Raw genomic sequence first — 72,089 nt, 5'->3', positions numbered from 1 at the left:
TTTCCAAATGTATTGTATATATAGAGCGAGAACACAGTATACACCATTCACAGTAGGTGATTGTCAAAACTTATCTCCTCCCTCCTGACCTCTCCACGGGTCACACAGCATGCCTAGAAAACTCTCCCATAGAAGTCAATGAAGCCCCCATTGTGTCTATGGCCCATGGTGGCTGCTGTAAAGCATATCTTTACTATCCACAGCCCAGGCAAGATGGCAGCCCCCATAACCATGTACAGAAAATAGTTGCGATCTAGTTTTAACAGACAGAAAAAACTGTGCGATAACACATTTCCTTTAACCTCTTAATGCATTATCACATACATGTATGATGCAGGCTACTGCGTTGATGCCCCTCCATACTTGGCGGGTGCTGGCTTTATAATACAGCAGGTACCCTGCCGCAATGACTGGGATCGGCAATGATGCCGAACCTCATAATTTAACCCCTCAGATGCTGCAGTCAATTGCAAAATGCAGCATCTATGGGGTTAGGCAGAGGAGGGGGGCCTCTACCTTTCCTATGGAACAACCTTTTAAAAAAAAAGTCACAATGATTGCAAACATTTTTAAGAAATATATAAAAAGTTAAGAATTTTTTTAAATAATATGATAAAATAGTTTAAATGTGTCTGATCCTACGGGATACAAATACCTTCAATTTCCTCCTATTATTATAGGTGCCTGTCATAGACCCAAAGTCTAGTGTTCCTTGTACTTTGTGCAGATGGTGGGGCATTATAGATCAATGAGAATTTATATATGACTGTGTGTAATATTAGAATGTAAATGAACAGCGAAGATTAGTATATATAAGGTTCTGAACCATATTCACTACCAGTTAAAGAGACTGGGAAGCTTCCCCAGAGCTCAGCAGGGAAGTGGAAGACAACAAAAGCATTTTCATCCTTTAACCGTTTTATCAAAGTGCTTGTACTGTAAGGAAGTGACTGGTGCAGTCGTGTGCAGTGATAATTACATATGCAGGCCCTGCACTTCACGTGGGCCCTCATTGCTCTATTCTATGGAATACCTTCATTTTAAATATCAATATATTCCCTACTGTTTGGATAATATAGCGTACATTCTGTCAGTTACTTTAATGTTAACTATTTTGACCTTCTTTAATAGCTTTATATCCACATTTTTTGTTTTGCACTACAGTCTACAAAACAAAATGTCAGAATATTACAGTACAGAACATTGTGGTGCAGAATGGTGCGAGTGACTGCACGGTTATAGGAAGCCCAAAAAATGTATTTTTTTAAGTGAAAAAAAGTCAAATGTGGATTATGTGTCATATTCTGTATATTTTAAATATTAGCCTATATTAAATAATACTATTTTCATTAACCCTTTAAAGGACCTGGGCTATTTTCATATTTGCCCTTTTGTTTTTTCTTCCTGCCTAATAAGAGCCATCTTTCTTTTTTTCCATCTACAGTGAGGAGCCCCTGAGGAGCCATTGCAGAGGGTGGGAGTGGTAGTGGCCTTGATGAGGTGTTGTGGCACAGTGTACTCCCTCAGGCTATTGCTCCCTGGGGATCGGTGGAGTGGAAAAGTGGTTTGAAGAATCAGGCCAGAAATAAATAGTAGAAATTATTTTCTTACTCAGTGTAAAATATAACTTGTAGTACATCCAGCAGTAATAGGTACAAAGTGCAGTTTCTGTCACCAGATGATAAGGTATGGTGGCTTAATAAGTGGCAACAAAATGATACTACAGATGTACTGCCTTGCTGATCTCTCTCTTTCTCTCTCTCTCGTAGTTCTGGCTAACAGCAGCATGCAGGTACTTGTGGATATAGGTGTCTACTGTTTAATGCAGACTTGGAGTTAGTTGGATCTGTAAAGCTTTGGTTCCTGGTTACTTTGGTGACTATGATGGAAGCACTCTTGGTTCTGGGAATCTCTCTGGAGTAATGGTCTCACAGGAGAAATGGATAAGGTCCCTTGGAGTAGTATCTCTAGCATGTTCTTCTTATCTTCACTCTGTCTGGACTTGAACTTTCCCTCTTGGCAGGAAGTAGTACCAGCCCATTCCTACCAAGAGGGGAGGAACAGGATGGTCAACCATGTCCCTGCCAACCGTACCTTTTCTGCTGGTGTAAAGGGTATAGAACAAGGTGGCAATACATAACAATAACATAGAAAAAAACTATATAATAATTGAAGATACCCCCAGGTCTGGTGTACTGCACATTCACATAGTCATATTAGAGCTTTTTTTTTTTTTGTAGGATAACTTGTACTTTTTAACTGCACCATTTAATTTACCATACTTTGCATTGGAAAATCTGGAACAAAATTCTATGGAGTGAATTTAAAAAACAATCAAAACAAAACACAATTCTGCCATGGTTATTCGTTGGCCATACAGAGCATGTTAGTAGGCAGGCAGCAGAAGTGGAATGATGGCGGCAGTGGCATTATGGAGGCAGCAACAGTCTTACGGAACATGATAGTAGGCAGGAAGCAGCAGTGGCATGATAGTGGCAGTTACATGATGGAGGCAGCAGTAGCCTTATGGAATATGATGGTAAGCAGGCAGCAGCAGTGGCATGATAGTGGCAGTGGCATGATGGAGGCAGCAGCTGCAGAAGCAGTCTTATGGAACATGATGGCAGGCAGCAGCAGTGACATGATGACAGCAGTGGCATAATGGAAGCAGAAGCAGCAGCAGCTGTATGGGACATGATGGTAGGCAGGATAGCAGGCATACATCAACAGTGGCAAGATGGAGCACCATCAGGCAGGCCAGATCTATTCATAGGCCTCAGCCAAAGAAGTGAGAAAATCCTCCCCAGTCCAGACTTTATTTTGACAAAAGTGATGTTTTGGACACTGGCAGAGGACAGCTCTGGTAGAGTTGCAAGGGGGAAGGGTCCTCCCTTTCAGACACACTGGCGACAGGCGTTTTCACGCCAAAAGCTGCGGTAGGCTGTATAGACAGTGTTTCCTGGTAATAAAGTAATTTGGCCTCCCTTTCTGTGGGAGTAAAACATTCCCCCATTTTGCCTTGGTAGCGAGGGTCTAAAAGCATGGCTATCCAGTTATTATCATCAGTTATCGGATAAGACCTACCCCTCAGCGCAATTTATCGTATACCTACCCCTATGCTGCATGCTATACATGAGGCATTAGTATACAATTTGATCAAAGACACAGTGGCTGCTCTGAACTGGGGGAAATAACATATGCTCCCTGCATGGCGCATGTCATTGACCTAGTCATGCAACATTGCATGCTGGCTTCAGTCCCTTGCCTACGCATTGACAGTTGTATTATTAACATCTTTAACATTATTAACATTTTGAACATATAACTGCACTGCAGAACAGCAAATAAAATTTATTTTTTGCAACTAATACATGCCAAAAAGGGCTGTAATTTTCTTACTTCGCCACACAACGGCAAATACTTTTTTTTGTGCCACTAAGGCCTCTTTCACAAAGGGTGTATCGTGGGAAACCCGTGGGAAAGCCGTGGGAAACCCGCGCAATTGCGTTCCGTTGCTCAGTTTTTTCCGCGCGAGTGCAATGCATTTTGCACGTGCGTAAGAAAAAACTGAATGTGGTACCCAGACCCGAACCCGGACTTCTTCACTGAAGTTCGGGTTTGGGTTTGGTGTTCTGTAGATTTTATTATTTTCCATTATAACATGGCTATAATGGAAAATAATAGCATTCTTCAATACAGACTCCAAAGTCCAATATCAATTGAGGGTTAAAAAATAATAAAAACATTACTCACCTCATCCACTTGATCGGCCAGCCAGGATCTTCTTTGTTCTTCTTGAAGGACCTGCAAAAGGACCTTCGCTGACGTCATTACGCAAACCATGTGCGCAGTGACATCAGCGCAGGTCCTGCTGAATGAAGATAGAAGGTCCTTCAATGCTCATGTACACAGCCCAATTGAAAAGAATGGGTCAGGATTCAGTGCGGGTGCAATGCGTTCACCTCACGCACCCGGGCGGAATACTCGGGGCCTAATAAATACCAAAAAGGGCTTTTGAACATATAACTGGACCGCTGAATGGCAAATAGGGCCTTATTTTTTTCCACTTATACACGCCACAAAGGCTTTAGAACATATAACTGCACCGCAGAACGGCAAATAATATATATATTTTTTCCACTAATACACTCCAAAAAGGGCATTGGAACATATAACTGCACCGCTGAACAGCAAATAGGCCCTTCCTTACTGTTACTGTGGCTACTGCTTACTCTGGGCTCTTATACTATACAGGTCCTTCTAAAAAAATTAGCATATTGTGATAAAGTTCATTATTTTCTGTAATGTACTGATAAACATTAGACTTTCATATATTTTAGATTCATTACACACCAACTGAAGTAGTTCAAGCCTTTTATTGTTTTAATATTGATGATTTTGGCATACAGCTCATGAAAACCCAAAATTCCTATCTCAAAAAATTAGCATATCATGAAAAGGTTCTCTAAACGAGCTATTAACCTAATCATCTGAATCAACTAATTAACTCTAAACACCTGCAAAAGATTCCTGAGGCTTTTAAAAACTCCCAGCCTGGTTCATTACTCAAAACCGCAATCATGGGTAAGACTGCCGACCTGACTGCTGTCCAGAAGGCCATCATTGACACCCTCAAGCAAGAGGGTAAGACACAAAAGAAATCTCTGAACGAATAGGCTGTTCCCAGAGTGCTGTATCAAGGCACCTCAGTGGGAAGTCTGGGGGAAGGAAAAAGTGTGGCAGAAAACGCTGCACAACGAGAAGAGGTGACCTTGGGGGACCTGCGGAAGCAGTGGACTGAGTCTGGAGTAGAAACATCCAGAGCCACCGTGTACAGGCGTGTGCAGGAAATGGGCTACAGGTGCCGCATTCCCCAGGTCAAGCAAGAGTGAATGAGAGAGTGGAGAAGGTTGCAGGTAGACACCTGTTGTGGGTGGCTTATTTGCTTGAGTAGGTTAGGATGACGTACATCTAATGCTTATAACCTGCATTAGTCTATTTGAACATACAGGTAGGTTTGCAATATGTAATGGACTTCACTGGAAACTGAATTCTTGTATCAGTTTTTTCACCCTTGAATTGCAATTTCAAAATCAGAAAACAATATATCATCAAGAAGGTAAGGTTATTTTATTGTATGTACAATTGCTGAAACTTTCATTCCCCAAACCTCTTGTAAAGGTTCTTTAGAAGAGACAAGGCTCCTGAAGTGTTCAGTGGAGAAAAGAGTGATGATTAGTCTAGTAAGTGAAACCCTAGTAAGATGAGACAGCTGTGACTAAGACTGAAGGCAATAAATACAGGATAGATGGCAAGGTCTGTAGTTTTGTTATACTCAGAGAATTAATCATGTGGACTTTTAAAGGACTAGACTGAGAACAAACTTGTTTGTTGCATTCATCACTGATAGAATTGTCCACTTTGTTGTATATATTTAACCTCTTTCACAGAGGGATTTTTCAGACAACAATAGCTACATGCATATAAAACACATCTAGGGTATTCAAAAGTTCTCATAATTAATAGTAATAATGGGGGAGGACACTTAAAAAATTAGTAACATAGTTACATAGTTTGTAAGGCTGAAAAAAGACATGTGTCCATCCAGTTCAGCCTGTTATCCTGCAAGTTGATCCAGAGGAAGGTAAAAAAAACTCATGCTGATTATTCTCATTTTAGGGGAAACATTTTTCTTCCCAACTCCAATCAGGCAGTCAGTATAACTCCCTGGATCAACGATCCTTCTCCATAAATCTTATAACTATAACCTGTAATATTATTACACACCATAAATACATCCAGACCCCTCTTGAACTCTTTTAGTGAATTCACCATCACCCCCTCCTCAAGCGGAGAGTTCCATAGTCTCACTGCTCTTACCGTAAAGAATATATATATATAAATCAGAATATGGCACACATATAACTCCTGGTTTTCCAGTAACTTGCTGATAACTATTAATGGTAAGCCTTCTCGGGGTTCAACTTAACTAGCAGTTGGACTATAGGAAATGGAGCAATTTAGTAACTCCCATTTAGCACCTTTGTCCATCCCATAGAAATGGGACATGATTCCACTAGATTAGCAAACAATTATATGCTCCGACCTGATCAATTCAGTCAATTTAGTTTGCAGAGTAAATTTATTCTTTAGAACAAAGCAGTAAGTCAGCAGGGTGTTACCTGAGAAAACAGCATGTCTGTGTACACTGAACTGTCCCCGCTCCTGTGTGGAGTGGCCCAGCGCCATATGGTGCCACTATGAACTTATTAGCTGACAGATTAACTGATCCCAGCATTTGGGATCCCCAGTTTCCAGCTGTGAGAATGATTGATGTTCTAACCACTGTTCCAGTCTTGAAAGTTATTTCCTCCATTTAACAGAGTCAAGAAGACAGAAAATTGCCACCTATTGTAAATGCTAATCTCACCCCCCTTGTAAAACCCAACATAGCAATTTATTCAAGCCATAGTCTTAAAATTGGTATAGTGAACATCAAATGCATACTAATTAGCCATTGCTTTTGAAGGCCCCATCCCTAGTTAAAGTTCTCCTCATCCATATGCTCATCATGCCCTACTTCACCCTTTGATTATAAAACAGCACTTTCTCTTAATTATGGAAAAGGTATACTGAGCCTAGAAATATGATTATTAATTTCTACTTCCTGTAGCATAATTTAATCAGGGTGAGGGACAGAGAAAAATATCATTCATAATGCCTTATTGAAACAAAGATGGGACAGATTTACTAATTCTGTCTAATATTAATGCCCTAATCCAAGTCTAATCTCACGTTTAGCTCTTATTTTGAAAAGTGGCGAGGATCATGAAATGCTGCAGTTGCCATGACTTGCAACTTTTTTAGAGCACAAAACTGACGTATCTGATTTAATAAACATTCCCCGTAATTTTTTGAAGTCATTCCTTGTGTTCTACTTTCTGTTCTGCCTCTTTAGCTTCTTCCTTTATTTGGGATTTTAGCACAGCAGACAGCCTCGTCTGACTTTGTCAGACCAGAAGAAAGTAGAGTAAGAGACGTAATTAGAGCATCACACATTACACTGATCAATGCAATGCCATTCTATGGGCATCTTTATCTAGGACTATCAAGAGAACAATAAAGCTATCATACTGTTATACCAATTCTACATTTACTATTATACCGGCAGATAACATGTTCCTCTCACAGCAGCAGTAAACTGGCAATGGATTACCTGAATTAGTTTTTATCATTTGTGTTGAGTGCTACAGATAATATTTTGTGTTTAACTTTCAGTGATACAGTACTAATGAAAAAGAAAAGCAGTCAAACATTTCTAAAAATGTTTTATGTGATTACTGAGTTAAACAATAACCCTTTACAACACAAGTGTTCATTTAATATTTATAATTTATGGAACTGTAAAACTGAGATTAGGACTTTTTTTTTTGCTACTTCACAAAGATTTTGGGATTTGACTCAACCCCTGTATATAACTAGAAAAAAATTCCTGTGAATCAAGCATAATTCCAGTGCACACACACTTTTCTATTAATATGCCTAAATGCTGTATATATTCTGTTCCACATATTTTGAGTATTCAGGAAATTACTTCTGGTTCATACTGTACCACTATTAACACATATAAGCTTGAGGAGCAAAGGGGACTTCCTTTTGCACATTCTTCTGATGAATGGGTCTCGGCGCACAAGGTACTATTGTAGGCAAGGCCTTACATTACATTTTGTAACATATGATCTTTAAACTGTCTATCATTGCAAAATAATCCCATTTCCTACTTCAGGAAGTAATATGTTCAAACCTCATATTGACTTTGGAATTTGAAACTAAAAGTACAAAACCCAGAACATTTATCACTTATATTCATATTTCACATAAGAATGTTAATAAAACATACTGTAAACTCTACCATCACCAGACATAACCTGTATTAATTTTCAGCTATATTTTATGATAAGCTTTAGGTTAAAATAACCACAACTGAAATTGATCATATAAACAAAATTATAAGATGCATCAATGTGTTAAATGTAACATTAAGGGCGGGGGTGTAACAAGTACCGTAAATAAAGGGTCCGATGCAGAGGACATAAACTGCCACCAGGCATCTGGCAGCACTTTGTTCCCCTATAGCTATTGAGAGTTCATTGAGCTAAGCATGTGGGTAAAGGGGAGTCGGGAAGAATAGCTGTTGTCCAAATGCAGGTGGCCACTTGAATTGCTTCTACTCTAGTAGGTACACTTTTTTAAAATCATCATTTGTGGTGGGTTCTAAAATCCCGTGATACATTGTTGATACATCAAATCTTTACTTGCCCTCATTGCTGTGCTTCGATATAAAAGTGATAACAGCTGTGAGTTGAAGGATGATCAAATTGATTCTAAACGAATCAGATTCCTTACAAATTTCACAAAAAATTGTCTGCCAAAGAAATCAGAAGCTTTTACAATTCTCTTTGGATGATTAATCAATGGTGCCCTCCATAAGGGAGGAGGAAAATGGATGATCACATGACACTGGGAGAAAGATGGGGAGCTGCTTGCCCTTATTGGTTCAGAGGCTGAAAGACAGCCTCATCAGCCAATTGGGGTAGCAGTTGACAGGGATGCTTATGATGAACTAGCATAAGTGCCATAGTGTGTTCAGCTTCTGACCTGGAAGGAAACTGTGTGGATTTTTTAGAATTGTATTAGGGAAAGCATTAATGGAGTAAGGGACTGGTCACACTGTGTTTCAGCTAGCTTGCTGCTGCAGAAACTCAGCCTAGCAGTTCTTCATTACAAAATCAACCCCCTGAAAGAATAAAAAACTCATTTTTTTATATGAAGATTTTTTTTCTTCAAAATCTCAGGTTTTATACAGTTTATTAGTTCCAGCACAGCACCCAAAAGCATTATGCTGCAAATGCTGAGCAACTGCATATTTTTGTCAGTGCATAATATCCGTGTTATTAAACGTGTTGCATTACAGAAAAAGCATTTTATGGCAATAATGCTATTTTTATACATGTGTTATTGAACACCTAGTTGAAAGACAATGAAAGACAATTCTCCACAAGTGGATACATCAGAGATCAGACCATGTTTTTCTTAGACATTTCAATACAATAATTTAATTGTTGAACAAATAATATTAAATACTTAATTCAAAGACAATTCGCCACAAACACTGCATTGTTCCATCCATAGTAGTGAACATATCAGAGATCAGATTGTGTTTTCATAGACATTTTAATACAATAATTGAATTGTTGAACAAGTGTTATTACACGCCTAGTTGAAAAGTAATTTGCTGCAAATGATGCATTGTTCTATCCATGTTAGTCGACACATTAGGAATCAGACTCTTTTTTTCATAGACATGTTAGTACAATAACTTAATTGTTAAACAAATGATATTACATGCCTAGTTGAAACACAATTCTCTGCAAATACTGCATTCTTCTATCTATGTTAGGAAACACATCTAAGATCAAAAGAAAGATCAGACCCTGTTTTTCATAGGCTAAAGTATAAAATGTAATTGTTGAAACAGTGTGATTTAAAATGCATAGTTCACCACAAACACAATTTAAATTGTCAATACCAGTGTGTAGCGTGTTTGCATAATCATTTGTTGACTGCTACAGAACAGCAGTATTTCACCTTTAATTTTTAAAGAAATAATACTGCTGAAATAAAAAGAAAAACAGCCAGAAATTCTAAGAAAGTGTGTTCTATGAATATCAAGTTAAAAAAAAAAAAAAAAGCTATCCCTTTCTGATGAAACAGGCCACAAAGAACAGGAGATATTTATTGATATTTATGGAAGAGTTTTCTAGGCATGCAACCTGTGCAGAGGTCATTGTGCAGGGAGGGGAGTAGACAAACAGCAACCATCACCTATTGCGGATGATGGATCTCGTTTTATCTATATGGAGATGTTATCTGACATTGTAATGCTGGCTGGGATAATAATGATTTGACTGCTAAAAAGTGACCTCTACATAACCAGAGCGGTTAGCCTATGGATCTAAAATAAAGATAGCAACACTAAAAAATAAAAATAACACCATCACAAATTATGGTTAACATAAAAACTTGATTGAAACAATAGGCAATTCCCATTATGTAGCTAGAGGAACATGTTTATTAAGTACCCAAATGTGAACTTTGTTGTGCAGCTTCCATTAAAATGTACCTAAACGGTTGTATATACTACTTCTCCTTCCAGTACCAGCACTGCTCTGCTAAAGCCTGGCATAGCACATCTGATGTGCTATGCTAGGCGTTAGTGGAGCAGGAGCAGCGATGTGCTAAGCACAACTCCTGCCAGCGATCACTCTATGCTAAAAGCCTCTACCAATGTGTTATTCAAGACTATTAGCAAAGTGCAGCGATTGCTGGCAGGAGCTCTGCTTAGTACATTGCTGCACCTGCCTGTGCCCAGTCCACTAAAGCCTACTATAGCACATTAAATGTGCTATGCCAGGCTTTAGCAGAGCAGCTCTGGTACAGGCAGAAGCTGTGCTCACTGTGGCCTTACAGTGGGATCTGTACACCAGTAAAGAGTTCACATGTCAGCTGTGTACAAGCATCTACATATTCTAAAGTGCTATAGGCGCTTGAACTTCAGTCTAGGAAACACTCTAGGAAAACGCAAAAAAAAGTATATTAGAATTATTCATTTTATGAGATGCAAAATATGTTTCAATAAAGTATATACAAAAGTTTAGGTACACTTTAAACATATACACACATTACAATATTTTAAATTTATGCATATTATGCTCTAGTGCACAAATCATGAAGCTAGGTTTTTTATGCTAGAACACTAAGTAAAAAAAATACATATTGCATAAAGGTTCTTACTGAAATAAACCTCAAAAAACATTCCTTATCAGTGCAGTCATCTTAGACATTAGACTCCCAGGGGTCTTAATCATTTATAGAAAAATAAAATAATGATTTCAGTCAGTACATGACATTCAAAATCTGAGAAATTTCTGCTAACCCATATGACACTTGTAAAACTTTTCTTAGAAATCAAAGTCAATGGATGACATTTAAATTGTCAGCTTCATTTATCTATAAGCTAAAGAAATGAATTATGTTTTGTGGTAGCAGTCGTTCTATTTGGTAAATTGGTATATTTTTACTTTAAAGAGGTTCTACAGTTTGTTTTAACTGATGATCTATCCTCTGGATAGATCATCAGCATCTGACTGGCGGGGGGTCCGACACCCGGGACCCCCGCCGATCAGCTGTTTGAGAAGCCCAGTGACGTCACTACTAGTATCAACTGGCATGGGCGCAGCTAAGTTCCACTCAAGTGAACAGAGCTTAGCCACGCCCATGCCAGTTGATACTAGTCATGATGTCACTGGGCCAGCGGTAAACAGTGAGAAGGCCGCGGCGCTGCTGGAGCGCTGCTGTCTTCTCAAACAGTTGATCGGCGGGGGTCCCGGGTGTTGGATCCACGCCGGTCAGATGCTGATGATCTATCCAGAGGATAGATCATAAGTTAAAACAAACTTCAGAACTCCTTTAATAATGTCTTTGTTGTAGAAATCTTTTGGTTGAATGGTAAAATGTAGCGATACAGGTAAATTGCATTCCCTATGATATGAATATGTCCCCCTGACTGGTGTAGATTTCAGTGTTCTTCTACGCCAGAAAGCTGATGTAGAAGATGATAAATGTGGTGGGGCTGTCAACCCAGCCCCCTAAATACGCCCTCTTGTCGGAAAATTGGTGAGCCTGGTAAAGAAATGGCACTTGCAGTTTGCAACTTTTTCATGCTACAGAAGTGGTGTATCTTTTTGATAAATCTGCCTCATTTTTGTTTTACTCCTCCTTTCTTTGTGAGTTGGGTTGGAGAATATCATAGGATTTGAAGGGTTTGCAGTTCTCTTTGTCTTTGCAAGACCGTTTAGGCTTTTTGAAAGGCAGAATAGTGCATTCTATCCAAAAACAGACACCTGACTAACCCATTACAATTTAATGATCCTGATGGATGAAGAATTATGACTAGAGATGAGCAAATGAACCTGATTTGTCACGAATTTCACAAAAATTATTATTCCAAATGAGTACAAAGTACACTAGAGAGGGAAATAGGGAAGGGAAGATGAAGAATTAGGATCACATTACCTCAGGCAGAGCCCACAATGTTTTGAAGTCAGCCGTACAACCAATCAGGAGGGAGGTTATTGGCTGGCCTTTCAGACTCTCTGCTAGCTATGAAGCTCAACACTCAAGGAAAATGCAAAAAAAAAAAATTATATTAGAATTATTCATTATATGGGATGCAAACTATGTTTTAATAAAGTATATACACAAATAAAAAAAGGGATCCTGATGGATGAAGGATTATGACTAGAGATGAGGAAATGAATCTGATTTGTCACTCATTTCACAAAAATTATTCTTCCAAATAAGTACAAAGTTTTGACCATTAACTTCGGATGAATCACATAACACAGCTCCCGACATTTTACTTTTAAAATTCAGTACACTACAGAGGGAAATAGGGAAGGGAAGATGAAGAATTAGGATCACATTACCTCAGGCAGAGCTCACAATGTTTTGAAGTCAGCCTGACACCAATGAACCACAGGCACCATTGTGAGTTTAGTTACTGATGATATTATTTGCTTGACATGTCTCGGACAAACGGCAATTAGTAACACAAGCCAACTATCTTTGGGTTTTTCAGGAATAGAGTAGTGATTGTGCCGAAGATATACTTAGTTAGGTAAATTGAATTAATGGTAGAAAGTCAGGTTTTATCATTAGGGACAGCATAGGGCAGTTGTTGTACTGTATGTCTTATAGTGAGGACAGCTGTTCATAACTTCACTGACTGCACAAAGATTAGACAATACTCTTTAAGTAATGTTTTGTCCAAAAACCTGTTGCAAAGGTTGTCCAGTTCATAATAGTTTAATAGGGAAAGTCCCAAGGTCATCAGAAGCATATATTTAATTGCATACGCTGCACAATCGTGCCTTTTTTCTTTTCTGCTGCAATTTTTCTTGTTTATGTGTGCAAATAATCTTATTGTAGTGCATCAGTACCGATGTAGACTGTATTCTTAGCAGGAGACGTTTAGTTAGGCCTGAATTTCTTAACAAAAAAACTGTTGCTAATTTTCAAGTGATTATAAGCTACAAAATGCATTTTTGTTCATCAATAACAGTTTATAGTATGTTCTCAGCCAGAGGATGTTTAATTGGGCATGTTTTTCTTACATTTTTCTTAACAAACAGTTCAAATTTTTCTACCATTTCTAAGTGAGCATTGCAATAAAAATAGAAACCAATTTTTTTTACCGACATTACTATTTGTATGTATAAATATGGGCAGGGCCCCATTAAGGCACCATTTTTGGACCACTTCTTCAGAACAAGCTACTGTTTTATTTTAGTTAACACCATGTTTGTTTAAACATCATCTGTCCCCAATAAAGGACGATTTTTGGAACATATTTTAATTTTAAAAAGCAATTATGCAAATAATTATATGCTGTTGTGTGTTTTTAAAAAGGCTGTTTGCTAACACTAGAGATGAGCGAATCAAAGTTGACAAAGTGGAATTCAATCTGAATTTCAGGAAAAATTTGATTCGCACAGAATCCAAATTTTCTCATGCTACTGCATGTGTTAGGACATGGAGCAAGGAATTCTGGGAACAAGGCATCACCCACAATGCCATGCGGAGGTCCACAATTTTGTCTCTGGTGTCTTTTGACAGCTCTTTGGTCTTGCCCATGGTAGTAGTTGGCGTTTAACTGACTGTGGGGTGGACAGGTGTCTTTAAAGAGCTCAGACAGGTTATACTAAGTTACATTAATGAGTGGAGAAGAGGTGGACTTTTTAAAGGAACGGTAATTTCCAGATTTTTTTTTTTTATTCTGTCTCTCAGAGTGGGAATGCACCTACAATGTGAATTTCAAACCCCTCCATGATTTCTAAGTGGGAGAACTTGCAAAATCGCAGGGTGCTCAAATACTTCTGTTCCTAACTCTATATGTTCTAATGCACTTTTTGCATGTATTAGTGGCAAAAAAAATTAGTATTTGCCGTCATGTGGGGATGTTAGAAAATTAAAGCCTGTTTGCTGTTCAGCGGTGCAGTGATATGTTCTAAAGCCCCTTTTGGCGTGTATTAGTGGAAAATATATATATTTTTGACGTTCAGTGGTGCAGTTATATGTTCTAAAGCCCTTTTTGGTGTTTATTAATGGCACAACAAAAGTATTTGCCGTTGTGTGGTGAAGTGAGAAAATTAGAAACCTTTTTGGCGTGTATTAGTGGCAAAAAAATATATTTGCCATTCAGCGGTGCACTTATATAGTCTAAAGCCCTTTTTGGCGTCTATTAGTGGCAAAAAATATATATTATTTGCCGTTCAGCGGTGAAGTTATATGTTATAACGCCTTTTGTGGCATGTATAAGTGAAAAAAAGTAAAGGCCTATTTGCAGTTCAGCAGTGCAATTACAAGTTCTAAAGCCTTTTTTGGCATGTATTAGTGCGGGAAAAAAGGGTTTATTAGTTGTTGTGTGGTGAAGTGAAAAAATTACATACTTTTTTTTAATTTTTTTTATTTCCTTTTAATTAATTTATTTATTTGATCTAACAGTATGTCAGACAGAGAAGTGCCAGGCTCTGCACAAGGGAGCGGCAAAGTCCTAAATGTTTCTGGCGCAGGAACAGGTTGCAGCGGAGTAAGAGGGCGTGGCAGCAGGAGTCGCAGCGAGAGGCCTGAGCTCCCGGTGTCATCTAGTGGTCATGTCTTGACCAGCAACCTAGCGGTTCTTGAATGGCTAATTCAGTCATCCACTTCGTCCCAAGTGACATCGGACACCCCCAGCCAAGAGTCGGTGAGTTTTTTAGACACAACCCTTAGTTGGCATGGCCCGGGAGCAGACCCTGTGCCTCAACTATTCTCAACCTGCCTCTGTTCTTCTGGCTACATGCCTCAGCTGCTATTCTGAAGCTGCCACCCGCCTGATGCCACACATTTGATGCCAAGTGATCCTTTTTTCACCCACCATCTTCAGCTGGTACTGGTATTGCCACCAACCTTCCCTCTCTGTCAACGGGTTACTCTGTGGTCTCCTGATGCTGCTGCCACCTCACCAGTCAGGTCTCCTGATGCTGCTGCCACATCCACACTGTCATTGTGCCACTCTGTGGCCTCCTGATGCTGCTGTAGCCACCTCCACAGTGTCATTGTGCCACTCTGTGTCCTCCTCCTGATGCTGCTGCTGCCGCCCCCTCCACATTCTGTCATTGTGCCACTCTGTGGCCTTCTGATGCTGCCACCTCTACACTGTCATTGGGCCACTCTGTGGCCTCCTCCTGATGCTGCTGCCACCTCCAGTCTCTGTCATAGGGCCACTTTGTGGACTTCTCATGCTGATCCCACCCCCCGACTTCATGACTGGCCACTATTTTGCCTTTCGGCCTGGCTGACATCATCATTTATTTGACCCTTCCTCAGATCTATCAGAAGGAAAAAAAAATGAGATTCACAACGCATCCTATCTATGTAACAGCTGTAAGGCCTGCATGACATGGTCCCTATTTTGCATCAGAATTGGCTTATGATTTGGTAGCCAAAAGCAGTAGTGGGTACTAGTGATGGACGAACATCGGGTGGGACGTTTCGTGAACCGTGCGTTTGCAGGTGAACCTGAAAAACCTTCAGGTCATATTTGCAGCCACCAAATACTTACTAGAAGTGCACAAATAGTCCCACAACATGGACAGTGATATACCAGAGATGGATCAATGGAAAAATTTCCCACAAAAAATATGTATTTTAATCAGGGGCCATTTTTATGCACCTTAAAGGAAAACTCTCAAAAATGTGCCCTGCTGGAGCCTAGAAAAATGTTATTTTAGGCCACGGGAGTACAGGCCCCAAAAATGAGGCATTCACCTGACAGAAAAGAACAAGTGATTATGTGGCTGGAGATATTTTAGACAGTCAGTGGATAACAATTTTACTGTAGGTCAGTACAGGCCCCAAAAATTAGGCATTCACCTGGCAGAAAAGAAATAGTGATTATGTGTCTGGAAGTACATTAGGCTGTCATTGGATAAATGTTTTACTTTAGGCCACAGGAGTAGAGGCCCCCAAAATTAGGCATTCAGCTGACAGAAAAGGCCTTTTATGCCGCTGTATATATAGTACATAAGACAAGGAGCATTCTTTGTTATGTGTGGTGGTGGATATGTGTGGGCTGGCATGAGGAAATTCAATTACACGTGGTCGCGAGATGTTTTGGATATACAAACTCAACTGCCTTAACCCATTTGGTCTTAACGAGGCCTTTGAGATAAACCTCTGAAATACCCCGAGCTCAGTTACATTTCAGACGTGACATTCCCTAGTTCAAACAGCCAGGGTTGCTCCAAGATTTGGAGCTTTATTTTAACACATTGTTTTAACATGTTTACACCATAACCATCTGGATTTGTATACACATCTGGGCATGGTTTTCCATAATTTGGAGTGGCCCCCCCCATTCTTTTTATATATATATATATTTATTATTATTTTTTTATATTGAGATATATATATTTTTTCAATACTAGTTTTTACTCACCTATCATCATTAATTATTAATTATTAATTATAAATCAATTATATTATTATTTATATTTATTATTATTATTATTTTTATTTTTTTATTCTTTTTTCCTCATCATTCATTACCAATATTCTATATATTTTACAATATATACATATCCATTCCCCATGAATTATTACTATTTATGTTTTGAACTTAATTGTATCCCATCACAGCCTCCTATTTATGAATTATTAGCCTTTGTTTGATTGATTGATTAACTGATTAACTGATAATCAGTCCTTTTATATAAATATATTTATTCCCCACTATCTATTTATTACCAATTATGTATAAGTATCATTATTCCATCTATTACCATCATTATTGCTGATCATTGTTTTTATTATTATTGTTTTTCATTATTACTTTGCCTGTAAACCCGTTTCTCCAATATACATATTTTTTGCATCCCCCTCAGTCTCCCTCCTGGCCTCACCAGTATGGTCCACCCTTCGTTAATATATATCATATCACAGACCTCCCTTCCCTGAAGCTCCCACCCCACCTCCCTTCCCTGAAGCTTCCCTACTCCGGACTCTGCTGCGCTAGTCTCCGCAGCGCAACCGTGCGCCCACTAGCGTCCTGGTTGCTCAGCAGCTGTCTCCTGCCGGCGACCCTCCATTAAGTGTGAGTGCTCCGTGCTAAGGAGCACGACTAGATCACAGTATTTACATTACTCTGGCCTCACCACGCCACCAATGACACTACCTCTGCAATTATGATCAAAATCAAATCTAATCATTATTATTAAATCAGTACACATCTTTTGGGGACCCATCCCCATTAACTACTTAAGTATCATCTTTTCTATTACCATCTGGACTGGATTCTTGCGCCCTGGGATATTTTATCTACTTACCTGTGTAATCCTACCACTTCTTAGAGACCTGAGGTATCTCCGACAAAAAGACATCCCTTTGCGGCTGCAGATCCACCATCAAACCGTGACTCTAGTACACATCTTGACAAGCTTTCACTAGAGTTGTGCCTACAGGTAGCACAACCATTAAAGGTGACCCTTGCACTGGAACCATTTATTTTACCTGTCTACAAACGGTATTACCCTATGGTGCGCCCTGTTTTGTTTTCAACAACATAAAGTAAATCCTGTGGATTTAAACCTGTCGGTCTAGGCATTCTCTGAGGCTGAATCCGGAGGGTGGCTGTCAATGGGTTAGCTGCAAGAATGATCTCATATCCGAAGTGACCAATGCATCTTCAAACCGCCCTCTTCTTGCAGGCACGTTAGAAGAATGCAGCATCTCTCGCAGCAAGGCCTTCAAAAGCTGCATTCTGACAGCCGTCTGTGATGCTGGTAACATGTCCACCATTTAGTTTTTGTACCGGGGGTCTAAGTATGTTGCCACCCAGTACTGGTCCTTTCCCTTTATGCTTTTTATACGGGGTCCCTCTTCAAACACTGGAGCATGAAGGCCCATTTGCACTAAATTGGAAGCGGTGGAGCGCCCTGGCTCCTGCTCATCGCCCAGGAGAATGTCGTCCTCGGTCTCCTCCCCCCAGCCACGGACAACACCAGGGATCCCCGAAAACCACAGACAAAAGGAGGATGAGAGAGCTGCTGTTAAACCCCGCCAGTCCTGCTGTCCTCTGGCTTGGAGGAATCATCACATGGCGCGGCAGGCTGTGTTACTGCAGTGTTCTGCTCCAGACTCGATGTTCCAGATATCGAAACTGAGAGGAGACGGATGTGGGCAGCGTGTGGAGCTAAATTTGTACTCATTTAATGTGGGCTTTACAAAGTTAAAATACCTTTGAAAACTATTTCAACTGAAAATATAGCATTTTGTATGCATGGGAGAACATTCCTGCTCTAGACAAAGACCCTGCTGCTCTCAGGGGTGTCTAAGTTTATTTGTGGTGTTGCCCCAGTTTGGTGGGGGCACATTTCTGGGAACACATTACTGCTATAGATGAAGAACCTGCTGCTGTCAGAGGTGGCTAAGATTATTTGTGGTGTTGCCCTGGTCTGGTGGGGGGCCATTCCTGGGAACACATTCCTGCTGCAAGGAACCTGCTGTTGTTTGTCCTGATCATGCAGAGTTATGTGCAGCCCTTATACTACACCATTACCTGCTGCTGTCTGTCCTGATCCTGCTTAGTTATGTGTAGGCCTTATACTCCACCGTTACAATGTACCTGCTGCTGCTGTCTGTCCTGACCCTGCTGAGTTATGTATAGTTATTATACTCCACTGTTACCATTACCCGCTGCTGCTGCTGTCTGTCCTGATCCCGGTGAGTCTGCCATGGACTAAAAGGGCCTTACTGCAACCTTATCATTTAAAATTACATGAAAACATAACAGTATTAAAAAATTATGCACACGTTTTAACTGCAAAGACTATTTATTCAAAAGTTGGAGCCAACTTTTTAAGTAGCTTGTGCAGGTCACACAACTCCTGCATCTTATTTAGTTGCAGCGCATCAAACTGCTGCACCTTCATTGCAAGCTTTCGCTGCTGCTCATGGATCTCCTTCACCTTCTTTGCCAGCTACCGCTGCTGCTCCTCGGTCTCCTGCATGTTTTTTTTCTTCTCCTGCTGCATCTTGTTCAGAAGTGTTTTAAATTTAATGAGTACTGTTTTGTTACAAAAAGAAAAATATGAAAATTACTTGCAATATAGATTAAGCGGCAATTAGTGCATTGTGTGTAGGATCTATTTAAGCACTGCTGATTTACATCTCAATTTGTTAGTTAATGATATTTATGCTAATTATATAGTTGGTTAGTAAGTGATAGTTAAGTAGAGTATAATGTTATTTATTTGGTTAGTTAATGGTTTTTATGCAGATAACAGAGTTAGTGTCCAGTGTTGTTGTTTTCCATTACTGTACTTTGTGGTGTCCCCTTATTGTTGGCTGTTTTAACCCCTTCCCGACCATCGCCGTAGTAGTACAGTGCAGCGGCATATGACTTGCCGCCCTGCGCTGTGCTATTACGGCGCAACAAACACCCGACCACCAGGCATAATCATTCGGGAACCCGGGTGTAAAGGCTGCCCTGCTGAGCAGGCAGTCATGTTAACGAAGGGCTGTGGGAGTTTTTTCCGGCCCCTTGCAGCCCCGATTGCTGCTATTGGCCGGATTCCTTACACATGTGGGTCGCAGCTCCGGAGCTGCAGAGGAGGGGGGGGTGGGTGTCATGTAGCGGTGACCAACGATGAAAAAATCATCACCTGTCTACTCTGAGGTGAGGCAGGGGACATCAGTGTTTTGGGTGGCCTGCCAGCGCTGTTATTGGCTGGAACAACGCCCCAGCCAATAGCAGGGCTGTAGCTGTACAGGAAGAGGCAGAACTTCCCTGCATGCAGCCATTCTAGCTTGGTGACTGCATGCAGAGAGGTTATATACCTTTCTGTGCTGCATGTGGCTTGCTGGGACTTCTGGTGCACACCACTGTGATTTAACCCCTTCGTGCTGAAAAGAAAAAAGAAGAAAAGAAGAAGAACATCCGGAATTGCTGCAAAATTATTATTTTTTTCATTTGCAGCTGTTCTAGATCATTCCCAGCTGAAAGGGAAGGACCCAAAAAAGATGCAGAGTGTGTTCAAAAAGGGGTATTAGGAAGGACACCATTTACCACTGCAAAACCTGCCATGAAAAACCTGACCTGTGCATGAAGTAGTGTTTTAAAATCTACCACTCATCCATGGTGAATAAATGTAATTTCATCCTTCATGCTCACTGTAATATTTCCACTTTATAGCTCTGATTTAGTCCACCTCGCTTGCATATCCACTTTCCAACAACCAATACATAATTTTTCATGTGAGACAACTGTTAGGTCAAAAGTGCCTAGTTTCCACCCCTTAAAATGTTCGTACGGGGTGCTCTTTCCGAAATGGGGACACTTGTTAAGGTTTTTCATTTCTGGGGACCTCAGGGATTTATTTAATGCTACATGGCACCAAAAATACATGTCTGCCAATTCAGGCCTGTCATCAAAATTCATATTTGGCAGTTTTACTCTAGAGCCCTGCCATGTGCCCATATATCATTTTTTGAGCACATATGGGGTGTTGGCATATTCAGGGGAAAATGCGGAACTAAATGTGGGCTGCATTTTGTCCGGTAACCCTTTGTGACAGTGAAAAATGTGGGTGTAAAGCAACTTTTTCTGGAAAAAATAGTAATTTAAATTTTTCACAGCCAAACGTTTTATAATTCTGTGAAGTGCCTGATGGGTCAAAGTGCTCAGTATATTCCTTGAGGGGTGTAGTTTCCGGAATGGAGTCACTTTATGGGTTTTGCCACTGTAGGACCACCTCAGGGTGTCTTCACATGCAACATAGCTCCCAATTATCATTCAAGCTAAATCCTCTCTCTAAACGCCATATGGTGCTCCTTCCACCTTGAAACCGTGCTGTACATCTGTTTTTGAGCACACATGGGGTGCCAGATTCAGGGTAACAGATTTTGAGTTTTGTTTGGCTGTTAACCATGATGTGTTTCTGGGGAAAAAAAAAAAAAATCTTCTAAAATAAGAGATTTTTGGAAATTTCATTCCTATTATTATTTCATTCTCGTGGGCCACCTAAAGGGTTAACAAAGTATGTATAATCAGTTTTGATTAGCTTGAGGGGTTTAGTGTCTAAAATAGGGGGATTTCTGGGTGGTTTCCACAATGTAAGCCCCAGAAAGTGACTTCATAACTGAACTGGTCCTGAAAAAAGATTTGATTCTAAACTTCTAAGCTTTCTAGCGTCCCCTCAAAAATATATATGTTTTCAAAAAGATCCAAACATGAAGTAGGCATATGGAGAATGTAAAGTAATAACTATTTTTGGAGGTATTACTATCTATTATAAAAGAAGAGAAATTGAACATTGGAAATTTGCTAATTTTTCCCAATTTATGGTAAATTAGGTATTTTTTATGAATAAAAAAAATAAAATTTAATCAATTTTGCCACTAACATGAAGTACAATATGTGATGAGACAATGGCCTGGATAAGTAAAAGCTTTTTAAAGTTATTGCCACATAAAGTGACACATGTCAGATTTGCAAAAAATGACCTGAGCAGGAAGTTGAAAACTGGCCTGGGGTAGAAAGGGTTAATGTTTCTGAATATGTTATGTATACAGAATTATATTGCTGTGTGCACATATTTACCCTCCTGGCGGGGGATGGTGACATCCTCCTCATCATGAGCTAGGGGGGTGGGAATCCAGCTGATGGGATGGTTCGGCCTCTTCCGCAGCCACCTCCACCACTTCCCCAACATCATGTGGGGGAGAGGCATCCACATTCTGGGAGGGTCCCGTCTGCTCTCCCTCCTCCTCCTCCTCCCCCTCCTGCTCTACGGAGACGTCCACAACCTTCAAATCCTCCGTGGAACGCCTGCGGCAGACTGAGGGAACACATAATATTCATAATTTTGACAAACAACTCAGAACAAATGCAAATTAAGTGGGGCATGTATCTAATGCAATGATGGACAGGGCCTTTTACTGGAATACAGAATGATGATTGCAGTTTATGTATATATACACACAGACACATGTATATATATTTATGTGTGTGTGAAACTTACGAAATCAGTTGGTTACATCATACATGTCTACCTCGTTGTGTGTATTAATATATCTATCTATATATATATATATATATATATATATACAGTACAGACCAAAAGTTTTGACACACCTTCTCATTCAAAGAGTTTTCTTTATTTTCATGACTATGAAAATTGTAGATTCACACTGAAGGCATCAAAACTATGAATTAACACATGTGGAATTATATACATAACAAAAAAGTGTGAAAAAACTGAAAATATGTCATATTCTAGGTTCTTCAAAGTAGCCACCTTTTGCTTTGATTACTGCTTTGCACACTCTTGGCATTCTCTTGATGAGCTTCAAGAGGTAGTCACCTGAAATGGTCTTCCAACAGTCTTCAAGGAGTTCCCAGAGATGCTTAGCACTTGTTGGCCCTTTTACCTTCACTCTGCGGTCCAGCTCACCCCAAACCATCTTGATTGGGTTCAGGTCTGGTGACTGTGGAGGCCAGGTCATCTGGCGCAGCACCCCATCACTCTCCTTCATGGTCAAATAGCCCTTACACAGCCTGGAGGCATGTTTGGGGGTCATTGTCCTGTTGAAAAATAAATGATGGTCCAACTAAACGCAAACCGGATGGAATAGCATGGCGCTGCAAGATGCTGTGGTAGCCATGCTGGTTCAGTATGCCTTCAATTTTGAATAAATCCCCAACAGTGTCACCAGCAAAGCACCCCCACACCATCACTCCTCCTCCTCCTTGCTTCACGGTGGGAACCAGGCATGTAGAGTCCATTCGCTCACCTTTTCTGCGTCGCACAAAGACACGGTGGTTGGAACCAAAGATCTCAAATTTGGACTCATCAGACCAAAGCACAGATTTCCACTGGTCTAATGTCAATTTCTTGTGTTCTTTAGCCCAAACAAGTCTCTTCTGCTTGTTGCCTGTCCTTAGCAGTGGTTTCCTAGCAGATATTCTACCATGAAGGCCTGATTCACACAGTCTCCTCTTAACAGTTGTTCTAGAGATGTGTCTGCTGCTAGAACTCTGTGTGGCATTGACCTGGTCTCTAATCTGAGCTGCTGTTAACCTGCGATTTCTGAGGCTGGTGACTCGTATGAACTTATCCTCAGAGGCAGAGTTGACTCTTGGTCTTCCTTTCCTGGGGCGGTCCGCATGTGAGCCAGTTTCTTTGTAGCGCTTGATGGTTTTTGTGACTGCGCTTGGGGACACTTTCAAAGTTTTCCCAATTTTTGGGACGGACTGACCTTCATTTCTTAAAGTAATGATGGCCACTCGTTTTTCTTTGCTTAGCTGCTTTTTACTTGCCATAATACAAATTCTAACAGTCTGTTCAGTAGTACTATCAGCTGTGTATCCACCTGACTGCTCCACAACGCAATTGATGGTCCCAACCCCATTTATAAGGCAAGAAATCCCACTTATTAAACCTGACAGGGCACACCTGTGAAGTGAAAACCTTTTCAGGTGACTACCTCTTGAAGCTCATCAAGAGAATGCCAAGAGTGTGCAAAGCAGTAATCAAAGCAAAAGGTGGCTACTTTGAAGAACCTAGAATATGACATATTTTCAGTTGTTTCACACTTTTTTGTTATGTATATAATTCCACATGTGTTAATTCATAGTTTTGATGCCTTCAGTGTGAATCTACAATTTTCATTGTCATGAAAATAAAGAAAACTCTTTGAATGAGAAGGTGTGTCCAAACTTTTGGTCTGTACTGTATATACACTCACAGCGAGGTAGAGATGTATCATGTAAACAGCTGATTTGCTACGTGTCACACCAGGTACTAAGTAATCATTTGTATAGGGATGAAATACTTATTTACATAACTGTATATATACATTACATCTGTCACGTATCTCTGTTATCCAGCCAATGTGCCTCCTCTTCAAATATGACCAATGTTTCATGATGGCCATCACACTATACTTCAACTTATACTCCCTCGTAAGCTCCTTCCTTAGATCTCTCTCGATCTGCAGTTTTTTATCCTGGACCCGGGTCCTGTCGTACCCCCCCCCCTCCAACATGCGCTGCAGGATAAATATGCAAGCTAGTTATTAGATGCACCCAATAGCGCCGCTTACGACGACGTCTGGCTTTGCGTCTTCTCCAGCGTGAAACGTGTATTAGAGCCTGAAATCCAAAAATGAGGTGGTCCGGCATCATCTTTGCTATGTCTTGTGGTAGCTTCTATGGGTAAGTGAACTTTGGTTGTCTTTTATATATGGCCACAGTTGAATTTGCAAGTTTTTAGCTTTTTTTTTTTACCTAAAAAATTTAACTGCTGGATCAGTCATTCCGTTTTAGAATGGGTGACAATGTATAACACGGATCTGTTGTTTCGCCGGATACGGCCGCCGGATCCGAAAAAAAACATCTCCGGCTTCATACGTTTTGACTGATCCTTCTTTTTGTTACGACACCGGAAAGGCAGATCAGGTGAATAAAAATTGTACGTTTTGACACAGTTTGACGGATCCGGCAGGCAATTCCGGCGACGGAATTACCCGCCAGATTCAAACGACGCAAGTGTGAAAGTAGCCTTACCCATAGCTATATATGTCATTGTCACTCTGACATTCACTACTATTGCTGTCAATGCATTTATGTGCTTGAAGGAGGAGGGGATAAAAAAAAATGGAAAAGATAATAAAAAAGAGAATGGCAAGAGAGAAAAAAATAGGTCCTAGCTAGTGATGAAAGAATTGGTTCTTTCATCATATTATCATTATTGTGGCCCAGGAAATATCTAAACTGCGATGTTAGAAAGTGTTCGTTACTATGAGGGCAGATTAAGATGGCCGCTGGTATTTGTGAGTAGCAAATTTAATTAATTATGAATCTAAAGCGGGATTAATGGTATGTGCCATGATCATGACAAATCTGGGTTTGAATGGACGCAGAATAGTTCACTGCTCATCCAAATAATTAGTGTCATTTTAGCACTCTGTATCTGTATCAATGTTGTGTTATTCTGTCTGTGACACACAAAAAATGCTATGCTCAACCAATTAAATAATTAGTTGCACTTTGGTGCGCTGTACACAATGGTAATTGAGAGGTTCAACTGAGTAGGCAAGCCCCCACATCCATAGGAGTTGATTGTGAAATCTTCTTTAAAGGAGTTGTCCAGGTTCAGAGCTGAACCTAGACATATCCCTATTTTCACCCAGGCAGCCCTGCCTGCAGTTCATGCTCCAATGCTCTCCATTGCCCTGCGCTAAATCGTGCAGGGCAAAGGCATTTTTTGGAGTTCCGGTGATGTACCGGGGCTCTCCATGGGGCTTCCAGGAAGCCGATGATGTCACCGGCACTGATGGGCGGGCTATAGCGCTGCCCTAGCAAGTAAAACGGCTTTACTGGCTGGGCAGCGCTAAAGCCTGCCCATCAGAGCCTGTGACGTCACCGAACCCACTGCCGGGCAGAAGCTTCCGCCCGGCAGTGTGTTATAACAAACAAAAGAGCCTGTGCCCTGCGCAATGTAGCGAGGGAGCACAATGGAGCATGAGATGCTCCGATGCTAGCCTCAGGGAAGCTGTCTGGGTGAAAATGAGGGTATGTCCGGGTTCAGCTCTGAACCCGCACAACCCCTTTAAGACTGTAAATACAGATTAAGAAACTGATTTATTATTGTACATCAAATTGAATGCCTATATTTGCCAAACTGGATAAAAATAAAAAATAAATTACAAACTTTTCATTCATCTATAGTGGAATGTTCACAAAGGGATCATTACCAAAATATCATGTATTTCACATCTGTTCTTGACCCTGGGCTTTTTTTATTTTACCTGAACCAAGGTGTGAGATAAAGTTATATGAGGCCTGAATAAAGTTGTAAAAGTCAAATCAAATCTAACATTTGCCATTATGGCCAACCAGCACAGAAAACGCAAATGTTCTTATTAAAATGGGTGTTTTGATGAATTTATTTTATTAATTTATATTGTGCCAACATATTCTACAACATGGCATATGGATTGTCAATTCATCACTCACATCCCTTTTCCCATTGGAACTCACAATCTACATCCCCAGTATGTTCTTGGGGTGTGGGTGGAATGAAAAAGAACATACAAACTCTATACAGATTCAGCCATTGGTTGGCCAAGTAAAGCAACATTCCTAAGTATTGATAGCAATTATGGTGGGAATCCAACCACTGGAACCTAAAGAACTACAATGTAGCTCTGAGATTTTAAACTTTTCTTTTTTTTCCTCTTTCCTTCAGCTTCTTACCCTTTCAACCACAACTGATCAGACATTTATGGCATATAAAAGCATTATCAATCAGAATGTTTATTTTATATCAGTCCTATCAGACACTTGGAGCCTGATTGCTGCTGCCATTGGAAATTCCTTTCAATAGTTTAATGTGTTTTTTAAATTAAAATAAAAAAGAATCATCAGAAAGAGATGTCATATTCTGACAAGTTGAAAAAAAAATATTCAGCTGTTTCTGGGCAAGCTGTGTGATAAACAGTATATTCTAGAAATTGAAGAAAAAAGAACAATGAAAAAATGTCAGAGCAGTAACATTTCCTCTCAATTACCTAGAAAGTTTAGTTATGCCAAAAGGTACAGTACTGTCACGAGGGTGTCAAGAGCCACGTCTGACTCCGTTATACCCGGGGTCAGGAAGTCGCAGCGGGTGGCTGCGCGCTCTATGCCTAAAGATCACGGTGTTTCTTAGTGTTTGTTTTCTGTGTTTGCCTTGCTATCCTTTTTGTCTCACTCAGGGATCCGTAGCTTCTCCTCCTCAGCTGTTTCTTGTCTGCCACTCCCAAACTCCTTATATTCTCCTCTCACACTTCTCTTGTTGCCAGTTATAGAGCTTCCTGCCTGGACATCTATACTGACCCACTGGAGCTGTGAATCCTGGTTGTTGTTCCAGAGTGCTACCCTCCGGATCCCTGTTGGGCTTTTGTTGTCTCCTGTTGTTGCCCACCTGGGATTATATGTTTAGTTTGTATGGTCCGTCCTCCTGAGGTTCGCCGTAGGTGGGGGGCTTGTTTTTTCTGTGGGGAGAGGGGTCATTTCATTAATGTCTGTCCCTCCTTTCCCAAAAACAAAAGACCGTCGGAACTACTAACCCCAGGCTGTGCGGAGGATGTCAGCCGGGGGGTATACGTTTCCTCCATACGAACATCTCAATTTGTGTTGCCAGCGGTTATTGTTTTTGGCGCTAAGACGGAGACTATTTCTTTTTTTCTAGACAGTGGTGCAGGGGTAAATTTGATAGATGCCCATTTTGCCCGCACTATGGGTTTGTCTCTCTGTACGCTGCAGAGACCCATTCCCATATTCGCTATTGACTCTGCTCCTCTGTCTCAGAGAAACCTCACTCACGTTGTCCATAACTTACATCTTCGGGTAGGGGACCACCATAAGGAGCGTCTTTCATGTTACGTTCTGGAGGGCCTTCCCTCTCCTGTGGTATTGGGTCTTCCCTGGTTGGTAGCGCACAATCCAGTGGTGGATTGGCAGGCCAGGGAGATATTGGAGTGGAGTGAGCATTGCAGAGAGAATTGCTTAAATAACAATTGCTTAATCGCCTCCATAGCTTCCCTACCTACATTTATTTCGGACTTTGAGGACGTTTTTTCTGAAAAGGGTTGTCAGAAGCTACCACCTCATCGTCCTTATGATTGCCCGGTTAACCTGATTCCCGGTGCAAAATTACCCAAGTCCAGGTTGTATAATCTTTCGGGTCCCGAGAGACAAGCCATGAAAGATTATATCTCCGAGAGTCTGGCCAAGGGACACATCAGACCCTCTTCTTCACCCGTGGCTGCAGGGTTTTTCTTTGTTAAAAAGAAAGATGGGGGCCTGCGTCCTTGCCTAGATTTCCGTGAGCTAAACCGGATAACCGTCCGAGACCCATACCCTCTTCCTCTCATTCCTGACCTTTTTAATCAGATTGCGGGTGCTAGGTGGTTCTCCAAACTTGATCTTAGGGGGGCCTACAATCTGATTCGTATCAAGGAAGGGGATGAGTGGAAGACAGCTTTTAACACCCCTGAGGGGCATTACGAAAATTTAGTCATGCCTTTCGGTCTGACCAATGCCCCTGCTGTCTTCCAACATTTCGTTAATGATATTTTTAGTCATCTCATCGGCAGGTTTGTAGTCATATACCTAGATGATATCTTAATTTATTCGGCTGATCTGAAAACACATGAAGTACATGTCAGGCAAGTACTGCAGGTCCTACGGACGAATAAATTATATGCGAAAATTGAAAAATGTGTCTTCGCCGTTCAGGAAATACAATTCCTGGGATATCTATTATCTGCTTCAGGTTTCCGTATGGATCCTGGGAAGGTCCAGGCAATTTTAGATTGGGATCTTCCTGAGAACCTTAAAGCTCTACAACGGTTTTTGGGTTTCGCAAATTTCTACAGAAAGTTTATTAAAAATTATTCAGTGATCGTTAAACCCCTTACTGACATGACTAGGAAGGGGACTGATTTTTCTAAATGGTCTGACGCCGCTAAAATTGCATTTTCCTCTCTAAAAGAGAGATTTACCTCGGCACCTGTTCTAATTCAACCTGATGTCTCCCAGCCTTTTATTGTTGAAGTTGATGCGTCGGAGGTTGGAGTGGGGGCTGTTTTGTCTCAGGGTCCGTCTCCTGGCAAATGGCGTCCTTGCGCTTTCTTTTCCAAAAAATTATCTGCAGCAGAAAAGAACTATGATATTGGAAATAGGGAACTGTTGGCGATTAAACTGGCGTTTGAAGAGTGGCGTCACTTCTTAGAGGGAGCAATCCATCCCGTCACGGTAATTACGGATCACAAAAACCTTCTGTACCTAGAATCGGCTAAGCGTCTCACCCCTAGACAAGCTAGGTGGTCGCTATTCTTTACCAGATTTAACTTTGTAATCACCTATCGTCCTGGGGCAAAAAATACCAAGGCAGACGCATTGTCTCGTAGTTTCCCTGGAGGGGGTAATGTTAGTGATCCGGTACCTATTTTACAAAGAGGAGTGGTTGTCTCGGCTGTACACTCTGTTCTAGAGGGAAAGGTGTTAGAGGCCCAGGGGGACGCCCCGGCCTCTTGCCCCTCAGAGAAATTGTTTGTACCGTTAAACCTGCGTCTTGAGTTATTGAAGGAACATCATAATTCGGCACTTGCTGGGCACCCGGGTAGTAAAGCAACCTTGGAGCTATTGTCTCGTCGTTTTTGGTGGCCAAGGTTGCGTCAGGATGTAATAGATTTCGTGTCTACTTGTTCTACTTGTGCACGCGCGAAAGTCTCTCATACACGTCCAGCAGGGTCTTTACTGCCACTTTTCATCCCCAATAGACCATGGACACATCTATCAATGGATTTCATCACTGACTTACCTTTGTCTGCGGGTAAAACAGTTATCTTGGTAGTAGTAGACAGGTTTAGCAAAATGGTACACTTTATTGCGCTACCCGCACTTCCTAATGCTAAGACTCTTGCTCAGGTGTTTATCAGTGAAATCGTGAAGCTTCACGGGGTCCCTTCCGATGTGGTTTCGGATCGGGGAACCCAGTTTATTTCTAAGTTTTGGAAAGCTTTTTGTACCCGTTTAGGGGTACACTTATCCTTTTCCTCAGCTTTCCATCCTCAGTCGAATGGACAGACTGAGCGTACCAACCAAAACCTAGAAACATATTTAAGGTGTTTTGCGTCTGAAAACCAAGAGGTGTGGTCATCATATTTACCGTTAGCCGAGTTTGCCATAAATAATCGCCGTCAGGAATCCACTGGCAAGTCACCATTTCTTGGTGCATACGGTTTTCATCCCCAATTTTGTACTTTCAAAGAGGGGGGGTCTTCTGGGGTTCCCGAAGAGGAACGGTTTTCTTCATCTCTTTCATCGGTATGGCAGAAGGTGCAAGCTAACTTGAAAAATATGAGTGGTAAATACAAATGCATGGCCGATAAGAAACGGTCGCCAGGTCCGGACCTAGGAGTGAATGACTATGTGTGGTTGTCTACTAGGAATATTAAGTTGAAGGTTCCCTCTTGGAAACTGGGTCCTAGGTTCATTGGTCCGTATAAAATTGTAGCCGTCATTAACCCTGTGGCTTTTCGCCTGGAGCTACCTCAGACTTTTAAGATCCATAACGTCTTCCATAAGTCGTTGCTCAAGAAGTATGTTCCACCTCTAGAACCATCACCGCTGCCACCTCCTCCTGTTGTTGTGGATGGTAATCTGGAGTTTCAAATATCCAGAATTGTTGATTCTCGTCGGGTCCGCCGCTCTCTTCAGTATCTGGTGCATTGGAGGGGTTACGGTCCCGAGGAAAGAATGTGGGTTCCAGCGTCAGAGGTAAACGCCAACAGGTTGATTCAGGCTTTCCATGTCTCTCATCCGGAGAGACCTGGTCCTGAGTGTCCGGAGGCCCCTCGTGAAAGGGGGGGTACTGTCACGAGGGTGTCAAGAGCCACGTCTGACTCCGTTATACCCGGGGTCAGGAAGTCGCAGCGGGTGGCTGCGCGCTCTATGCCTAAAGATCACGGTGTTTCTTAGTGTTTGTTTTCTGTGTTTGCCTTGCTATCCTTTTTGTCTCACTCAGGGATCCGTAGCTTCTCCTCCTCAGCTGTTTCTTGTCTGCCACTCCCAAACTCCTTATATTCTCCTCTCACACTTCTCTTGTTGCCAGTTATAGAGCTTCCTGCCTGGACATCTATACTGACCCACTGGAGCTGTGAATCCTGGTTGTTGTTCCAGAGTGCTACCCTCCGGATCCCTGTTGGGCTTTTGTTGTCTCCTGTTGTTGCCCACCTGGGATTATATGTTTAGTTTGTATTGTCTGTCCTCCCCTTGGTGTTTTCCTCTAGAGCTAGTGGTGCGGACTAGTGTTCCCACCGCCCTGTTCACTATCTAGGGCTCATCCTAGGGAAAGCCAGGGTTTTAGGCACGTGATCGGCGTACGGGTGAGGAACCCGTCTAGGGACGACAGGGCAGCCAGGTGCCAGACGCAAGGTGAGTCAGGGGTCACCACCTTCCCTCTCACTAGGGCAGGGCCTCCCTCTGTTCCTCCCTCCGTGTCACGTATGTGACAGTTACGCCGATCGTGATAAGTACATACTTATGAGAGACCGTCTGCCACCACTTTTAAAGGTTCACCTGGGGGAACATACTCCCAATGATCATGCTTTGCAGATTCTGGTCGGCTTTTCCATCAAGAGCACCACCAACCAGAGATGAGGAACCATAGCTACAGTTCCATTCCCCCTTATCAATTCATGATGAATTTGGGCTGAAAAAAAACTTTCATCAGAAATTATCCTAATCCTACATTTTTATGTTAATCATGTTATTCAGTCTATGAACACTCTTTGGCTGTTTTGTCCTGATCATGTGAAGGACAGCTTTGGATAAAATGCTTCCATACTGTATATTTAGTGTGTGACATATGGATGCTCTCTTCTTTATTCTCAGGCCGGTGCAAATTATATCCCTCTGGTTCACACTGTAGGTTCTCTATGTTTTCCCAAATATAACATATTCTCTGCAGGCATGCTCAAGTTTACTTCATGTTATTATTATTATTATTATTATTATTATTATTTCTATATGTACTTGAACATATGAATTACTCAATCTATTTTCAAAATTTTCTTAATTTCACATAATTTTATAAATCACATTCTGTATTTTTGTGTATTTTTTGGTATAATGTGATGATAAACTTTCATCAGAAAATATCATTGTTACGGATCCACTGATTACAGATCAAGACAGATCAGTGGTAATGTGGAACCACTGTGCCAAGTAACTAGTTTGACGTTGGACGAAAGGGGGTTATTCTGGCACCTCCTCTGTATTCACCCTTTAACTCCTATACAGGGTTGTGGGCTTCTCTGCGTTTTACTGACCAGACCATTACTTACTGGGATGGTGTACTTGGCAGCTGACCCTCAGACTCAGGAACACAGGCAGGGTCAGGAAACACACAAAACCACAGGATGAACAGGAACTAAGACTAAGGGTGCATTCATACAACCGGAAGTGTTTTGCGGATCGCAAATTGCATATCCGTAAAACACGGATACCGGCCATGTGCATTCTACATTTTGCAGACCACATATGGCCGGCGCGATATAGAGAATGCCTATTCTTGTTCGCATCTTGTTCATATTTTTTGAGGGGCCACGGAACGGAACAACGGATGCAGACAGTACACAGTGTGCTGTCCGCATCTTTTGCGGCCCTATTGAAATGAATGGGTCCGCACCAGTTCCACAAAATTGTGGAACGGATGCGGATCTATTTGTGTGAATGCACCCTACAACACAGGTTTCTGGAACACCACAAGAGGCAGATTAGAACAAGGTAGAAACACCAGATGGGATGACAAAACATGGACAGAACTAAAGTGACTGAGACCAAACAAGCAGGGTACCGTCAGACCATGGCAGGAACTCAGGTAGGGTAAGGTCAGACATGACAACGGATGAAGATCAATCATACAGACTGGCAAGAACAAGACAGAGAACAGAACAACAGAAGCAAATACAGGAACTGTTGCCATTGCTCAGCCAAGAGGAGGGATACACAGACAGAACGTATAGCTGAGCTCATTAGCCTAGAACACACACAAGAGGGATAAACCTCTGCCTTGCTTAATGGAACAGAGTAGAGAGACATACGCAATAGTCATGTTCACACCACAAAGTATCAGCAGCCACTGTACATGTGACAGAGGCAGCAGTTCACTGCCACAATGACACATGGGCCTAGATACACACCACCAGCAACCAGCCCACAAGGCATACAATGAAACAGAACAGAAATCATATAAACCCTAAGTTTAGCCATGACAACATATGAGAGATGGCATGTGGGACCATTTGCCAACTCTTTTAAAGGTTCATGCTCCTAGGGGCTCATGCACATGACCGTAAAGGCTCCGTGCCCTTGCTGCGGACCACAAATAGCCTGTTATTAGCCTCTTTTGGTGTGGAGGCATGGACCCAAAAGCCCACTGAAGCACTTCGGAGTGTTTCTGTAAGCTTCTGATCCGTGCATCTGCTCCACAAAAGATCCCCGTATCTTGCTGATCAGTGACCCATTCAAGTCAATGGGTCCACATCATAGAGTGCACTCGGCCAGTGCCTGTGTATTGTGGTCCTCAATATGTGCACATTCGTGTGCGTGATCCCTAAAGATCATACTTCACAGATTCTGATTATTTTCCCTAATGAGCCCCACCAACCGGAGATGCTGAACCAGAGCTGTGGTTCCATTTCTCCTTATCAATTTATGTTAAACTTCGGCTGCAACAAAATGTCATCAGAAATGATCCTAATCCTACATATTTTATGTTAAGGAGTTTTTCTTTTAACAAGCACATCAGCAGATTTGTCTAGATGTCCACATGGCAATTATGACCTGTCCCGTTCTCCCTTCTATGAATTCTCTTTTGTGGTTTTGTCCTGGTCATATGATGAGGCTTTTGGCTAAGACACAGCTCTGAAACACATACTGTAACCGTAATTAGCCATGCACACAGGGATGAGACCACTCAGCCAATCACTGGCTATAGCGGGTCATCACTGATACCAGTGATGAGTAGTCAAGAGGGATCCAGAAGTAAAAAGATTCTCGTGGGACATGGTAAGTGCTGAAATGGAAGCAGCAGGGGATCTGGAAGGTATATTTTAATATTTTTAAAGCAATTTCTCTGCCTTTTTGAAAAAACACGTTATAAAATTGGCTAGCCATACACAAAATTGGTAGTTTATATGCAGAGATATGAGTGATTTTATATTATGCAAATTAGCCCCTTGATGCAGCAAGGACATTGCTGTTGCACCTATAACTTCAGTCTGTGCCTGTCACACCCTCTCCTCTGAGTAATAGGGCAAGGCAGTGTAGAGGTAATCATGCCTGGTCCTGAAATTTCACGGCAGTGTATGCACTGTAAAGTACTGACACTCACCAGGCTGATAGGACCTGTACAACACATGCATCCATCTGCCCAGTGAGCTTCAGCAGTGTACGGCGCATGTGCTGATCAAAGAGGAGCACGCACTGCTGCTAGATATCAGGGCCAGGAGTGATTACCTCTACACTACCTGTGTCTGTCACTTAGGGCGGGGAGGGGGAGGAGGGTTGCGTATGGCACAGAAATGTACCGGAGCTCCAAGTAAAAGGGTATCACCCTCGTTGTACCAAGACGGTAATTTGCATAATATAAAATCATAACTCTGGATTAAGCCCACCTATCAACATGGGACAAATAGGAATGGATTCAGCTGAGAAGCACACATCTCCCATGTCAGCGGGATTTTTTTTTTAGGTGTGTGGGGACAGATTCCCTTTAACCCCTTAAGGACACAGCCTTTTTACACCTTAGGACCAGGCCATTTTTTGCAAATCTGACCAGTGTCACTTTAAGTGCTGATAATTTTAAAACGCTTTGACTTATCCAGGCCGTTCTGAGATTGTTTTTTCGTCACATATTGTACTTCATGACACTGGTGAAATTAAGTCAAAAAAATATTTTTTTTTGCACCAAAAAATACCTAATTTAACAAATTTTTGGAAAAATTAGCAAATTTCAAAGTTTCAGTTTCTCTACTTCTGTAATACATAGTAATACCCCCAAAAATTGTGATGACTTTACATTCCCCATATGTCTACTTTATGTTTGAATTGTTTTGGGAATGATATTTTATTTTTTGGGGATGTTATAAGGCTTAGAAGTTTAGAAGCAAATCTTGAAATTTTTCAGCAATTTACAAAAACGACATTTTTAGGGACCAGTTCAGGTCTGAAGTCACTTTGCGAGGCTTACATAATAGAAACCACCCAAAAATGACCCCATCTAAGAAACTACACCCCTCAAGGTATTCAAAACTGATTTTACATACGTCGTTAACCCTTTAGGTGTTGCACAAGAGTTATTGGCAAATGGGGATGAAATTTGAGAATTTCTTTTTTTTGTCTAATTTTCCATTTTAACCCATTTTTTCCACTAACAAATCAAGGGTTAACAGCCAAACAAGACTGTATCTTTATTGCCCTGACTCTGCCGTTTATAGAAACACCCAATATGTGGCCGTAAACTACTGTACGGCCACACAGCGGGGCGTAGAGGGAAAGGTGCGCCGTTTGGTTTTTGGAGGGCTGATTTTTATGGACTGGTTTATTTACACCATGTCCCATTTGAAGACCCCTGATGCACCCCTAGAGTAGAAACTCCCTAAAAGTGACCCCATCTAAGAAACTACACCCCTCAAGGTATTCAAAACTGATTTTACATTCGTCGTTAACCCTTTAGGTGTTGCGCAAGAGTTATTGGCAAATGGGGATGAAATTTGCAAATTTCATTTTTTTGTCTAATTTTCCATTTTAACCCATTTTTTCCACTAATAAATCAAGGGTTAACAGCCAAACAAGACTGTATCTTTATTGCCCTGACTCTGCCGTTTACAGAAACACCCAATATGTGGCCGTAAACTACTGTACGGCCACACAGCGGGGCGTAGAGGGAAAGGTGCGCCGTTTGGTTTTTGGCGGGCTGATTTTTATGGACTGGTTTATTTACACCATGTCCCATTTGAAGACCCCTGATGCACCCCTAGAGTAGAAACTCCCTAAAAGTGACCCCATCTAAGAAACTACACCCCTCAAGGTATTCAAAACTGATTTTACATTCGTCGTTAACCCTTTAGGTGTTGCGCAAGAGTTATTGGCAAATTGGGATGAAATTTGCAAATTTCATTTTTTTGTCTAATTTTCCATTTTAACCCATTTTTTCCACTAACAAATCAAGGGTTAACAGCCAAACAAGACTGTATCTTTATTGCCCTGACTCTGCCATTTACAGAAACACCCAATATGTGGCCGTAAACTACTGTACGGCCACACAGTGGGGCGTAGAGGGAAAGGTGCGCCGTTTGGTTTTTGGCGGGCTGATTTTTATGGACTGGTTTATTTACACCATGTCCCATTTGAAGACCCCTGATGCACCCCTAGAGTAGAAACTCCCTAAAAGTGACCCCATCTAAGAAACTACACCCCTCAAGGTATTCAAAACTGATTTTACATACGTCGTTAACCCTTTAGGTGTTGCGCAAGAGTTATTGGCAAATGGGGATGAAATTAGCAAATTTCATTTTTTTGTCTAATTTTCCATTTTAACCCATTCTTTCCACTAACAAATCAAGGGTTAACAGCCAAACAAGACTGTATCTTTATTGCCCTGACTCTGCCGTTTACAGAAACACCCAATATGTGGCCGTAAACTACTGTACGGCCACACAGCGGGGCGTAGAGGGAAAGGTGCGCCGTTTGGTTTTTGGAGGGCTGATTTTTATGGACTGGTTTATTTACACCATGTCCCATTTGAAGCCCCCTGATGCACCCCTAGAGTAGAAACTCCCTAAAAGTGACCCCATTTTGGAAACTACGGGATAAGGTGGCATTTTTTTGGGGACTATTTTTAGGGTAAATATGATTTTTGGTTGCTCTATATTACATTTTTGTGACGCAAGGTTACCAAAAATTGAAATTCTGAAATTTCATCTCCATTTGCCATTAACTGTTGAGGAACACCTAAAGGGTTAATGAAGTTTGTATAATCAGTTTTGAATACCTTGAGGGGTGTAGTTTCTTAGATGGGGTCAGTTTTGGGGAGTTTTTACTCTAGGGTACATCAGGGGGGCTTCAAAAGGGACATGGTGTCAATAAAAAAGGCCATCAAAATCGGCCTTCCAGAAACCATGTCGGTCCTTTCCTTTTGCGGCCTCCCTTTTACTGATACAGCAGTTTACGACCACAAATGTGGTGTTTCTGTGAACTGCAGTATCAGGGTAATAAATATTAAGTTTTGTTTGGTTGTTAACCCTTGTTTTATTACCGGAAAAAACTGATTGAAATGGAAAAGTGCCAAAAATAGCGGTTTTGGCACTGTTTTTTTTTTTTTTTTTTTTACTGTGTTAATCTGGGGGGTTAGGTAATGGGATATTTTTATAGAGGAGATTTTTACGGACGCGGCAATACCTAATAAGTCTACTTTTTTTTTACAATTATTTAGGTTTTTGACTATATTATCTTTTTTGATACAAATCTTTTTTTGGGTATCTCTAAAGTCTAAGGGTCATTTTTTTTATTTTTTTATCCAATTATCTCATGTGGGGACTCATTTTTTGCGGGATGAGCGGACGGTTTTATTGGCACTATTTTGGGGGCTATATGACTTTTTTATCGCTTGCTATTAAACTTTTTGTTATGTAAGGTGACAAAAAAATTATTTTTTTGCACCTATTTTTTTTTTTTTTGACCGTGTTAATCTGGGGGGTTGGGTCATGGGGTATTTTTATAGAGGAGATTCTTACGGACGCGGCAATACCTGATAAGTCAACTTTTTTTACAATTATTTTGGTTTTAGACTATATTATCTTTTTTGATTCAAATTTTTTTGGGGGTATCTCTAAAGTCTAAGGGTCATTTTTGTAAAAAAAAAAAATTATCCAATTATCTCATGTGGGGGCTCATTTTTTGTGGGATGAGTGGACGGCTTTATTGGCACTTTTTGGGGGGCTATATGACTTTTTGATCGCTTGCTATTAAACTTTTTATTATGTAAGGTGACAAAAAAAACCTTTTTTTGCACCTTTTTTTTTTTTTTTTCCTTGACCGTGTTAATCTGGGGGGTTAGGTCATGGGGTAGTTTTATAGAGGAGATTATTACCAACGTGGCGATACCTAATATGTCTACTTTTAATAAATTATTTTAGTTTTTTTTGGGTGTCTCAAGTCTGAGAACCAGTTTTTTTTATCCGATGTCAGTGCTAAATTGGGATATAAATTTAGTACTCCATGGAAGTGTGATACTCCCTGAAGCAACCGTCAATGCAGAGGCCCGGATGATCGGGGCAAGTGTCGCACTGAGTAGTTGTGTCCTTCCGTATCCCCCTCCTGCGACACACTCTGCACTTTTTTTGGGTTCGTCCCTTCTTTCCAGTATGGGGGACCACACCTGGAAAGTGTTGGCCAGGGACGATCCGGGCACCTACAGTTCCCGAGGTACTCCGGCCTGCTCTTTCCCGGTCCGAAAAGATCAGGGCCTTGAGGACTGCCTCATAGAACTGGAGGAATGTCCCTGTGCTGCCAGCGCTTCGGGATAGTACAAAAGAGTTGTACATGGCAACCTGCACCAAGTAGACCGCAACTTTTTTGTACCATGCCCGGGTTTTGCGCATGGCGTTATATGGCTTGAGGACTTGATCAGAGAGATCAACTCCTCCCATATACCGATTGTAAGCGACGATACAATCGGGCTTGAGGACCGTTGCCGCGGTACCTCGCACAGGGACAGGGGTGATGCCGTTACCATGAATTGTGGACAGCATAAGGACATCCCTCTTGTCCTTATACCTGACCAGCAACAGGTTTCCAGTGGTAAGGGCACGGGTCTCACCCCTGGGGATAGGTACCTGGAGGGGGTGGGCAGGGAGGCCGCGTTGATTTTTCCGCACGGTCCCACAAGCGGACGTGGATCTGGCGGCAAGGGACTGGAACAAGGGGATACTGGTATAAAAGTTATCCACGTAAAGGTGGTAACCCTTATCCAGCAGTGGGTACATAAGGTCCCACACAAGTTTCCCGGTAACACCCAGAGTGGGGGGACATTCTGGGGGTTGAATCCGGGAATCTCGCCCCTCGTACACACGAAATTTGTAAGTGTACCCTGAGGTACTCTCACAAATTTTGTATAGCTTCACGCCATACCTCGCCCGCTTGGAGGGCACATACTGGCGGAAAATGAGTCTCCCCTTGAACGCAATGAGAGACTCATCAACCGCGACCTCTCTTCCAGGTACATAGGCCTCCATGAATTTGGCCCCAAAGTGATCGATGACCGGCCGTATCTTGTACAGACGGTCATGGGCAGGATCACCTCGGGGGGGACATGCTGCATTATCGGAATAATGCAGACATTTCCTGATGGCCTCAAACCGGGAGCGTGTCATGGCTGTACTGTAAAGTGGGGCCTGGTATAGGACGTCCCCACTCCAGTACAGCCTGACACTGGGTTTTTTGACCAGGCCCATATGCAGCACGAGGCCCCAAAATGTCCTCATTTCGGCTGCACTGACCGGCGTCCAGCCACCGGGCCTGGCCAAAAAGGAGCCCGGGTGTTGAGCGACGAACTGTTGGGCGTACAGATTCGTCTGCTCCACCATCAGATTTACCAGTGGGTCACTGAAAAAATGACAAAAAAAGTCATATTCAGTGTAGCCCACTGTGGAAATCTGGATTCCTGATTGGCCTACAAAATCAGGAATCACAGGCTCGTATCGCTCTGGGCTACACCAGACAAGTTCACCGGCAGGGGGCTCCGGTGGATTTAACTGGTGGGCCGGGAAACCAGTACGAGCCCCAGAGCTGCTCGTACTAGTGTGGGCCACAGGGTCCCTAACATGGCGGTCCCCTTGCTCCGCCTGGCGGCGTCTCCGCCGCCTTGGGGGCTCATCATCATCGCTAGATGATGAGGAGGATGCGGATGACAACAGGAATGTGGGGTCATCCTCATCCTCACTGGGACTCTCGGAGTCAGAGGCAATCTGGGCGTATGCCTCCTCGGCCGAGAACGTCCGGCGGGCCATAGGGGAGTGTGTGTCTGCGTGTATATGTGCGTGTGTGTAACTCTTTATTTTGTGTGCGTGTGTGTGGGGGCACGGGTGTTCACGAACTCACCCTAAAACTAACAGAAAAAAAATAAAATAAACTAACTAAAAAAAAGGGCAAAAAATGTGGGGAAAAAAAAATTCAAAACCGCTGATCAACCGTCCGAAGTTGATCAGCGGTGGGGTGTGCGATGCGCTAACAGTGGCCGGACACTAAGTGCCGGCCACAGTCAGCGTACACGAAAAAAAAAAAAATGCACCCCAAAAAAGGTGGGGGGGGGGGCAGGGGGGGGGGCAAGTGGCAGCACCCCTGGGGGGTCTAGGGTCACACAGCTGTGCTGTGGACCCCAGACACCCTAACTTAGGGTGATGCAATCAAAGTTCAAAAACTAACTTTCCCTTTTTTTTCCCTGCCTAAACCAAACTTTCCCTAGCTGTCCCTATGTACCTGATGGGGTCCTGGGGGGCACAGATCGGGTCCTGGGGGGCACAGATCGGGTCCTGGGGGGCACAGATCGGGGTGCAGGCAGCGGTGGCAGACACGTGCAGGCAGCTCCTCTCTCCTCCGGCTCCGGAACACAAAAGGAGGAGGAGAGGAGCGCCTGCCTCTTTTGAATCTGCCGCCGGACCGCCCACAGACCAATCAGAAAGCGATCCTGAGTGGTGATGTCACCATCACCACTCAGGATCGCTGGATGGTGATTGGTGGGGTGAAATCACACCACCATCACCATCCTGTTCCGGGTTATCGGGACTTCAAAGACCCGAATAACCCGGAAACGCAGAAAACCGCAGGTCTGAATTGACCTGCGGTTTTCTGCGATCGCATACATGGGGGGGTCACCGGACCCCCCGGCGCATTTGCTCCAAGTGCCTGCTCAATGATTTGAGCAGGCACGGGGTTCCGATCACCGCCCGCCGTGCGGCGGTGATCGAAAATGCACAGGGCGTACATGTACGCCCTGTGTCCTTAAGTACCAGGGCACAAGGGCGTACCTGTACGCCCTATGTCCTTAAGAGGTTAAAGTTCAAAAAAGTGGCCAACCCCTTTAGTTAATTAATTCCACTTAGGGTACTAACAAAAAACACCCACTAACAGTCAAATACCAACTTTAAGCGTATGTTGACATGATGGGTTTTGTAAATCTGCCTACAAAATTCAGCGTAGAATCAACGCCTGTTGTTTTTTTTTTTTACAGTTTGTTATGCATTTTTGACATATTTTTTTATAATCAGTACACTGCAATACCAAAAATAGAATTTTCAGCTCATTTTTCTTGGCCTGAAATCCAGGCAGAAAACGCGCAAAAATCGCGTGGACGTGTGCAGATCTTTTTTTTTTCTGATTCCCATTTGGTTCAAAGGATTCTGCTCCAAGATAGGGCACGCTGCTTCTTATTTCCACGCAGAAAAAAAAAGCAAGTGCCGCTTCTCATTGAAACGAATGGGAGGCTGTTTTGAGGTAGTTTTTGGAACTGATTTTGAGTTAAAAAAAAGTACCAAAATCAGCACACACAAAAAAAAATTGTAAACCGGACCTAAAACAATCTTTAAAATGACTCATGCTGAGTGCTGACCTCCATTTAAAATTGTATAACTTGAGAACTAAAACCAATTTGCATCTGGGCTTTGAACTTATCAGTCTAGGCATTTGTAGGTCACAAACGATCATCTAAGTTTAATTGCTGTGAATTAGGTCTTTCCGTGACTTCATATTAGTGGTTGATATAATGGAGATCGCAGTTGCTTTTGTTCCGCAAGAATAAACCCATCTGTACATGTGCGTTAACTGAAGAAATGGCTGGTCCATACAGAGTCCTGTTTTATATCTAGGGGGGGTTCTTCTGTCTATCTCATAATCTGTGGTCATAAAGTTGTACTTTCCCTGCATCCTTACTGTGTAAACTGGTTTTATGGCAGCCGCGCTCTCCAGCCAGTTTCCCCTTCCTGTAAGGAGTAATCTTTTGAGGCAAAACAACTGTGTGGGATTTTTCTCTACAGAGGACAAAGATGCCTAAGCCTTTTCAATGGTCAATTTTTCATTTCTGAGTTATGAATATTGATCCGAGATATAATCTTTGCTTTTTGAATTAATATTTACATAAAAGATATTCACAGTCTACCCCCTAAGTCTAGAGGTCCTACACCAGTGTCAGGGAGCTGTCTGGGTATTTTTTCCCACGATTTGCTCTGCTATTCTGTTAACAATAGAGGCTCATTAACGTTTGGCCCTCCAAGTTAGAGCAGCCCAAGCCTGAGTCGCAGGACGTCTGCCCAATATGTAAAATAACAGAATGAATAGGTTCCTTGGAAACAATGATAACAAGGGCTGGTTGAGCTAACTTTGACAGCGTGTGGTAATTTTCCAGCCCACTGCTCCTGTAAAGAGTACTGGCACTCGAAGCAAAGACTACCAGGCTAAGTGCTGTGAATAGCTACAAACAAGTGTAGCCTATCTGATGATGTCATACCCGCAACGTGACAGATTGAGCTCCCTTCTTTCATGTGATTCAGGGGCCCATATTTAACTCTTTCTGGGCACAGTATAAAAGAGACATACTGACGAACAATCCAATAATTGGACGGCAGAGTGGCAGGGAAGTCCCAGGTGAAGTCTCATTACACGACTTTTGGTAAAGTGGTTAATCAATCATTATGCTTGGATCACGTCTAAATCCCACACCACATGACTAGCCCCAGGGATAGTTCAATTACAAAAATCTGAAGAACTATATGACACTTTAAAGGTGCTATACTTTAGCACTGGAACTAAAAAAGACCCAGAATATAGAGCTTGGAAATAAGGTCACTGGGTTATTGTAAAGGGCATTTTAATGGAAATGACTTATTTTTTCATGGCTGATGGTTCAGCCCTGAAAGCCCTTTTACTGGTCACAAGGAGTTAAAAATTATAAAAGACACTATGTCAAATTAGCAATGTACTTGCACAATGCACAAAGACGGCTTCATCTTCTGCAGGTCCTGTCTTACTTCATTCTTCATAGCAATCATCTTGAGATAAAAATCAGGCAAAGGTTCTCCTGCTGAAAATGCTTTCTGGATTGCTGTTTATCTGTTTCAATGTCTTGGTTCAGTCATGGTAACTACACTGTGGTCTGTTTTATAGATTTGCCACCTGCTCTAACATCTGCCTTTATCACAGTGGCAACCAAAAGAAGGGAATTCTTGTCACATAGACATGCTAGTATTATGTATTTTGCACCAGCAAAGTTGACTCAGAGACAAGTAACTTGGCGTTTCAGATTAGACTGACCTATACCAGAAAAGTGAAAAGCAAAGATCTCGCAGGGAGCTACACTTTTTATTAAAGGTTAATAAATTGTATTTTTTGCCATTTTCTAATATTCTTCCTGAACTTCTTTTAGAATCCACATAACCAATTAAGGCAGAAATTCTGAATTCTTGTATCTCCTCACTAGCAGTAGCAGGGCTAGACTACCCCAAAAAATAAATGCTCCAATGGGCCTAGGATGGAATGCAACCATGAGACCCAAAGGTCTATCAACATCATCTGTGGCCCCATTTAATTTTCATAGGGAAAGAGTAAAGACATTTTATGAAAAGGATAACGCACCTCTACAGTAGCTTAGCAGACACTGCAGATACATTTCACAGAATGATGGATATTTTCCTGAAAGAACATATTTAGAGATGAGCAAATCAAAGCTGATGAAGTGAAATTCGATCCGAATTTCAGGAAAACGCTGATTCGCACCGAAGTTAAATTTCCTCATGATTCGTGGTAATGAATCACATTTTTTCCTACAATGGCTGCTGCACGTGTGAGGACATGGAGCAAGGAACTCTGGGAAGGCGGGATCACCCATAATGCCATGCATGCAGCCAATCAGCTGCCAGCCAGCCCTGTGATGTCACAGCCCTATAAACAGCCTCAGCCATCTTGGATTCTGCCATTTTCCAATGAACTTAGTGCTGGGAGAGACGTCAGCAGGCACTAGGGACAGTCCTAGAAAAAATGTTGTTGTGCTAAAAAAAACTATTTATAAGTGGAGGGAAAGATTATTCAAGGTGTAGGGAAAGGATAGGGAGGAATCATTCCACAGCATTTATGTTGAACAGGATTCAGTAGGGGAGGTTACAGCCTGGGTAATAGGAACAATCCTATTACACCTTGCTGCACTGACTGGCGATACAAATTGCCATTATACAGCTTATTAGGGTGCAAGTGCTTTTTGAGGAATTAACAGGGTTTATTACAAGGAAATATTTCTATGTCCTTTTTGCCCTTGTGCGGTGCAGTTATATGTTCTAAAGCATTTTTTGGCTTGTATTAGTGGGAAAAAAGGGCTTATTAGCCGTTGTGTGGTGAAGTGCTAAAATTACTGCCTTTTTTGTCATGTATTAGTGGCAAAAGTAAAATATATTTGCTGTTCAGCGGTGCAGTTATATGTTCTAAAGCTTTTTGTGGCGTGTATTAGTGGAAAAAGAAAAATATATTTACCTTTCTACGGTGCAGTTATATGTTCTAAAGCCCTTTTTTCATGTAATAGTGGCAAAATAAAAATATATTTGCCGTTCAGCGGTGCAGTTATATGTTCTAAAGCCTTCTGTGGCGTGTATTAGTAGCAAAAGAAAAATGTATTTGCCGTTCAGAGGTGCAGTTATATACTCAAAAGCCTTTTGTGGCGTGTATTAGTGGAAAAAGAAAAAATATATTTGCCGTTCAACAGTGCAGTTATATGTTCTAAAGCCTTCTGTGGCGTGTATTAGTGGCAAAAGAAAAATGTATTTGCCGTTCAGAGGTGCAGTTATATGCTCAAAAGCCTTTTGTGGCGTGTATTAGTGGAAAAAGAAAAAATATATTCACTGTTCAACGGTGCAGTTATATGTTCTAAAGCCTTTTGTACTGTGTATTAGTGGAAAAAGAAAAAATATATTTGCTGTTCAACGGTGCAGTTATATGTTCTAAAGCCTTTTGTGGTGTGTATTAGTGGCAAAATAAAAATATATTTGCCATTCAGCAGTGTAGTTATATGTAATTAAGCCTTCTGTGGTGTGTATTAGTGGGAAGAAAATATATATATTTGCCGTTCAATGGTGCAGTTATATGTTCTAAAGCGTGGCATGTATTAGTGGCAAAATAAAAATATATTTGCCATTCTGCAGTGTAGTTATATGTTATAAAGCCTTCTGTGGCGTGTATTAGTGGAAAAAGAAAAAATATATTTGCCGTTCAACAGTGCAGTTATATGTTCTAAAGCCTTTTGTGCTGTGTATTAGTGGAAAAAGAAAAAATATATTTGCTGTTCAACGGTGCAGTTATATGTTCTAAAGCCTTTTGTGCTGTGTATTAGTGGAAAAAGAAAAAATATATTTGCTGTTCAACGGTGCAGTTATATGTTTTAAAGCCTTTTGTGGTGTGTATTAGTGGCAAAATAAAAATATATTTGCCATTCAGCAGTGTAGTTATATGTAATTAAGCCTTCTGTGGTGTGTATTAGTGGGAAGAAAATATATATATTTGCCGTTCAATGGTGCAGTTATATGTTCTAAAGCGTGGCGTGTATTAGTGGCAAAATAAAAATATATTTGCCATTCTGCAGTGTAGTTATATGTTATAAAGCCTTCTGTGGCGTGTATTAGTGGAAAAAGAAAAAATATATTTGCCGTTCAGCAGTGCAGTTATATGTTCTAAAGCTCTTTTTGTCGTGTAATAGTGGCAAAATACAAATATATTTGCTGTTCAGTGGTGCAGTTATATGTTCTAAAGCACTTTTTGTCGTGTAATAGTGGCAAAATAAAAATATATTTGCCATTAAGCAGTGCAGTTATATGTTATAAAGCCTTTTGTGGATTGTATTTGTGGCAAAAGAAAAATATATTTGCCGTTCAGCGGTGCAGTTATATGTTCTAAAGCCCTTTTTGTCATGTAATAGTGGCAAAAAATATATATATTTGCTGTTCAGCGGTGCAGTTATATGTTATAAAGCCTTTTGTGGGGTGTATTAGTGGAAAAAAAATATATATATTTGCCGTTCAGCAGTGCAGTTATATGTTTTAAAGCCCCTTTTTGTTGTGTATTCGTGGGGAAAAAGAAAAAGGAATTATTAGCTGTTGTGTGGTGAAGTGAGAAAATTATAGCCCTTTTTGTTGTGTACTAGTGGCAAAAAAAAATATTTCCTGTTCAGCAGTGAAGTTCCATTGTACTACAGCCATTTACGGGGTGTATGACTAGGATAGACACATACGTCCCATTAGCCGTTCTGCGGTGAATTGTTATATTTATTTTTTGGGATGTATAATAGGAAAAAGAATACGTCTTATTGGTTGGTCTGCAGTAACCAACATTCTTATACCGCCATTGTTGGGGTGTATTAATGAGAAAAATAAGTACGTGCCATTCTGCGGTGAATTTACATTGTCATACAGACATTGTTGTGCTGTATTGATAGCAAAAATAAGTGTGCGTTATCAGCGTTCTGTGGTGAATTTACATTCTCATTCAGTGGTGAAATTTGTTTGTGATACAGCCTTTTCTGAGAAAATTGATGGGTGATTGTAGACTGCCTTTTGCTGTGCAGACTGAATTAAGTCAATTAGCCATTCAGTGGTGAATTTTTTTTGTGAAACAGCCTTTTCTGGGAAAATTGGTCGGTAGCTGTAACTATGGTCAAGGACAATATATGTCCTTTACGGCCCACTGGGTAAATGTGGTTCCTGGCCAGCCACACCAGCAACTTGGCCAGGTGACGCCGCTTCCGCCTCCACGTTCTCACACTGTTAGTCCTGCGACAATGTCCGCCTCTGCCTCCTCACCCTCCACCGTGTCCTCACTCCTCAGCCTCCACTGCAGGGACAATTCACAGTACTCCTCCAGCATACCACATGTGCAGGGCATGTTGGTGTCAAGCTGTTCTACACCTCGTTTGCTTGGGCAAATGGAATCACAAAAGGGAGGAACTGCTCCACGTCCTTCATCAAGAAATCAAATCCTGGCTTTCTCAGTGACAACTGAAAATCGGAACCATGGTGACCGACAACGGGAAGAACATGGTGCCGGCGCTGCATCAAGGAGGGCTGATCCATGTGCCCTGCATGGCACACGTGTTCAATCTGGTTATCAAGTGTTTCCTGAAGTCTTCCACCCATTTACAAGACATCCTTAAAATGGCCAGGAAACTTTGCATGCACTTCAGCCACTCGTACGCTGCAAAGCACACCATCCTTGAGCTGCATAGTGATGAGCGGCAGGGGTCATATTTGTGATATTTTGCAAATATTTTGTAGAATATTCGTAGAATATTCACGCATTCGAATATTCGTTATATATTTTATATGAATTATTTTTTACTCGAAAATCAGCAAGGTAATGATCACGTAATATGCGAATATTACGCGATAAATACAGGCATGGGTCAAAAACAAATATATAGCACTTTAGAATATTGTGCTATATATTAGTTTTTTTAGAATATTCATAATTTATTTCCATCTGAAGTCATGATTCCTCCTTGCTTAAGTTGAGTGTGGGCCAATGATTTATTGGCCCACAAGCAAGAAGCAGGGAGGAATCATGTGTTCAGATGTAAAAAACTAAAATTTGATATAACGAATATATAGCATTATATTCTAAATATTCGCAAAGTCTTGAAGTGGCGATATTCGAGATAAAAATTCGCTTTTCGAATATTCGTGCTCAACACTAGAGCTGCAGCGACATAACGGCATCCCCCAACATATGCTGAAAAGCGACATTTCCACCCGTTGGAATTCCACCCTCTATATGTTGGACCGATCATAAACGATTTCTTGATGATCCAAGAGGAAAGGAGTACTCCCCTGTGCAAGTTTAATGTCAGCCAGTGGCAGTTCATGCGTGACACCTGCCATTTGCTCAGGCCCTTTGAGGAGGCCACTTTATTTGTCAGTCGCCAGGACTACGGCATGGACAATGTCATTCCACTGCTTCATGTGCTGGAAGAGATGCTGGTAAATCTGGCTGGTCAGAGGACTGGAGACGTGATGCCAACATCTCATGGCCACATGAGCCCTGTGGGGGCTAAACTGGAGGAGGAGGACATTGGAACACAAGCAATGTGTAGCGAAATAGGTGGTTTTTATACACAGGTGACAGGAGAGGAGGAGCAGGAGCAGGAAGAGGTAGAGTTTTGTATATGGTTATAGAAGTAATAAATAAATAAAAAAAACACAATGACAAGTGTAAGCCTAGTAGGAACATAAAAATTATTCATTCTGCCCCTGAAAGGTCTCTCATGGGTGGAAAAGAGGTCTCATCCTTCATCACCAAGTTTATCTAATGAAGAAATTTTGCTGCATACATTTTTTTTTGTTTTTTTTTTCAGATGTACTTCCAAAACTTATCTAAAGAAGAAACAAAAAAGTAATTGTTGAGCATCTGACAAGCAAATGTTACCATAGAAGATAGTAAGTAAATATATCTGATATCCTTTCAAAATCATAAGATTTCCAACATTACCAGATCTGAAGATACTAACTGTACATAAAGTCCTGGAATAAAGGCAAATCCTTTATCAGTCTCAGTAAGTAATTCCTCTCTAGAAACATGAGACTCATGAATTTTCTAAAATATCATGTATGGGATACTAAATCAATGGCACTAAGTGTCCTAGACTGATGAGGAAAATGTTGACATATTTCATTGTGAGTAGGAACAATGCTGCAGTAACCAGCTCCATACATCCAGTAACTGCGCTATGTAGTTCCGGATCTTCTCGGGAACAGCTGTGGAGGATAGGCCATCAATATAAAAATCCTGGAGAACCCCTATAATATTTTTATAAAATGATCTGATACAGAGTTGCACAGTCAGATAGCAATTTTTACAGACAATAAACAGTGTAAAGTAATTAACACAACAGAGAATGGTATACTGCTGTAGATGGATCTAGATAGGTTGGGGGATTGGACAGAAGTGTCAAATGATGTTTAAATGGTCACTATCTTTTCACACATCTTATCTTTATATATGTCAATAGTGATGGACGAACATCTGCTGTGACGGTTCGCTGACGCGATTGCGTGAACGCGATCAAATGTTCGTGAACCGCAAGTTTGTGGCGGGTCCCATTCATTTTAATGGCAGGCGAAGCTGAAAAACCTTCAGCTCATATTTGCAGCCAAGAAATAATTACTAGAAGTGCACAAATAGTCCCACAACATGGACAGTGACATACCAGATGTATTATTCGAATTTGAGATCTCCATTTATTATTTTTTTCAATGCAAAATATCGGCAATATAATTTTCGCGTACGCGCATTAGGGCTGCGCATCTTCACTCGTCTCACGATTCGATGCGATTACGATTATCAAGTCCACGATTCGATTCGATTCGATTCGGCGATGCATCACGATGCATCAAGATTATTACCCAAGTCCCCTTGTTTTTCAATTTTACATCAAAAAATTTATTCAATCAGTCAGAAATTGCACAAAAATATTTATTTGTATCTGCTATTTAAACAAATCATACCAAGTTCCCTGCATATCATATAGCAAAGTCTGAATGAACAAAACAGTGCAGCAGACAACAGTATTTATTTAAAACAGTACTGTCAGTGTCTCTGTAACATTAAACTGTTGTGCTGGCCTGGCTGGTGCAGTTAGTTTATAAGTTTTACAATAGTTTTACCATATAATATATATTATATAATATTAAACAGTACCTACAAAAAAAGGAGCACTTCAGTTCCTGACTGTAAAACATCACAGTGAGTCAGTGAACCTATAACACAGTCAGTGAGACAGTGACTGTGTTATAGGTTCACTCACTGTGATGTTTGCCAGTCAGGAACTGTCTGTCACACAGTGTGTTCAAGTTGTCTGTGTTGCAGAACTTCCTGGTTCACCGTGATTGTTTTGGCAGCAGGAGCAGCACCACCACCACCACCAGCACCACCACCAGCACCAGATGGGTAGTACGTCTAGATCAGTGCTATAAGCTCTCAGAGTTGTCACTTTACAGAAAACGTTACCTGCACTGAGCACTCAGCAAGCACTCTACCACGATACATCAACTGAAGCCAAGCCATGCCACCATTAGAGGAAGCTGGAAAGTCCTTGAGAGAATACATTTTCAACTGAATCTGAAAACCTTGGACAAATCTTTATGGGATCACAAACACACACCACAGAATACCAGAAAAAAAATAAACACACATCCTCCTCACTGAATCATAATGGTAAAGGGCAGGCCACAGGACGGGCAATGTGGCACAGCCACCATAGTCAGACATGATGTCAGAAGGTCGGTGTGTGTTTTTTTGGTTTGTGTGAATGTGTATTTGTGTGATCCAATAAAGATTTACTCCAGGTTTTAAGTTTCAATTTATTCTTTCAAGGATTTGCCTTCCTCTGGTGGCTTGGCGGGCGTCAGTTGTCTGGAATTAAATACAGAATTCTTTTGGTTGAAGGTTAAACCCCTAAACAGAGTCAGAAATTCACAGAGCATGACAGACACATTGGGAAAACACCAAAAAACACGTCAGTGTAAAAATACAAAATGGATCGGACGGACAGTCGCATAATAGAAAACCATTCTCCATCTCCTCTCCACTCCAGTGCTGCTAAAAGCTAGAATAATATCATATATTCTGATTAATCATCACAGTGAACTTAGAATATATGATATTATACAATTACAAATATACATATTATAACAAAATGTTACATTCATTGACCGTTTGCAATTGCCACGACCTGCCGACCACTGCCAGTCACCTGCAGGCGGTCACTGCCAGTCTGACTGCCAGTGCCACGACGGCACCCCACCAGTCAGTCAGTCACAGTGACTGAGTGCGTTCCGTTGAGGACGAGAGTGGCATAACTGGCGTTAACCGTTAAGTAACTGGTCTTGTTGACAATGACAGGGATGGAGTTGGAGTAACTGAGGGAGGGGTGGGGAGGAAAAAGGGAAAGGGGAGGAAAAAGGGAAGGGGGGGGGGAGGGAAAGAGGGGAAGGGGGGAGGGAAAGGGGGGGGGGAAGAAAGAAAGACACAGAGACAGACAGACACAGAGACAGACACTCACAGAGACAGACACAGACACTCACAGAGACAGACACAGAGACACAGACAGACAGACACAGAGACACAGACAGACAGACACAGAGACACAGACAGACAGACACAGAGACACAGACAGACAGACACAGACACAGAGACACAGACAGACAGACACAGAGACACAGACAGACAGAACAAAATCTATAAAATTAAAAACACTGCTCAGCATTTGGGAACATGTAGATTTTTCTGTAAGAACACCAATTGATCTACATGGTCTGGTTTGAGGGCGCTTCGTTTTGCAGTTACCACATCTCCTGCAGTGGAGAAAACCCGCTCTGCAGACACGCTTGTACCTGGGATACACAAGTATTGCTTTGACAGCCGAGAAAGGAGGGGAAATATGACCTCATGCTCACGCCACCAGTTCAAAGGGTCCTCAGTGAGAGGCAGAGGTGGGGCTTTACAATAGTTTTCCATTTCCTCTTCAGCCTTGGCATAGGGGGTCTTTTTGGGTTCTATTGTACCTTCAGTGTCAGTGAAAGACTGTCCCAGCAAACTCACGAGCAGCGATCTGGCCTTTTTGGGAGGAGATGGTGGAGATTCAGAATGGTTGTCTTCGATGGGTGAACTGTCCTCTTCTTCCAGAGTTTGTTTTCTTCTAGGCACTTGATGATCCTCTTGTGTCCTCTCACTCTCATCTGATGTAATCTGTGTTTGAACAAAAAAGAAACAGAAAAAAAACAATAAGTAAAAACACAAATGTCAATGCCTTTGATTCTGATGGGGTGATGAAAAAGCACAGGAAACGGACAGTACAGTTCCCGCACCGCATCAGATTCAGAAGCGTGGTAGTGCTACTGTCGTTTCAAGAAGAAACATGATGGAATTCTTCAAATTAATTTAATTACCTCCAAGGATGCAGCTTCCTCAGTGACTCCTTTAAATATCTCCAATCTTTCTTCATCTGTGAGGATGAAAGGCAGTCCCTTAAAGCGAGGATCCAGTGCAGAGGCTGTATGAAGGATCTTCTTCTCGGCCTCACTGCTGTACCTCTTCTGGAGATCTGTTCTAATAGAATTCTTGATCTCATGGATCATGGGTGTGTCTCCCATCGTGTCTGTCATGCTCTGGAGAAGTTGTGCATTTATAGGGGCAATGAGAGAAACTGTTGGATTGCGCTCTTCTGACATCAGCATGGTTGCATCCTTCATTGGCTTTAATGCACTCACGGCGTCCTCTGCATTTGACACATCTGTTTCGTTTAGAGTGCAGAGATCGGACTCTCCTCTTCTGACTTCTGGAGACAGCAAGGTGGCACAGACTGCAGGTTGTTGTTCCAAGAACCTCTCGACCATGTCGTATGCACTGTTCCATCTTGTTGCCACATCAGTTATTAGCTTATGATTCTTCAGGCCAAGACATTTCTGTTTCTCTTTTAGACAGTGGCTTGCTCTAGTGCTGCGGTGAAAGAATGTGGATATCCGACGTACTCTGCCAAGAAGCCTAGAGAGAGTGGCCACTTTCAACGCTCGCTGGGATGCAAGATTCAGTGTATGGGCGAAGCATTTCACATGGGGGAATTTTCCAACTTGAGCTGCAACTATCATGTTTGACGCGTTGTCGGTCACAAGCACTACAGATTTATCGGACAGCTGCCATTCTTCCACAACATGAGAAAGTAGCTCTGCCAGATGAGCACCCGTGTGAGACTCATAAATGGCTCTCGTTTGCAGTACATGCGACAAAATCTGCCAGTCCTTACTAACGTAATGTGCTGTTATTGTAACATAAGACTCTGTCGTGACTGAAGTCCAGGAATCACACGTTATTGCGACTCGACTTGCTTGGCTCATTGATGCAATTATCTTAGCTTTGGTTTCGTGGTAGAGTGCAGGTATGACGTTTTCTGTAAAGTGACTTCGTGACGGGATCTTGTAACGCGGCTCTATCGTCTTCAAAAGGTAGCGAAACCCACTGTTTTCCACAACAGAGTAAGGGCGCAGGTCCTTCGCTATGAAAGCTGCCACAGCTTTTGTTATTCTCTTTACCTTTTCAGAGTTGGGCGGCAAAGTTGACTGTAACATTGCATCAATTCTTGGCTGATCTGGGTTCATTTCCTTGGTGGTGGTGGTGGTAGGTTTTAGCATTTCTGGGTGAAAACGGCTGACGTGGTTTCTCAGATTAGTAGTATTCCCTAGATATTTAATTTTTGTGTGACAGATTTTACACACAGCGTATGACTTGTCCAATTCGTGCTTCCTACTTTTTTCATAAAAGCCAAAATGTTCCCAGATGTTTGCTTTTAAAAAGCTAGGTGCATTTTTTATCTCTCGTTCCTTTTGTTCTACTTCTGCCATTTTTATTTACTAGCAAATGCAATGCATGCCAGCCTCTATGTGAATTTGTGAGTAGGGATGACACAAGTCTTGAATTTGAGTAGATCAACAGAAAAAGTAACACTGCTGGCTGTGGAGCGATTCTCCTCCTGCCTGTGGTGGACTGGACTGAGCCTGAGGAGTGAGGAAAAACGGACAGGTGAGGTGACACAATTTTTTTTTTTAGGTACGGTAATAACAGGCAGTGTGACCAGCTGCAGTCTCTGTGAGTGGTGTATCTGTGTGATGGTCACCTACCTGTCACAACAAGGTGGCAGAGTCTGGCTGGCACGTGGCACCTGCGCAGGGGCGTAGCTAGAAATGACTGGGCCCCATAGCAAAAAAAATGTATGGGGTGACCTCTATGAACCTTGTAAAGAAACCAAGACAATGGGGACACGGGACATAGCTTTCTGTCGCAGTTACATCTGACTCCGCTCCCCGAGGGGCCCAAAGGCACCAGCATTATAAATGGCACATGCCGCCATGTGCCATGCTGGTGCCTTTGGGCCCCTCGGGGACCGGAGTCAGATGTAACTGCGACAGAAAGCTATGTCCCGTGTCCCCATTGTCTTTACAAGGTTCATAGAGGTCACCACCGGGGCGGCCCATAAATTTTTTTTGCTATGGGGCCCAGTCATTTCTAGCTGGTAGGCGGCGGTAGAGAGTTTACATTGGTGCTCGAGGCTGTGCTTAATGCTACTTTCACACTTGCGTCAGAGGATTCCGGCAATCTGGACGCAAACGGATGCATTTGTCAGGCGGATCCGTCTGACAAATTCATTGAAATACCGGATCTGTGTCTCCGGTGTCATCTGGAAAAACGGATCCGGTGTTTATTTTTTTCACAGATTTAAAGGTCTGCGCAGCAATTTTAATGCCGGATCTGGCACTAATACATTTCAATATAAGTTTAAAGCTGGATCCGGCAAGTGTTCAGGATTTTTGGCAGGAGAGAAAACTGTAGCATGCTGCGCCGGTATTCTCTCCGGTCAAAAAACGTAAGAGGGACTGAACTGATGCCTCCTGAACGGATTGCTCTCCATTCAGAATGCATTAGGATAAAACTGGTCAGTTCTTTTCCGGTATTGAGCTCCTAGGATGGAACTCTATGCCGGAAAAGAAAAACGCAAGTGTGAAAGAACCTGAGAGACCATCAGTATGTTAGTCCTGGAGGTTTCAGGTCGATAGATCGTGTGTATGCTACATTGTATCCACAATAACCATCCTCTTAGGGACTGAGTCTGATACACGTGTGAACTGTGAAGGGGCTCTGATGGTGCAGGATCAGTAACTGTCAGTAAATCTGACACCCCAGCAGTTTCAGATCCCTGCCCTTAGCTGAGAGTTGTCAGTGTGGAATCGGATCACCTCCTGCTGGGAGCAATCTCCTGAAGTGTGAGATAAATGTAGACATTCCCAGACTGGCCACTAGGGGCCGCTGTTTGACCGTCTTTCATAGACCCAGAACCTAAAGTTCCGTCCACTGTAGACGGAGGGGAAGAATAAGAGAGACACAACCGAAAAAAATAAAGAAGAAACATGGCGCGGGCGGCAAAGGTATGAGAAGCGGCAATATGAGCTGTGTAGGTGGCAGGCGGTAGGTGTATATGCTGTGTACTTGTGTAGGTGGCAGGTGCTTTGGAGGTAGATCATATTACATACTCATAGGTGACAAAACTCACCTCGCCGCCAGCCACCGCACGTCCGCACTGCCGCCTGCTTCTGAGTGTCTGACTGGGAGCCGGAGATGCGCGGAAAGCCGGAAACCACGCCTCCGGCTCCTCCTCACTCAGTCAGACCTGGCTCTGAGGCTCACTCAATGTTGTGGCCACCCCCTCTGACACGTCAGCGGGAGGCGGGAAAGAAGGCGCCCAAAAACTTTTTTCCGACTCGGCTGCACGGCGGACGCGACGCTGACGTCATCAACATGCATCGATTATTTAAAGCAACCGCATCGATGCAGAATCGCCGGGGGTCGAATCGCGATGCATCGATGCATCGATTATATTCGACAGCCCTAACGCGCATGCGCAAATGCACTATACAGTACCCAAAGGGACTATAAAGAAAGTATATTGGTATATAACACCCCGCTTCTATCAGTTTTTTTGTGGGGCGACTGGTATATCACACCAGTAGAAATTCTTTGTTCCAATAACGCTTGTCCCTCTATATACCTGCAGTATCGCAGCAGAACCGCACACAACTGCCGCACAATACAAATGCACTATAAAAAACTTTCTAACATAGAAAGTATATTATAACATTGTACAAGGAAGGCAATACATTAGAATATGCATAAAGATAAAACGTAACCTTTAATAATTTTACTATGAGGGTCCATTCACACATCCGTAAGTGTTTTGCTGATCCGCAAAACACGGACACCGGCAATGTGCATTCCCCAATTTGTGGACTGCACATCGCCGGCACTATAATAGAAAATGCCTAATCTTGTCTGCAATTGCGGACAAGAATAGGACATGTTCTTTTTTTTTTTTTTGCGGAAACAGAAGCACAGATGCAGAAGCGCGGATCCGCAAATGTGGATGCGGACAGCACATTCCGGTCCCATTGAATTTGAATGGGTCTGCATGGAACGGATGCAGACCCATTTTGCGGACGTGTGAATGGAAAAGATATCCCTCAAAATGAAAATAAATTAAATTATTAAAGTTAAAGGGGTTCTGCACTTTGTTTTAACTGATGATCTATCCTCTGGATAGATCATCAGCATCTGATCAGCTGTTTGAGAAGGCAGTGGCGCTCCAGCAGCGGCGCGGCATTCTCACTGTTTACCGCTGGCCCAGTGACGCCACGACTAGTATGAACTAGTGTGGGCAGGGCTAAGCTACATTCCAGTGAACAGAGCTTAGCCCCGCCCACGCTAGTTGATACTAGTCGTGACCTCACTGGGCCAGTGGTAAACAGCGAGAAGGCCGCGGCGCCGCTGCCTTCTCAGACAGCTGATCAGCGGGGGTCCCAGGTGTCGGACCCCCGCCGATCAGATGCTGATGATCTATCCAGAGGATAGATCATCAGTTAAAACAAAGTGCAGAACCCCTTTAAGCAAAAAGCATAGATGTGGTAGGCAATAACAAGTGCTCGGCGGCACTAAATCAGGTGCTCGGTGGTACCAAATAAGAAACCATATGTCCTAACACAATCCAGGGGGTTCCAGTGCATATCCATGAATCCCGGAGGGAACCATCTATCCCTGGGCTAGATGATGATGTGGTATTGAAGGACAGGGTGGGCAAAGAACTGTCCCTGATATTGCCCTACATGGGGGTGCTATTCTGGCCCTGATAGCCTAACCACAGACCACCTGCCCTGATAAGAGCGACCCCGTCCGGAACCTTACCCTATATAAAAATGGCCCTAGTAAGCCCCTAGGCCCCTGATTTCCAGGTGATCATTATATAGATCTATGTGTTTTTGACTCATTATAAAAGTATAAGTATATCGCACACCTCTGTGTATCACACATATTGATAGCACACCTATAGTAGTCCTTAAAAGGACTTTTGTGGCCCTATTAGCTAGTGTTCGGTGTCCCTAACAGTCTGTCCCTGCTCCCCACAGCAACCTCTCCCTACACTGGCAAAACACAGAATGCAAAATGGCGGCCAGATCAGGTTTATTTATAAGGTAGGGGGTATGTCCATGTGCTGAAATGTCTCAATTGGCTGTCCTGTACCACCTGATGGATGTGTCATGGGTCAAAGTTCTTCATAATGTAAAAGAATATGGTGGGCGCAAATTTCTCCATATGTTCGCATGTTCTGCGAATCACGAACACGCAAAGTTCGTAGCGAAACGACAGCCGTGCAAACCGCAAGGCCATCTCTATATGTCAATAGTACACGTGACTGTAAGAAACTTTGCAAAATGCATTAGAGAAAACTGCCTTGTACTAGAGTTATCTGCTGTTTTTTCACCCCCTGCCCAACTTCTCTAAAATGACTTTGTCTCTGAAATGTATAAGAAATCTTTCCTGGTGAGACCAGTATGGTTGTCTGTTCAATGAAGAATCCGATTGCATCATCCCATACAAGTCTATGAACAGGGTAAGGGGGAAGTGTGAGAAACTGCTGAGTGAGAAAGACTCTACCAGTGAGACAACAGAGACTTTTGAAGCTAAATAGGTAGATTCTATTTCATCCCAAGTGCTTTGTTTACATCAATACAGGTAAATACTTCTTTATAATGTCTTCCTGATCCTGAGGCTACTTCTGAGGAAGTGTGAGAAAAAGGAAGCAGATTCTTCTCTACTTTCTCTGTTCAGTGGATGGGATCTAATCTCCACCCACCAGTCCTGGGAGAACATAAAAATGAAGATATAGCATACAGAGTAGAAAACTGCCCAAAAAAAACCTGCATATAACTGGCATATAATAGTCAGAAATGGTGTTATCCTTCATGTACGCACAATGTACTGTTGAATAATACAAAGTTTGCTGAAGGTTTATGTACACTTTAATGTGGATAGATGTAAGGAAATCTAGGGGAAAGAAAGTTCCTACACCATCATAGAAGAGGTGTTATAGACAATGGAGGTAAAGCCACTGTGCCAACTGAACAGTTTGACTTAGGGCTAGTTCTGAGGGCGTTATTCTGGCAGTCCCCTGGGTTTCACCCATTAACCCTTATACTAAGATCCGGTCTGCGACACAGGGGAGCCACCAGGCAGTTACATCTTGGAATAGTCTCAGTGTAGTTGGCAGCTGACTGCAGAGCAAAGCACCAGAGGCAGAGGCAAAGCACACACACATAGAACCAGGTGGGAAACAGGATGACAGAGTACATGCAAATCCAATGCAAACACACTGAACCAGACAAGCTCAGGCAAACAGAGTGTATACTAAATATATCTAACCATGGAACAGACAGGGAGTAATGACAGACGGAACTAGGGTCAGAATTCAGACAAAGACAGAACCCAAACAGACACAGAGGAAAGGCAGATGGAACTAGGTCAGAATACAGACACAGACAGAACCTGAAAGGATCCAAAAATAATCTGGGTAAAGCAGGCAGACAGATATAAGCTCCAACACTGAACATGCAGACAGAATCTGAACAGATAAAATAGAACTTGGAAAAGATGGCAGACCGAACAAGGAGCAGGACACACAGCTTACAAAATATATAGCAGAGAAAACTAACTCATTCGACAAACAGGTGCACACACAGAGCTAGGGAAAGTTACCTCTGGCAGTACTGAACTGTAGTGAGATACAAAGCACAATTACCCAAATTCACACTCACAAGAAGTCAATGCCAAGATGCATGGAACAGTGGCAAAATGAACCCCCATTGAACACAATGGCCCAAATCCAAAAACCAAATAAAGCCAGCGCCTAAACGCACATAACAATGGCAACATGCGAACCATCAATTTAACAAGAGAATTCTTTACTTTAAGAGCATTGAGACTATGGCAGTCTCTGCCTGAGGAAGTTGCGATGTTGAGCTCACTAAAAGAGCGCAAAAGGAGCCTGGCCTATTTATTGAGAGTAACAATATTACAAGTTATAGAGTTCTACAAGTTACCAGATTTCTGGAAATGGATAGTTGATCCAGAGAGTTATTCGGATTGCCTAATTTGCAGTGATGAAGGTATACTTTTTTTTTACTAAGATGAGGAAAATTGGCTTCTACCTCATGTTTTATTTATTTTTTGTCTTCATCTAAATCACCTTTGCAGATTAATAGGCTGAACTGGATGGATGGATGTCTTTTTTGACCTTTCAAATTATGGTAATTGAGAGTCAATAAGGTACAGTCGTGGCCAAAAGTTTTGAGAATTACATAAATATTGAAAATTGGAAAAGTCGCTGCTTAAGTTTTTATAATAGCAATTTGCATATACTCCAGAATGTTATGAGGAGTGATCAGATGAATTGCATAGTCCTTCTTTGCCATAAAAATTAACTTAATCCCAAAAAAAACTTTCCACTGCATTTCATTGCTGTCATTAAAGGACCTGCTGAGATCATTTCAGTAATCGTCTTGTTAACTCAGGTGAGAATGTTGACGAGCACAAGGCTGGAGATCATTATGTCAGGCTGATTGGGTTAAAATGGCACACTTGACCTGTTAAAAGGAGGGTGATGCTTGAAATCATTGTTCTTCCATTGTTAACCATGGTGACCTTCAAAGAAACGCGTGCAGCCATCATTGCATTGCATAAAAATGGCTTTACAGGCAAGGATATTGTGGCTACTAAGATTGCACCTCAATCAACAATTTATAGGATCATCAAGAACTTCAAGGAAAGAGGTTCAATTCTAGTTAAGAAGGCTTCAGGGCGTCCAAGAAAGTCCAGCAAGCGCAAGGATTGTCTCCTAAAGAGGATTCAGCTGCGGGATCGGAGTGCCACCAGTGCAGAGCTTGCTCAGGAATGGCAGCAGGCAGGTGTGAGCGCATCTGCACGCGCAGTGAGGCAAAGACTTTTGGAAGATGGCCTGGTGTCAAGAAGGGCAGCAAAGAAGCCACTTCTCTCCAAAAAAAACATCAGGGACAGATTGAACTTCTAAAAATATATCACTACATCACAGAAACAACTGAAACAAAGATCTAAAAGCAGTTTAGCAGCAAACTTTGTGAAAACTAATATTTGTGTCATTCTCAAAACTTTTGGCCAGGACTGTACATGGCAGAAGTCCTTGGAAGAATTTGGTGATATGATCAGAATTAATCTAATCCTCCAACGTAGGGGCATATTCTCATCCATGATGCCATACCATTCCAACTTCATTCTTTGAGTCAATGACGTCAAACACATGTCCAATGTCATATATAATTCGACTGAAAGGAAGAACAAAGGTTTCTGAAACATGTGTCCACAGAGACCTGATTTCAACATCATCAATCGGCCCAAATTAACCTGCAGAGAGAAAAGCTAGTGAAATATCCAAAGATATCCAAATGAAGATGCTTGGAGCAACCTACCATATGATTTCCTTCTATAATTTTGACTGTGTATCTAGGAGAATGTATGTAGGTTCAAATGCAAAGGAGTGTGATACTATAGATCTGGTTTTGTTTTTATATTGTGTACTATCAGTTTTTTAAAATTTTACTAATTCTTAGTGTTGATCGAGCACCGTAGTGCTCGGGTGCTCGGGGGCTCGGGCCGAACACATCGAGATGTTCGGGTGCTTGACCGAGCATCCGAGTATAATGGAAGTCAATGGGAGAACCCGAGCATTAAACCAGGCACCCCCTGTTCTTAAGAGGGGAGGATGCCTGGTTCATAGGAAAATGTTAGAAATTGATGGAAACACCACCGAAATGGTTCTGGAACAGCATAGGGAGGATGTCTGGATGCATCTTGTACTTGCAGGTCGCTGCTGGGAACGATGTTGTCCGAATAGTACGCCACTTTTACAGACTGAAAATAATACGCACAAAACCGAAGAAAAAAACGATTTTAGAGGAAACATTGATAGGAAACATTCTTTCCTGTATATTTACTTGTATATAAAGTGCAAGTACTGCCTAAAATTACAAGGAAGAGGCACTCTGATACAACCTGTATATCACATAAAGGAGGGCCTCATTCACATTGTGGTACAATTGTTAATGTAGTGGGACTCTTACACTAATAAAGCCTATGCACTAAGTGAAAGGGCTTCCAAAAATTACAAGGAACCGGCACTCAAATACACCCTTTGTTACACATAAAGGAGGGCATCATACACAGCCTTGACAAAATTATGATTGATGGCCTGCTGGTGACCCTCAAAAACATTTGGAGCAAGGGCCTGTTGATCTAACCATCTAAAACATTATGGGTGAGGGCCTGCTGCCGCTTTGGTGACTCTAGATAACCTGGGGCCGATCGAACGTCACCGTGACGGCGACGATTCGGATGTCTGCCCTATCAACTTTTGATGTTATTTTCAGCCCAAACCATGTAGACCATGGGTAACGGGGGAATCATGGTTCGATGCCAGAGAGGGAGCCTGAGAAACAGCTATGGCTACCACATCCAAGCAAGGCAGCATGTGCGCAAATTACCTATTAGGTAAAATTAGGTGAAGGCCTGCAGGTGATCTGACCCTGTAAAAGATTTTGGGTGCCGGCCTGCAGGTGAGCTGACCCTGTAAAATATTTTAAGGGCGGGCCTGCTGGTGAGCTGACCCTGTAAAAGATTGTAGGTGAAGGCCTGCTGGTGAGTTGACCCTGTAAAAGATTTTATGTGTGGGCCTGCAGGGGAACTGACCCTCTAAAAAATTTAATGCGAGGGCCTTCAGGTGAGATAACCCTCTAAAAGATTTGAGGTGTGGGCCTGCTGGTGAGCTGACCCTGTAAAAGATTTGAGCTTCGGGCCTGCTGGTGAGCTGACCCTATAAAAGATTTGAGGTGCGGGCCTGCTGGTGAGCTGACTCTGTAAAAGATTTGAGGTGCGGGCCTGCTGGTGAGCTGACCCTGTAAAAGATTTGAGGTGCAGGCCTGCTGGTGAGCTTACCTTGTAAAAGATTTTAGGTGCGGGCCTGCTGGTGAGCTGATCCAGTAACAGATTGTAGATGAAGGCCTGCTGGTGAGCTGACCCTCTAAAAAATTATATGCAAGCGCCTGAAGGTTAGCTGACCCTGTAAAAGATTGTAGGTGAGGGCCTGCTGGTGAGCTCACCCTCTAAAAAATTATATGCAAGGGCCTGCAGCTGAGCTGACCCTCAAAAAAATTATATCTGAGAGCCTGCAGCTGAGCTGACCCTGTAAAACATTATATGCGAAGGGCACAGGGCCGGTGCTACCATAGAGTCAAGGGGGGCAATTGCCCCCAGGCCCCCGACTCCTTAGGGGCCCCCAGCACCGGCCACAACTACTACTATATATATATAATTCTATTGTGTGCCATGTGGGGGGGGGGCCTTATTGTTTTCTGCCCTAGGGCCCCATTTCACCTAGAACCGGCCCTGGAAGGGCATATATGCGAGGGCATTATATATGACAAATAAGAATGTTGATATGATAGAAGAGAAGGAGGAGGATGAGAAAAGGAAGATTCAACCATATACCCTTGTATGTGGTGGAAGGGGTGCATGGGAATACAGTGTATTGAGTACATTATAAACAACACATTTAAAGTGCCTTTATGTTCAGCCGCTTTCCTCTGGTGGAGTTGAGAAGTCATGGTCAATCCAGGCCTTGTTCATTTTTATAAGACTTAACTAGTCAGCATTCTCAGTTGACAGGCAGATACACTTATCTGTTATAATGCCACCAGCAGCACTAAATACCCGCTCAGACAAAATGCTGGCAGAAGGGCAGGCCAGCACCTCCAAGGTGTAGAGCAGCAGTTCGTGCCACGCGTCCAGCTTGGATACCCAGTATTTGTAAGGCACTGAGGGATCATTGAGGACGCTGACACGGTCTGCTATGTACTCCTTCACCATCTTCCAAAATCTTTCCCTCCTTGTGACACTAGGCCGCGCATCAGGGTGAGGGTGCTGGCGGGGTGTCAAGAAACTGTCCCAGGCTTTAGAGAGTGTTGCCCTGCCCCTGTTAGAACTGATGTGTGTTCCTCTTGTCTCCCCTCCTTGATTGGCCAAGGAACTACAGACTCTGCCACCAGTGTTTTCAGATGGAAATCTTTGGAGCAATTTTTTAACAAGGATCTTCTGGTATTGCACCGTTTTGCTCGTCCTCTCCACCAGAGAAATGAGGGATGACAAGTTCTCTTTGTAGCAGGGGTTGAGAAGGGTGAACAACTAGTAATCCGTGTTGTCTAAAATGCGTATAACATGCGGGTCGCAGGAAAGGCAGTCTAACATGAAGTCAGCAATGTGTGCCAGAGTACCAACAGGCAAGACTTCGCTGTCGACATCAGGAGGATCACTCTCAATCTCCTCATTCTCTTCCTCCTCTTCTGCCCACCCACGCTGAACAGATGGAATAAAACTTCCATGGGTACTACCCTCTGTAGCGGAGGCAACCGTCTCCTGCTCCTCCTCCTCTTCATCATCCGATTCGCACTGAGAAGACGAACTGAGGGTGGTCTGGCTATCACGCTGTGTAATGTCTTCCCCCATTTCTACCTCTTCCACATGCAAAGTGTCGTCCTTAATTGTGAGCAGCGAGCGTTTGAGTAGACACAGAAGTGGGAAGGTGACGCTGATAATAGCATTATCGTCGCTCACCATGTGTGTTGATTCCTCGAACATTCTTAAAACCTGTAGTTCTGATTGATATATATGAATATGAAATAGAACCGGCACATCAGAACATTAGGAATTCACGTGGGACCGAGATGTGCAATTTAAGAGTTTATTAAACAATATACCCTGTGAACACTGGGTTAAAAATACTTATAAAATATATCAATAGTCAATAAAAACATATATTTGAACACACTGCCCATGTAGTTCTCTATGCCAAGGAAAGCTGCATCCGTATCTTCCCCTGTGGGTCCGACTCGTTGGATCACAGCCGTCTGTGGCAAAGCGAATCAGGGCTAATTGTATTCCAAATGCGGTATACAAATTGCATATAATATGTGCATACAAATGAAATATAAAATATACAAAGTATAAAAGATGTCACCATGCAGAACGCAAAATATAGCTTGTTCGGGTGTTATTGTTTCATATAGTATCGAGATTGTCGGGCGTAATACCTGTGAGATAACCATCCCGGCGGTGCATGGCCATGTACTGAAAGACGAAAATTTTATTTACAACAAAGACGTGGATTTGTCTCATACAATACAAGAATTGGTGCAGGACTCACGAAAGCATAGCTTCTGAGAAAGGTCTGTCGCGAGATTAGAGACGAGACTTGGGCAGAACCGGAAACATCACAGCTACAGCGGAGAAAGGTTGAAGCGTGGGACGCCACGGCAGTAACCCTCCCGCGGAATGGTTACATTGAGACCACAGTGAGTAAACACAATTCTAAGATAAGTGGAGGTGCACCACATTGTTGAATAACAAAAACGACACAAATGAGTGTGTAATATAGACCTGCTGGACAATTGAAATAATACCTAGTGCACTCAGAATTTTGAGACAACTACAGCGGATGGACAATCTCGATACTATATGAAACAATAACACCCGAACAAGCTATATTTTGCGTTCTGCATGGTGACATCTTTTATACTTTGTATATTTTATATTTTATATTTCATTTGTATGCACATATTATATGCAATTTGTATACCGCATTTGGAATACAATTAGCCCTGATTCGCTTTGCCACAGACGGCTGTGATCCAACGAGTCGGACCCACAGGGGAAGATACGGATGCAGCTTTCCTTGGCATAGAGAACTACATGGGCAGTGTGTTCAAATATATGTTTTTATTGACTATTGATATATTTTATAAGTATTTTTAACCCAGTGTTCACAGGGTATATTGTTTAATAAACTCTTAAATTACACATCTCGGTCCCACGTGAATTCCTAATGTTCTGAGTGCCGGTTCTATTTCATATTCATATATATCAATCAGAACTAAGGGTGTTTCTTTGAACCTGTGCACCAATCGTGATAAACCTGAGTGAGCCACCTGCTTAATATCTATCATTCTTAAAACCTCACAGAGATCCGACATCCATGCCCACTCCTCGCTTGTGAATAGCGGAAGCTGACTGGAAAGGCCACAACCATATTGCAGCTGGTATTCCACTACTGCCCTCTGCTGTTCACAAAGCCTGGCCAAAATGTGGAACGTCGTGTTCCAGCGCGTGCTCACGTCGCACAACAGCCAGTGAGCTGGCAATTTCAAGCGCTGCAAATCAAGTAATGGCGATGAAAAGAGGTCCTTGGAATATTCAAGTGTGGGATCACTTGTTTGGCCAGACTGTAAATGGTGGGAGGAAGGAGGATCAGGGTGAGGATTGTGTTGACCAGACTCCTGGCTTCTGAGACTGAACTTGGTGGAAGACAGGGTGGTGCTTAACCGACTGGAAGCATTATCTGCTGCAATCCAACCGACCACCTGGTCGCACTGGTCTGACTTGAAGAGTGGTGTTCTGTGCTGCCCTGCAAACTGGGACAAGAAGCTAGGTATCGTGGATGATTGTTTTTCTTGTGCTCTGGCAGCAGGCACTGTTTCTCCATGCCCAGGGCCACGGCATCTGTGTGCACCATCAGCATCACAGCCACTTCCCCGTCCCTTACTGCTCGCCTTCTTTGTTTTAAATGTGATATATGCTTGAAAGTATGTCACACATACAGTAGCGTAGGATTTGGAAGTGTATGTGATTTTTTTTTTACAAAGGTATTTGTGATGAGGAAACGTTATACAGGACAGGTACCACAGGTAATGTCACAGTTTGCAGTGTCTACGGAAAAAGTGTACTGGAAGTCACTGATATTTTAGGGATGCGCACACTTCAAACAGGAGATGTGGCGCGGATAATTTAACTGTCTGCAGCGGACACCGTCTACGGAAAAAGTGCACTGGATGTCACTGATATTTTAGGGATGCGCACAATTTACACAGGAGATGTGGCGCAAATAATTTAACTGTCCGCAGCGGCCTATTACACGGTATTTAAAAATATATATTGCTGCTGTCACACACAATAGTTTTAAAAGGACTTTTGGGTCTCTGAATAGTTTTTTGTATAAAAATCTTCCAATAACACTCCCTACACTGTCTGTCCCTTCCTATGCACAGCTCTCCCTAACACTGAGCAATTTAGCGCACATTGCACTACAAATATATATTGCTGCTGTCACACACAATAGTCCTTACAAGGACTTTTGGGTCTATGAAACGTTTTTGTAGAAAAATTTAATTCAATTACACTCCCAACACTGAGTCCCTTCCTATGCTCTGCTCTCCCTGACTCAGAATGAGCCAAACACGCGTCATCGGGTGCTATATAGCACCCGATGGCGCATTCCGGCCAGCCAATCACTGTAATGCCAGTAGCCAACATGGCTACTGGCATTACAGTGAGGGCAGTACTTACCTGCACGTTTATTGGCTGCTTAGCAGCCGCGAAACGTGCGGGAAGGAGGCTCGAGCATTGCGCTCGAGCACATGTGGTACTCGGCCGAGTACCGCCATGTGCCGAGCATAGCGATGCTCGAGCCAAACTGGTATTCGGCTGAGCATGCTCGCTCAACACTACTAATTTTTCATAAATTTTTAATGCATTTCATCCTTAAGAGTACATTCATATGACAGTTAAAAAACAAAAAACGGCTATTATAAATTGACACATTGTCAGTTCTTTATGGCCAGTTTTCAACCATTTGTGCATACATTTTCTGTCCATCTGTCGGTTTTTACAAACTGATGAATTTAATTGGCTTCTTTTTTTAAAATCCCAATGCGTGTAGTGGCCTCAGTATACATAATGCCCCCATGGCATCAAATGCCCCCCCCCCCATAGTGGCCCCAATATGATTAATGCCCCCTAAGTGCCCCCAGTATTATTAATGCCCTCCATTAGTGGCCTACAGTATTAATAACCCCATTAGTGCTGCCCAGGATTAATGCCACCGAGCATTATTAAAACCCTTTAGTTCCCCCTTTTGTCCCACATTCTGCTGCCAGCGTGGTGACGTCAGCACACTGGGAGAACAGGTCCTACTGCATCCAGAGAGAAGTGAATGTCCCCACGCGTGGTTCAGGTGAGTATTTTTTTAACCTTTGAAAGGCCATATTTTTCCTATTGTACTTGTTAGCGGCCATTAAAAACGGTCCTATTCATTTCAATGGGGTCCGTCTAGCCGTGAAAAGTGACATGTCCTATTTTTTTATGGCCACTCTTCACTGGCTGTTAAACAAAATGGCCAGGTGAAAAGCCCCATTGACTTCAATTGCCATGTGTCAGGCATTACAAAAATAGCAGTCTCACTCATTCTTCATGTCTGTGTGGATGCAGCCTAAGGATGTTTTCTGTGTGCACTGCATAACATATCTTAAAGTACATAGTTTCCCTCTTGGTGCAAAACCTGCATAATGTCAGACTAAATGAACACAACAGTTTTTAAGATCTAGTTATTAATTTTAAAGATATAGCATAACTATAAAAAAAATCTTGTACCCATACCACACACAGATCCAAGTCAAAGCTCAACTACCTGCTTCCTGGCATTTTTCAGGAACAGAATTGTCTATGATAAAATTTCTGAAAATTACTGGAAAAGGATTTTATCATCATCCACAAGCTGCAAGGAAGCTGAAAGATGTTTTTGATGCTAGGCAACCAAGGACACAGAGATACGCTGCTTTTCTTCTCCACTATACATCCTGGGCATAAAGAGTACATTCCTTTGTATTCATTGTGCCCTGTGCAGGTTTATATATGAGACAATCCTCTGTCCCAGATAAGTGCAGTACTATCCTCCTCATTGCTTTCCGTGATCATTGAGAAAGTAATCTCTTGGTCCACGCCAATGAGAACAGAATTAATTACTTTTTGTAAGAGGTTGTGCAATGTATATGCAGTTAGGCGAATGTCACTTGTCACTGTCGATTACCTAAGTGAGGCCTTAAGTTTTTACGTATGTAGTTTGCACTACTTACGGAAAGTGCAAATACACCTCCTTTCCTTTACCAAGAGGCAAGAGGGATGGCTATATCTGCCCAACAGTTTTAGGCTTCATGCACACAGTCATATCCATTTTTGCAGTCCGTAAATCATGGATCAGCAAAAACATGTATACCAGCCATGTGCATCCCACATTTTCCCTTCTGCATGTTTCAAATTCCTGTTTTTGTCCGCAAAACGGACAGGAATAGGACAGGTTCTATTTTGTTTGCGGGCCGCGGTACAGACATATGGATGCGGACAGCACGCAGTGAAATGAATGGGTCCGTATCCGATACGCAAAAAATGTGGATTGGATGCGGACCAAAACTACTGCCGTTTACATGAGGTCTTAAGAACCAGGCTACAGCCTAAAATATACTGGCCATACCTTCAAAGGCTCCTAGTTATACCCTCTATAAAATACTCATACTAGTACCCATAGTGCAAGTTAATGCCATTAATGGGATTGTAGAGCTGATTAAAATGTCTTGTAAAATTACTCAGAATGGTGCAAAATAATGAAATAACTAAAAAATCACCTATCTGATCCCCTTAAACTCCCAAGTCTCCTGCTGGTCTCTATTTCATTGTCTCTCACAACATGGAAATTTGGCTAACATCACTAGAGATGAGCGAATCAAAGCTGAAAAAGTGGAATTCGATCCAAATTTTAAGAATTATTCGATTTGAACCGAAACCGAATTTTCTCACGCTTTGTGGTAACAAATCATATTATTTCCTAAAATGGCTGCTGCACATGTTAGGATATGGAGCAAGGAACTCTGGGAACGAGGGATCACCCACAATGCTATGCATGGAGCCAATCAGCAGCCAGCCAACCCTATAAATACCCTCAGCCTTGGATTCTGCCATTTTCCAGTGTACTTAGTGCAGGGAGAGACGTCATCAGGCGCTAGAGACAGTGCTAGGAAAGACTTGAAAACTTATATTTTGCTCAATAGAAGTTCAGGGAAAGAGCATTAGAAGTGTAGGGAAAGGATAGGGAGGAATGATTCCACAGTATTGAAGCAGAACAGGGTTCAATAGGGGTGTTTACAGCCTGGGTAATAGGAACAATCCTATTACACCTTGCTGCACTGACTGCAATAGATGATACCTCTCTAATGCCAGCAAACCTTTCTTGTTATTGGGATCTTATTAGCCCTTGTGCGCTGCATTTATATATATATGTTCTAAAGCCTTGTTTTGGCGTGTATTAGTGGGGAAAAATAAAAAGAGCTTATTAGCCGTTGTGTGGTGAAGTGAGAAAATTACAGTCCATTTTGGCCTATATTAGTGGCAAATAAAAAAAAACTTTATTTGCCATTCACGGCCGCAGTTATATGTTCTAAAGCCTCTTTTTGGCTTATATTAGTGGAGAAAAAGGGCTTATTAGCTGTTGTGTGGGGAAGTGAGAAAATTTAAGCCCTTCTTGGCATGTATTAGTGGCAAAAAAAAATACTTTATTTGCCATTCACGGCCGCAGTTATATGTTATAAAGTCTCTTTTTGGCGTGTATTAGTGGGGAAAAAGAAAAAGGGCTTATCAGCCATTATGAGGCGAAGTGAGAAAATTAGAGCCCTTTTTGGCTTGTATTTGTGGCAAAAAAAATATTATTTGCCGTTCACGGCCACAGGTATATGTTCTAAAGGCTCTTTTTTGGTGTATATTAGTAGGGAAAAAGAAAAAGGGCTTATTAGCTGTTGTGTGGGGAAGTGAGAAAATTAAAGCCCTTCTTGGCATGTATCAGTGGCAAAAAAAAATGCTTTATTTTCCGTTCACAGCCGCATTTATATGTTCTAAAGTCTCTTTTTGGCATGTATTAGAGGGGAAAAAGAAAAAGGGCTTATTAGCTGTTGTGTGGTGAAGTGAGAAAATTGCAACCCTTTTTTGGCATGTGTTAATTTCCTTTTTATTTACTTATTTGATCTAACAGTATGTCAGACAGAGAAGTGACAGGCCCTGCACAGGGGACAGGCCTAAATTATTCGGGCACAGGTCACAGCACAGTAATGGGGCATGGCAGCAGGGGTCACTTTGAGAGGCCTGAGCTCCCAGTTTCAGCTAGTGGCCGTGTCTTGACCAGCAACCCAGCAGATCTTAAATAGTTAACTCAATCTTCGACTTCATAGCAAGTGACATCAGACACCCTCAGCCAAGAGTCGGTGGGTCCATCAGACACAACCCTTAGTTGACATGGCCTGGGAGAAGACCCTGTGCCCTCACTTTTCCTCAACTTGCCTCTATGCTTTTCTGTTCCATCAGCCAGAAAAGTACTATATGATGTGGGCTCAGCTCCACTATAAAGCGAGGACGAGCTACTAGATGACAACCAGCAGCTACTGCCCAGCCAAGATCCAGAGGAGACACCCTCCGGTAGGCGGGCAAGTAGTGATGAGGAGAGTGGCGTGGGAGCTGGTGTTGCAAACGGTCAGGCTCCTGGCTCAGAGACCGTTGAGGAGGACATCAGTGACGTGCAGACAGTACTCGATGATGTAGCTGATCACAATTGGGAGTTGGGTGATGAAGAGGCTTCATCATGATTGGGAGAAGAGGGTGGTAGCATGGCCAGGAGTCAGCAGGGTGGCGGCAGTGGGAGGTCGGGAGCCAAACGTGCTTCGTAGGAGCCTACCGGCCCGGAAAGTAGTGGTGCAGGGGTTAACAGAGGCAGTGGTGGTAGCAGTAAGTCAGTGCGGAGTGTTGGGGGTAAAATCACCTACTCAGCGGTGTGGCAGTTTTTTGTTAAGCTGCCAGGGGAGGTGAACATGGCCATTAGTTAAATCTGTGGGCAGAAGGTGAAGTGTGGCCAGGGTGCCAATGTTGGCACCACGGCCCTGCGTCAACATATGCAGCGTAACCATAAAGTGGCCTAGGAGAACCGTGGCTCCGATGTGGTGGTCTAGCCTGCCGCAGCAACCGCTGCATCACCCATAGGCATGCACCTGATTTCAGGCAAGGCTCCACCACCTCATCCGAAGGGAACTGTCTGTCCTTGCCATCATCTGCTGGTCCTCAAAGTTCTGCTCCTCCTCCTCCTAGTCAGTCATTCCGTCAGCAATCGATCACGGAAGCGATTGCCAAGAGATAGTGATGGACGAACATCGGCTGGGACGTTTCGCGAACGCGCGTTTGTGGTAGGCCCCATTCACTTTAATGGCAGGAGAACCTGAAAAACCTTCAGGTCAAATTTGCAGCCAGCAAACACTTACTAGAAGTACACAAATAGTCCCACAACATGGACAGTGATATATCAGAGGGGGATCATTGGCAAAAATTCCCACAAAAAATATGTATTTTAATCAGGGGCCATTTTTATGAGTCCTAAAGGGAAACTTTCAAAAATGTACCTGCTGGAGCCTAGAAAGATTATTTTAGGCCACAGGAGTAAAGGCCCCAAAAATTAGGCTTTCACCTGACAGAAAAAAACTGGAGTGTGGCTGGAGGTATATTAGGCGGTCACTGGATAAAAATTTTACTGTAGGCCACTGGAGTACAGGCCCCAAAAATTAGGCTGGAGGTATATTAGGCGGTCAATGGATAAAAATGTTACTGTAGGCCACTGGAGTACATGCCCTAAAAATTAGGCATTCACCTGACAGAAAAGAACTTGTCATGATGTGGCTGGAGGTACATTAGGCGGTCACTGGATACAAATTTTTCTGTAGGCCACTGAAGTACATGCCCCAAAAATTATGCATTCACCGTACAGTAAAGATCAAGTGATTATGTGCTTGGAGGTATATTAGACAGTAGTGTTGATCGAGCACCAAAGTGCTCAGGTGCTCTGGCCGAACACATCGGTATGCTCGTGTGTTCTACTGAACACCCGAGCACAATGTAAGTCAATGGGAGAACCCCAGGCACCCCCTGCTTGGAAGAGAAGAGAGTGTCTGGTTCACAAAAAAGGTTAGAAATTGATGGAAACGCCATCAAAAAGGTTTGGAAACAGCATTAAGAGGATAGTTGGATGCGTCTTGGACTTCTATTATTTACGACATACAATAGACAACCACACAAAGAGTATATGCCAAAAGCCACGTATGTGCAAGCCATCAATCTATCCATGAAACAGTTAACAGGCTGTCAGCATACCTTACAATGGCAGCCTTGTGCACTATGAAACATTCCAAACCAGCTCTCATCTGACTGAGAGCCAGTAAGCCTCAAAGTTACTTAAGATCTGCTGGATGGCATGGGTGGACCTGAGCACCTAGATCAATATCATTAGAGAGACAAAAAGTTTTCTGATTATCCTAACATAATATTCAATAACCTTTCTCTACAGTTTTGTCATGTAAAAACTCATTTGCATAAACATGGGCATATGGGAAAGACATGCAAATGAGCAGCATTTGTGTTGTTTTTC

General features: G+C 42.4%; 1 protein-coding gene across 1 annotated transcript; it reads right to left on the bottom strand.

Annotated features, from left to right (window-relative positions):
* Positions 1-51,014: 51,014 nt before the first annotated feature.
* LOC122935659 (E3 SUMO-protein ligase ZBED1-like) lies at positions 51,015-53,219 on the bottom strand. The gene is made up of 2 exons (XM_044291475.1): positions 51,745-53,219; positions 51,015-51,544 (listed from the first exon to the last, which is right to left on the bottom strand). Exons 1-2 carry the CDS (start codon positions 53,191-53,193, stop codon positions 51,056-51,058), a joined length of 1,938 nt encoding a protein of 645 aa, XP_044147410.1. The 5' UTR covers positions 53,194-53,219; the 3' UTR covers positions 51,015-51,055.
* Positions 53,220-72,089: the final 18,870 nt, after the last annotated feature.

Source organism: Bufo gargarizans, chromosome 1 (genome assembly GCF_014858855.1).
Source record: "Bufo gargarizans isolate SCDJY-AF-19 chromosome 1, ASM1485885v1, whole genome shotgun sequence".
In the NCBI taxonomy this organism is placed as follows: Eukaryota; Metazoa; Chordata; class Amphibia; order Anura; family Bufonidae; genus Bufo; species Bufo gargarizans.
This window is presented reverse-complemented; position numbering and strand designations above follow the sequence as displayed.

Excerpts from the sequence above, each read along its gene's own strand:
- LOC122935659 (XM_044291475.1), bottom strand. The coding sequence starts at position 53,193 with ATGGCAGAAGTAGAACAAAAGGAACGAGAGATAAAAAATGCACCTAGC. Across the intron at positions 51,545-51,744 it reads AGGAAGCTGCATCCTTGGAG|ATTACATCAGATGAGAGTGA; the intron begins GTAATTAAATTA and ends GTTCAAACACAG.